Source organism: Mytilus galloprovincialis, chromosome 1 (genome assembly GCF_965363235.1).
Source record: "Mytilus galloprovincialis chromosome 1, xbMytGall1.hap1.1, whole genome shotgun sequence".
Taxonomy (NCBI): domain Eukaryota; kingdom Metazoa; phylum Mollusca; class Bivalvia; order Mytilida; family Mytilidae; genus Mytilus; species Mytilus galloprovincialis.
This window is the reverse complement of record NC_134838.1, coordinates 73,810,187-73,882,275: the sequence shown is the minus strand read 5'-3', so window position 1 is coordinate 73,882,275 and position 72,089 is coordinate 73,810,187. Positions and strand designations below refer to the sequence as shown.

General features: G+C 31.9%; 1 protein-coding gene across 1 annotated transcript; it reads left to right on the top strand.

The window, feature by feature from the left end:
* The first annotated feature begins 30,852 nt into the window (after window positions 1-30,852).
* Window positions 30,853-70,718, top strand: LOC143083462 (receptor-type tyrosine-protein phosphatase alpha-like). Its single transcript, XM_076259725.1, has 26 exons — window positions 30,853-31,026; window positions 33,627-33,830; window positions 37,819-37,953; window positions 40,239-40,376; window positions 40,714-40,857; window positions 43,984-44,118; window positions 48,274-48,417; window positions 50,058-50,147; window positions 52,482-52,593; window positions 53,993-54,060; window positions 54,699-54,961; window positions 55,260-55,347; window positions 57,438-57,505; window positions 58,132-58,168; window positions 58,757-58,854; window positions 59,127-59,264; window positions 60,093-60,238; window positions 60,522-60,657; window positions 61,224-61,373; window positions 62,015-62,114; window positions 63,127-63,200; window positions 63,859-63,984; window positions 64,327-64,437; window positions 66,232-66,383; window positions 67,190-67,325; window positions 67,799-70,718. Exons 8-26 carry the CDS (start codon window positions 50,117-50,119, stop codon window positions 67,868-67,870), a joined length of 2,106 nt encoding a protein of 701 aa, XP_076115840.1. The 5' UTR covers window positions 30,853-31,026; window positions 33,627-33,830; window positions 37,819-37,953; window positions 40,239-40,376; window positions 40,714-40,857; window positions 43,984-44,118; window positions 48,274-48,417; window positions 50,058-50,116; the 3' UTR covers window positions 67,871-70,718.
* Window positions 70,719-72,089: the final 1,371 nt, after the last annotated feature.

Genomic DNA, 72,089 nt, shown 5'->3' with positions numbered 1-72,089 from the left:
TTTGTTTTGACAATTAAAAAAGTTTCTTTCATTTAAACAAAGAGTAATAATAATGGTGCTTTATACCTTGATTAAAGTACAACTCAATCTAAAATGTGTAATCCTTTATCTTCCATGCAATTACTTTGTACACAAAAAGAGTCAACCATGAATCTTTTGAAGGGAAATTATTAATAAAGCAATTTGATATATTTAGTCATAAATTGGTCGATAATTGGTTGCCTAATGTCCAGTGACAAATATTTCATGCATATAAACTATCCACTAGACTACCAATGGGTACATACCAGGGGCAGATCCAGCCATTTTTAAAAGGTGTTTCAACCAAAGATGTGGGAGGGGGATCCAACTGTTTGTGATAGTTTTAGGTTTTATGTGAAATAAAAAAAATGTTTTCAAGAATGTAAAGCTTTCACTGCAATTTAAGAATTGTCTGCTCTTGGTCAATTCATTTTGTCATCTTACCATGTAAATAAGTACATGTATAGTAAAACAACGCTTCGTTCATATCAATAAACATACTTACACCAGCAGCTACCTTCTTTACATTCTAAAGTCAAGGGCCTTTTGAAATCCCATTTTTACAATGATATCATAGTGAGTAGATTTACAAAGCTACGTAAATGAGCTACATCCAGTCAGCCAAAACATATCAATAGACTAATTACAGGATTACTCAAGTTGTAAATATGTGCTAAATTGGATATTGTATAGAAAGGTATATACTATGAAAATAAGAGCTTGGGGCAAAGCCCCTCGCTCTAATTTTCATAGTATATACCTTTCTATACAATAACCGAGACTTATTGAAAGTAAAAAAGTGAAATAATAATTCGGTTTCAGCACCAAGTGTAGCCCAATTTTGACAAAATGAGCTAAGAAACATTGGAAATTAATTATTCACTTGCAAGTAAACAATTCGACCACATTGAATTCGTATTCATGTGAACTTTAATTTAACCCCTTAGCTAAAGATGGATAATGCACGAATCGTGCGTGATCAGTCATTTAAAGTAACAGAATGTCAACATTGAAAGTGAAACAAATGGTAAATCATTTGATTGACTGATTCGATCGATAAAAAAGCATTCTTTAGTTATACAGATAAAAACGACGATTAAAATATATTTTTAATCTATAATATGAAATAAAATAGAGCTAAAAATATCCAATTACACGAGTTAGTTTAATCTATAATTTACATCTATATTCATGTTTATATACCTTATATGGCCATCGGAGGTTTTCCGAGTTTAACTCGATAGTGCATGAGATGGCGTCTAGACTACAATACACATGAAACGAAGCTACATCATATCGATGCCATGGTCTGTTAATTGTTTATTTTAGACTTTGAATAATTTGGATAAATGTTTTACATCGTTATAAATCAAATATGAAAATTTGAGTCAAATCGGTAAACATGAATTTGACAGATAGTGCCCCTTTAACGAGAAAGCATACTAATCTGAATAATGTATGAAAAATTTGTAACATTTTGTTTTATAAGTGTATAATTTACTGATCGTTATTTCTTTTTGTAAACTGTTCCATATTTGAGAATCAGAATATGTTTATGTTTTCATTAAAAAAAAATAGTGTGCAGTGTATGTAAAGTGCGGATCCTAAAATATCATTTTCACTGTATATGCCAGAAATTTTTTATGTAGAATGGTAAATAAACAGACGACTTTTTTTTTTATTTTTGAAGAAAATGAAGAAAATGAGTTAAAAAGTATATGTTAAGAAACACATAATACTAATAAAACAAAGTAAGAGATGCGAACGGGTTTTTTTCGCGCCTAAATCCAAATAGCTGTGAAATATATACCAAAATAGGTGAATATTTAGAACATTTCACGAACAGATCGTGCAGGTGTTTTATAACTAACGGGTAAGATGTTGTTGCAGAAAAAATATGCATTTCAACACAATTAATAAAGTTGTATAGAATAGGTTTTGTCATTCAGTTTCTTCATATTGAACTGAATTCCACTATGATGCTTTCTTTATGCGAGTCATGTTTACTGTCGAATAATGATACTATTCTTTCATTTTCACTGTAGAGCGATTCATTAGTATTGTATATGCGGCGCATTTTCACTGTATGATATATTTATTTTTTTATCTATTACAGCGTATCTTTTTAAGCATGTAAAGCAAGACTTTAGTAAGCGTGCTTGCTTTGTTTTTTTTGTACAATCATTTTGATAACACCCAATTTAATTCAAATATAATAATATAAATACAGGTTAAACTCTGCCGATACATATTGTTTACAGATGTCAATCTTATTTACAAAGTTTGTATAAACAATTATAAAAACTAAGCAATCAAGTCAACCAAAGTTTTGCTTTACATGCATTAGGAAATTAGCTGTAAAGCCTTAATTTAGCCGACTTGCTCAAACAATAGATAAAGTAAGAGACGGATTTGATAAAATTTAACTTACGGAGGAAAGCTTGGTTTTAAAACACTCTAAATATATTCAATAGAAATAACATTTATTTCAAATGTATTCCATTTTTAAAATTTCTTATGAATCGTATAGGGATCTTTATCCTTGTTCTTTTATCCATTTCCATATCCTTGTTTTTTTTTATCCATTTCCATGACACTTCACCACTAATTACGTACATCTTGATAAAGATTGAATCGTTGGTTTTCCCGTTTAAAAGGTTTTACACTGGGCCCTTTATAACTTGCTGTTCGGTGTGAGCCAAGACTCCATGTTGAAGCCCGTATTTTGACGTATAAAGGTATACTTTTATAAATTGTGACTCGTTTTGAGAGTTGTCTCATTGTCACATTTGACATCTTATCTATCTGTGGCTCAACCCGAAACGAGACGGGATAAAAAGGGATAAAAAACACACTTTTTTAATATATTTATAATGGGCTTAATATGAGTCAGAAAAGAGTAGAATAGTGGGTCGCGTTGGGGTATAAGCGTGACGCGGAATTGCCGATTGTTTTGTAAGCGTGACACGTGATAGTCAAATGATTGTGTCGTGAAAACGAGAAATAAAGTATAGCGGGACACGGAAAATTTTAAAAAATGAGAACTGCATAGTATAAGCAGGATACGGAAATCTGATAAAGCAGTAAGCGGGATCAGCGATCAGACACCCCCCCCCCCCCCCCCCCCAATGAGACCCCAGAATAAGAATTTTTTTTTTTTTTTTATCTTCATCGTAATCCATGCATGCATTTTTATAGACAAAAGACCTTGGATATGGATATTTTGGGTTCTTTGACATGCTGAATCTAACCTTGTATCCAGTTTGGGGATTTTTACCAAGTTACCAAAATAGCCCACATAGAGGTCCAAAGGGTCTAAGATCATCAAACATGAATTGTAGCATGCATGTTGTGTACAATTACCCAAATGTGCATTGTTTGACCTCTGTGGTAGTATCCACTCGCGGATCTAGAAATTTTTATAAGTAGGGGTCCAATGACTACCTAAGAGGGGGCCCGCTCCAGTGATTCCATATAAAAGTAACCAAATGTTTTCCCAAAAAGGAGGCAACCCCCTGTCCCCCTAAATCCTCCTCTGGTATCGAGCTGTTCATTACGGATAATTTTTTTTGTATCAAGGGTGCTATTCTTCACGTACCAATGCAAACAAAAAAGTTCGCCCACACCTTACATTTCATGTTTTAATGACTGTGGATAATTTATGTCACATACCGTTTCACCTTATACAGTTAAAATCATGCAAGCAACAATCGAGTCAAGAACATTTGTTCTACCAAAACTGTCTTTTCAGAATATAGAAATTGAAGCAGTTGAGGGTAAAAATGGGGAAAGTTAATCTTTTATAAGCTTTTCTGTCACCATTGCGTTTCAAGATGCATAATTCTCTGTTCGCAAGTGTATTTATTGCGTGGAAGATGACGTCCTCAAATGTACTGACGTTACGCACGTTATTGCGTCAATACTGTGTATTCAACAAGTCCGCACTAATAAACAGCTTTTCTATAAAATCATAACAGTTAAGGTATATAAAACTTATATCCATAGACTAGACAGGTAAATACTCTTTCGAAAAAAAAGTGTAAATTGTTTTATCATACTTTACTATAGTCTAAAATAAGGACAACATATTGACAAAACGTCAAAAATATGCGTGTCAGACGTAACAGACTATACGCATAATAACTTTAGCAGGGGTGTTTGTGTTCTTCAAAACAGTGTTGTATCCACGAAAATTCGAATGAATGATATGCTTTATATATAAGACCCGTTTAACTTGTAATTCCCGACAAACTTTTTATAGTAAAGCAAAATATATGTCTTCCTCCTTTTCGGATCTAAATGGGGAAACGTTGCATTTTATTACGTTTTATGTCAATTGGTCTCTGGTAGAGAGTTGTCTCATTGGCACTCATCATACCGTATATATCTTCTCATTTCATATAGATTTATGCATTTCCCAAATACGATATACTTTGTTGTTTGTTGCTTACGTTACTTTCAGTGGGAAATATTTCATGCATATTCAGTACAACTAATCATTAAGAAGTATCCATATTGATATGCAAAACAAAAAATACAAGCGAAATAAAAAAAACTTATCCCAAATAATCATTAATCGCCGTAAAACGTAAGAAATTGACGTTACCATTTGAGACGCAATATCGTGCTTAACGTCACTCGTCTCTATTTAACACAGACTGCACTTAAACTCCGCAATATCAATCTTTGACTTCAAAAAAATACAGAAATATCTTTTAATTTTTTTTTTTAAATCAAGGAAAAATGTAATTTGAAGAATACAATATGACATTTTGAGAAGCGTTTTTGTTACAAGTTTGAAAAGCTATATATTTGGTAAAGAATGAATGAAGAGTTTGTATTTCAATTTGAAAATACATTTATCATAAATTCTAAATCATCAACTAAGTTTTCTCATTTGTTTCAAGTGCATTTATCACATAATTCTACAATAAAAATTCCTCGCATCTTCGAAAATTCCACATCAGAAATGACTGCACTAACAGTGATAATTCATCGCATCTATAGTTAAAATGGATCGCTTTCAAAAATCGATATGCTATATTATGTTGCTTTTATAACACTTATTTGAACTTTAATGCTATGTTTGTACATAATAAAGACATATCACAATGAAAATATGTAAAAACTTTCCTTCAAATCAATTAATTTGGTATTTTCAAAACGTAAACAAATACAGTTTTCCCATGATCCTTTATTCTACAATAGACATACCCGCATATGACAGTGAAAATGAACTAGCTGGATTCGCACTTTATATACACTGGTGTGTGGCTTCGGAAGATTTAATAGTTTTTCATCAGATGAACGTACATTATAGTTTTGATTATTTGTAAAATAAAAGTTTTCTTGTAAAATGTGGTTATGGTAGTATTCGAAGCTTGCCTTTCTTATATCATTTTCTGAAAACTGACCCTTGAAGTTAATGCTATACAAGAAAAACTCATTGTTGCTTGAAAAAAGTTCTTAAATTCCTGACCAAATGATTTCGATTTAAAAAGAAATATTTTTCTTTATGCTGTTGACAAACATGATTATTAACAAATTGTCTCACATATTTGTAGAGAGTACAAGTTTATCCTATGCAACAATTATTCACTGGATTGTGTCATAAACGGTTTTAATGTGGTTTAATTCATTTTCGTTGGTGTCCTGTTTTCGTGGCTATTTAATTGCGTGGGTTTGCAAAATACTATGTTCAACATTATATAAAATAGAAATTCGAGGTTCGCCAGTACCAATGAAATCCACGAAAAATAATGAATCCACATGTATAGTAACTGCATTTTTTTTGCTTGTATATTTGTGTTTGTTTTAACTCTGGCTTGCTGAAACAACAGGCTAATACATGCACATAATTGCATGTCGCCAACTAAAGATTTCTTATTACATTCTTCTCATATGCTTAAATCGTTTTGAATAAAAGTAGTTTGCTCATGATCTCACAGTTATACTATTCCCATTTTTATTACAGTTGCCATTCGAATGGATGGATTTGAATTATACGTGACCAATACATCAACAATTCCACCTGACGGTTATCTCTGTTATAAGGATCCTGATCCTGGTCTTCCAAACATCACTCAGAATATTCCCTGTAATCAACTTGGAAAATACGTTATTTATTACGATAGAAAAGGATCGACGGAAGGAAACAATAAGTTCGGCCCTATTGTTGAACTGTGTTATGTTGCCATTAACGGTGGGTGAAGTATATTATTTTTTTCAAATTTTCATTGTCCACATTCTTCGTTTATCTTCGTCTAACCCCATATGGAATCTACTGACCGCATATATATCGTATTTGCACTTGGGTCAACTTTCTGCTATTTTTTCTAGATCATCAGAGTATATTTAAACATTCGAATATTGGTATTTTGGCTTTAATCTATTGATAATTGACATAGTTCATAAGCATGGTATAAAACAAGACACATTACAAGGCATAAGACTATTAATCTTTTTGGGGGTAACATTTCATGTCAAATTACGAAGAACGTAGTGAAAGCAATATATATCGGATCTAAATTCCATCACCTTTGACATCATGTAGCCGGGTGTTGCTAAACATCGGAAACGGAAAACGGAACGGAACGGAAACGGAAAGAAATATTTTCATGGACGGAATTTAAGGGGGAAATGGAAAGAACTATACGAAAATAAATAACGACTGAAGTAACGAAAGCACACAACAGTTATGCTGGCAATAGGATAGGAGCTAGATATCAAAGAAGATAACAAACAGTTTTAGTTAGATTAAACATATTTATCTATATAGTGGATTTGGAAACAAGTTATTGCAACTTATATTAATCCCTTTCCTCTTTACGGGTGCGAGTGCTGCCTTGCAGCGGCATTAGCCTACCCTTTTTCGAAATCTACAAGGGTGTCTTATATGTGCATGAGATATGGCTCTCTCTTAACACGGGTCAGCCATTTATCGTCCCCTTCCGACGGACGATCGTCGTTTCCTTCAAGACCATACTCGCTAATGGTGTCAAGGGAGAGCCGAAAATTCGGTCCTTGAAATTTTCTCTCCGGATCAAATAATTTTTGAAATACATAACAGCTACAAAAAACACGAGAATATAAAGAACGTGGTATTAATCTAGGCCTATGTGCATCTTAAACAATGGGAACTCTTCAACATTATATACTTAAATAGTTCATGAGAAAAATGTCTCTATCTTCTTTAGTTTTTATCCTTACCACAAGAAAGGATAAAACAAAAGTCGCCATTTTTTTAGGACAATCTGATTACTTTAAAAAGTCTACTTACTATAACGGAAATTTTTACTTGTTTGTAGATCTTGTCTTGTTGATAATTTTTGTTTTAAAATTTTCTAGCTGTCGCTTATAGGTTTAAAGATAATTGGCAAAAACACCAAAGATTGGTAAAATCATTAAGAGCGAAAACTCCAATCATGACGAGTCGACTAACAATTTCGCCGGACAATTTGACCTCCTTGTAGATCTTTCCTTGTTGTTAATTTTTGCTATTGAAAAATAATATCTATCTATTATATATTTCAATATAATAGGCAATCATGAAAAGTCATAAAATTCGTCATATAAGGGCGATAACTCCAATTAGAAATCATTTGACCGTCTTGGCGTAAATGGACATTAGGTAGAGCTCAACATTCTAAACATGACTTGTTTTTTCACGTTAGGTTTTCGCTATTCATATCGGTTTTCAACAGACAGCACTTACAATTTATTCCTTTGTTTGAATTTTAGCCATGTCGACTATCCTATCTTGCCTGACAGGCAGGGTTATGTAACACACTTTATGAACTAGATACACGACAATAATAAGTGTTGCCAGTTTAACCAAAACTGTAGGAAGACCTCCTGAAAGAATTTTCAGTGAAGATTTTTGGAAAAGCTATTAAGGACCAAAACGGACGATGGACGCCAAGTGACGAAAAAAGCTCACTTTGTAGGGTGAGGTCAGATAAAAAAGAAGTCTCAAAGTATACCACCAATGTCCATTAAAGACTAAAGCAGGTTAAACAGCAGAAAACATTGAATGAACAAATTACAAGTATAATTGTATCAACGAAGAAGACATCAACTAAATATGTACCATTACATAAACCGTTACATCTAATTGGAAAAACTTAATAACTAAAGCAAGGACGAAAGACAAAACATCAAAAGTATGAGGACCATGGAAGAAATAAGCCATAGAATGTATAAAAATATACATTGTATAATGAACTAGCAGCTATCAAATCATTATTCAACAGTTTTTCAACAACAATCAGTGACCCGACATTTGTGCATTTGCGCTAAGTATACCGCAAGTAATCTCTGCAAGATGCTCTTTTACATAGAGTCTGCTCTAACATAATGCGTAACCGGCTAGATTGTTACATATAATATCATCAATGCTTTTTGTAAATATCGCGGTTGCAACTATGTGCTGTCATCAATGATTGCGCCAAAAACATCTATGAGTACACGTTACTGATATATTTATGTTATATTTTGAAGAAAAAAAACCATTTAAATTACTTAATTCGAAATTAAATAGTTACAGGAAACCAGGTTAAACACAATGTTGGATTTACTCATTCCTATGCTTCCGCAAGCAAAGAGTCCTGGTAAATTGGACAACCGCACCTAATAGGTCCAACAAGCCGTTGATTCTGGGGTATCCCAAGGAACTGTTCTTGGTCAGGTTTTATTTAGTAAATTACATTAATGAAAATTTGGATAATCGGGGGGTTGGCCAATAGAAACATACAAGCGATCAGATGCGTAGTGTGAAATAAAGTATAATTTCCGTTATAAAAATGAACAGAGGAGAATGAATTGTCAGTTGTCTTGACATATAGCATCAAAATATTTAAAAACTAATAAAATAAACTTTCAAATTTCAATTTTCCTTGAGTGTGAATGAATGTCTATGTTACATTTTTTTAACGGGTGTAACATGCGAAGCTTGACCTGTTTACTCTTCCGGAGCATTGAGATCACCCCAAGTTTTTGGTTGGTTTCGTGTTGCTCAGACTTTAGTATATATGTTTATTTTTTGTATACTATTATTCGTCTGTTTGTCTGTTTGTCTTTTTTAGTCATCATTTTCGACTTGTGAGTTTGAATGTTACTTTGGTATCTCACGCCTATCTTTTAATGTTTTCAACTATAATAAAACAGGATACTGAATGAGTGACACTATTTCAAATTTTAGTAATTCACGGCTTAAATCGAGGATTCATCAAGGGATTGAATTTTAAGAGACAAAGTAAGCGGCATGATATTTAAAGCAGTGTGATTCTTGAAAACCCTAGGACACGACTACGACTAACTTGATAAGGGCACTGTGCAAATCGTTTATCAATGTAGAGGACTAGTTTTCCGAGAAAGGCCTTCTATAGTGAATGATTTTGTAAATTTTTACATAAAAATAAAGTGTATTCAAGTTTCTATTCTAGTTCCCGGGTTTCCTCATCGGTTGTTGTCCACGCATCATTAATTGTCCCATAAGGTTTTTTTTGCGTTTCTTTTTCTATTATACAAGAAAAGATACAACGAAAATCATCAATGCAAAACAACGCAACAAGATGCACCACATCACTTATTTTGATTCAAGTCAATTAAAAAAGAAACAGACAAAAAAAAACACCATGAAAAGCATTTCCCAAATATTTATTATTTTACAACCTATCTATAAAATCAAGGCCAATGTCCAACTTTTGAGGCCGTTTGTAGATTTTTTGGGTAACTTTCCAACTTTTTTATATGAAAAATAAAAGTCAAACAGACTATACAGAATCGCATGAACGACGTTCGCATGACCTTATCAAGCATATCAAAAAACATATTCTCATAATCTCCTACTAATTATTTCAATACTTTATGCTTTAAAATCTTTCATTCTAAATATATTCCTCTGGTTTTGTTTTCTTGTGAACATGTGTTATACTATATAAAATATGCCTATGTAGGATTAAATAACCAAACAAAAAAAAATGATTTTAAGTCTTTCTGTTTCCGTTTTCTGTTTCCGTTCCGTATTCCGTTCCGTATTCCGTCTCCGCCGTTTAGCAACACCCCCATGTGGCCCTAGTCTGTGGTTAAAGATAATGTATTTTAAAATAGCAGACACTTTGTTGATTTTTTATGAATTTCTTAAAACTTTAACCGAAGCTGCTTAAAGATTATAAGACAGTGACAAGAATACAATTCTGAAGTTTTGGGTTCTCAACTATATTACTTTCAAAAGTACGTTTTACAGTTCTCATTTAGAAATAGTCTGGGATAACAGCTTTTCTACAAATCAATTACTTTTCTAACCGTCATGGAATTAAATGAAACTTTTAGAATATATTTCTATAATTACGAGATAGCCTCTAATTTGAAAAATACTTTATTCAATTGTTAACCCAAGTTTTTTTTACAGTTATTGATTTTAGGTAATGCGCCATGACGGGTGTATAGGTTGGCAGTTCCAGTTGTTACCTTCAAAAACATGAAATGATCAACCAATGTTATCACATGTCAATATAGTGTGAGTGATGACAAGATGGAAGACGAGTTACTATTCAGAATATTCTATTTAAGGTCCTCAACTGATTGGAAGTTTTTTTCAGTCTGTTTTTTTTTTTCAGTTGACAATAGTTTTTTAGAATTAATAATTTTTACATCGCGATTAACGTAAGGGCATTCCGATGTATTGTTATCACATCGATTTGACTTTCGTTTTTGACTGGTAATCGATCGTATGAATACGCGGACATTATCGAGTGCGAAATAACATTCCTAATCGCTTGTTATAAATTCATTTCATCAATGAATATTCAGTAAAATATTTTTTTAGAACACAAGTTAATAATATGAAAATGTTCCAAAAAAATCATTAATATCTATGCACACGTACAGACAAATTGTGTTAACGCATGTGGAAGAATATCTCAAGAACGTTTTGCGGGAAAATATTAATGCCTGCTCATATCCAATCTATTAGAAAAATCGAACTAATACAGAAGAGTGTTAGCCATGCACTTTCACCGCACTAGTATTAATTAGCATAATGCTATACAAATGGATGAAAATTATATATACATGTATCTGTAATATACAAATATAAATACATAATATATAACTACAGACCACAGTATACTTATTTGTATCAGTACAATGTAATAGTTATTACGATGAGGTTGGATTCCCTGTCATTTATTCATCATCCACGCAAAAACTTGTCTCAGAACAAAAATGTCTCTGTTCATGAACCTCACTTTCAGGTACAAATGTATAGAGATAGGATTGATTTTCTGACACAAGTGCTTGACTTTGTGACCATCCACAAGAACTTGCAGTCATCCGATGTTTAGAATTTCAGTACTTTTTTTTTAAATTTTGATATGACGACAAATGGTCAGGGTCGATATCGATGATTTTCTTTTCTGCCATTGAGGGCTTACATGAATAGTGGTTTTTTTTTTGTCCCAGGTTAGAGTTTTCTTTTTGTTACTGTTCCTAATTTTTTTTTACTACATTGTTATATAGGCACATACTTTTAAATATTGTACTAATATTGTGTCATTTATCGAACTTATTCGTGCAGTGTATGTTTACTTGTTTTTGTTTAATATCTTTTTTATCGCGTCAAGCCATTTCAATTGATATTTCATAGTGAGTCGTTCTATGTTGAAATGTTTCACAACTGTCTTGAGTTAGGGTAAAGGTTGGCGCATGTTAAAGTGTTTAAACCCACTGCATTTTAATGTATCTGTCCCAAATCAGGAGCTTGTTGGTCAGTGCTTGTCGTTTGTTGGTGTGGTTCATAGCTGATAAATGTAATGATTTCTCTTTTTTTTTTTCTAATATATATGAGACTATTGGTTTTCCAATTTGAATTGTTTTACTCTAATTAAGTCTTGTCATTTCAGGGCACTTTATACCTTTCTGTTCGGTCAACAAAGACTCAGGGTTGAAGGCACGTTGACCTACAATTGTTAACTTATTTATATTGTGTTATATTGTGACTTCGATGGAGATTTGTCTCATTGGCACTCATACCGCAGTTTCTTATCTATATCAATTAACAGTACGTTATATTTTTTGCGTTTACATAGCTTTCTAGTCATACTTTTATTAGTTTCGCTTAGAAAGTCGCATATTCGAAACCAAAGATGGATAAAAACCGGAATAGTAAAAGAGGTGTAACACCTAAAAGTGCCTATAAAATAACGAAAAACGTCTCAGGTCAACTTTTTGTCCGAGGGATTGACACCGTAATCGAAGGAAAATGGCATTCTACGGAGGCCAAGCTTAAAATACAATACAGTTATCTTCTAATTCTAAATTGTTTCATCAAAATATTTCAGAACTATTCTACTAATGCTTTTATGTAGTTACTGATGACAAAAGAAAGGTCAACTTTGATATTTTAACATTTGCAATTCATGAGTAATAAACGTTCATGGCTATAATAATAGCAGTAATAATTGTCATCATTTATTTATCTTAACCATCTCTGACAAAAAGGACATTCACACACATCTTGTTGATTGTGTAGAATGTCAAAGGTCTATTGCAACGTCACAATACTTAAGAGCACTGACAACGTCAAAAGACGACGCCAAAAGAACGATTTCGGCGGGAATTAAACAAACTGAATAAAATGCATGTTTTATATAGTTAAGGATGTTTGCTCCTTTACTTTTTGAATTTTTGCCAGATTTTCGGAATCCTCTGGTTTTATCCATATATTGCCATTCAAAATTTTGCCCATTAACCCCTACTTTTCTATTCATATTTTTGTTACATAAAGTTCAAAAAGCCATATTTCAAAATCTTATAAAATCCTTGTTATTTTTTCATAGTTTTTGAACCAAAAAAGGTGTCAATGTTAAATGTATGAAAAAGTTAGAGAGAATTATTTCCCGCCAAATTTTCTATGGCTTATATCTCGAAAACAAGCACACGGACCATCAATTATTTTCTGCTTTTATTGTTTCTTTATTTATATACTATCAATTCATAACAGTCTGTTAAAAAGCTTGTTATTTTTAAACAGAGTAGCAAACATGTCAACTGTTACTAATGATCTTGTATCATTAGCTTGTTAGTACTATAATATCAACTTATTTCAGTAACGTGTTTACTAATTATGTAAGGATCATATTGATGTAAAATTTTGCTAACTTTCGAGAAATTTGTTAAACTTTTTTTTTTCATGCAACTTATCAGAATATTTTTAATAATAATCGCATTCCTAATAAATAATCATAGAAAAGGTAACTGTTATACTCGATTAAGCGAAATATTAACATTCACAATACACACTTTGTTTAAGAGAACTGGAAAATTTCTTTAGGGCACAAATACCACGATTAGATTATCAGTTAAGATTTTCTTTGTAAACGTACACACATGTTACACTTGTATTGCAATACGATATTTCAATACATTTTATATCTGTTTCATCATTGAAGTACTTATCTTAAACATATTTGTTTTCATTCAAAGTTTATATGGATGTTAAATTAGTAGGTGACCCAATGATTTCTCTTCTTAATTTCCCTGTTGCAACCTCAATTTTCAGCCATTCATCACAGATCCTTTACTTTGTATGACCGTTTCAGAATCTAATGCATGCTGGGAAATATTTTAAAAAGCGTACACCAAAACGTTGTGATTGGTTCAATCCGTTCTAAACAATGGAAATCCATCCAATGACGTAACGTTACTGTCATTTTGGTGTATGAACAATTAGATTACCCACAGTCCTTTAGATTCTGAAAAGGCGAATTGAGCAACAGATTCATAGTAAATCAAATTTCAGACGTCCTTAACATTGCATGAAATACTTGCCACTCGGAACACTGAGAAGTAAACTTAAAATATATTACGTGTACGCCAATTTATAGTGTGTACTTCATAGAACATGAAAATGAATTATTATTATATTATTATAGATAAATAAAACAAAAGCACATATAAAGCTAGTAGCAATGAATATTTTATATTCATTTTATTTTAAGACGTCTAGCAAGATAAAAAAAAATAATATATTTCCAGGTTAAAAGTTATATTTTCAAATGATGTTGTATTAAAAACATCGTTTATAACAATCTTAGAGCAATATTTTTCATAGAATTACTTTTACATCGCTTTTCATTAATAATGGCTACATTGACGCGGTGAAAATATGAACGGCGGGAAAGCGCTGTTCTGCAGATGGGCACAAGTTTTGCAACGTCACAGATATGAAACGTCAAGATGCTTTTGGCGCGACAAAGCCGGAAAAAAACTCGGCAACAAAATAAAAAAGAAATAAAGAATAAGACTGTTTTCATTACATAATCACGCTATAATCTTATAATAGAAAACCAAGACAGTTTATTGAGTGTGCAACAAAATTGATATTTTTATAATGCTTTGTTATTTAATATATACTGTAAAAACTACCTTGGACGATAGTGTATTCTTTCTAACTAATCTCCCAGTTCAATGATATTTGCCGTATTTAAAATAAAACCATGTTTCCTTAACCCTCTTGCTGCCGAGTTTTTTTCTTGCTTTGTCGCGCCAAAAGCATCTTGACGTTTCTTATCTGTGACGTTGCAAAACTTGTGCCTCTCTGACTCTGTAGAATTGCGCTTTCCCGCCGTATATAATTTTTCCCGCGTCAATGTAGCCGTAATTATGAAAACGATGTATACGTAATTTTACGGAAGTTAAAAATGCTCTATGATTGTCATAAACGATGTTTTAAATACAAGATTATTTAAAAATACAACTTTTAACCTTGGAATATATATTTTTTTATCTTTCTTGTCTTAAAATAAAGTGAAAATAATATACCTATTGGTATACTAGCTTTAAAGGCGACTTTGTTTTATTTTTTGTCAAGTGAAATGCATAAATGATTCTCAACCACCTATAAAATAGTAAAATATTTATTCTCGGTTTTTTATTAGGTAATTGGTATAAATACTGTAAAAAAATCTCTCAAATCATTATATAAACGGCAAAACAACGGCACTCAATGGAAATGAAAATAAAAACAAAGCGTGTACAAATTAATAAAAATAAATAAAATCTCCGAGCAGCTGTTCTATGATTCTATGAACTACTTCTTGTTGTAAAGTATCAAACGTGTCAGATTAAAATTATCATGATTTCAATCCTTGTTTCGGTAGGCGAGGAAATATTTTTTTATATAAAAATTATTATCCATATTCATTTTGCTTATTTTTTTATAATGTTTATTATAATTTTGTTGACCACTGATTGCTCAAAATTTTAGAGATTATGTATTAAAAAAATCATAGTTAAAAGTAGTAGAGAAATTCTCTAAAATGAATTTCTATTGTCTGCAAGTGAACCTGAATCAATAATAATTCATTTTCATTTACTATGATAAAGTAAACACTATAATTGATTGTAATAGACATACACGAAATATCTTTAAATCTGGTAATTGATAAATTGTTCTCTTCTCAACGTTCAGTGGCAAATATTTCATGCAATATTAAGGACGTCTGAAATTCAATATACAATAAATCTATTGCTCAAGTCCTACAAAGTAAAAGATCTGTGGTGAATGCCAGAAAAAAGAGGTTGCCACTGGGAAAGGATATCTGTGATATATATGATAGGAATAGAAATCATTGTATCTACTACTTATTTAACATCCCCATTTCGAATGAAAATAAACATTTTTAAGGCAGTGCTTCCATGATGAAACAGGTTTAAAATGTATGTATTGAAATATCGTATGGCAATACAATTACATCGGTTAACATGTGTGTACTTTTACAAAAAAAATCCTAACGGAGATTTCAATCGTGGTATTTGAGCCCTAAATAAATTATCCAGTTTTTTTTAAAATAAAGCGTGTATGGTGTATTGTGAATGAATATTAATATTTAACGTTATCAAATATACCAGTTACCGTTTTTATTATTATTTATCAGGGATAATATTTTTGATTTATTTGAGATATTCTGATTGATAGATGTACGAAAAAAAAAACGTAGAACAAATTTCTCGAAAGAATGCAACATTTTACATGAAAATGACGAACTGGATAATTAGTAAACACGTTAAATCAGTTGGTATTATAGTACTAACAAGCTTATGATCCTGTATAATTTCTTGACATCCGTTTTAGGTTTACTTTTAAAGCATTTTATCACGGGGGGTGCATTTTATTCAGTTTGCTTCATTCCCGCCAAAATCGCCCTTTTGACGCCGGTTTTTGACGTTGTCAGTGCCCCTGAGTATTGTGACGTTACAATGGACCTTTGACGTTCTACACAATCAACAAGATTTGTGTGTAGAAGCCATAAATGTCCCTTTGCAGTTGGAAAGCAGGTCACGGTTTGACCCCAAGTTTATCAGCAACAATAGAGTCACGTGACCGTGAAAATTCAGTAAAAAAACGGATGAGACAAACCTCATTTTAACTCACTGAATACTATTGTCGTAATAAAAACTTATTGACCTAACTAATCTTGAGTATCCATAGTTTATTCTCGTCAAAGCTCACACATCAAATCAAAGTCCTTTATTCTTTATTTTATCTGCAAACTTGGAGTTTGGGTGAAAATTGTCAAGTCTCCTGAACGAAAAATCTAAATATTTGCGAGGAAATTAAAAATGATGGGCTGAATTTAAATTTAATAAAGCATCTCATTAAGACAAACACTCGATATGAATATCTCGGCAATAGAATGTTGGATACGCAAACGTCAAATTGATTTCAAACCGAAGCGGTGGTTTTTATGTCGATTTGTGCAAGTGGTTATCTCCCCTTAATATCACCAGTCAAAAATAAAAACCCAGAAAAATGCATAAAAATTAATAAAAGGAGTTTACTTTACAAAAATTAGAAAGAAAATAAACGAAACTCGATTTATAACTCTGTTATGATAATATAAAGAAGAGATACTTCCCCCTATTTTTCAGAGAAGGACTAATTAAATGTAAATATTTAAAAAAGACAAAAATATTACTGCAGTAAAAAAAGAACAATTCAGAAATGTGGATAATGACACCTACATGTAAAATTAAAAACCTAGCTATATTGAAAGAAATTAGATCTGGCGGATGAAATATACTACATGCAGAATTATTTTAAACACTTCTGATTATATTTAATGCAATAAAACATAGTTTATACAATTTCAATAATCTTTCTGAAAATTGATATAATTATTAAATAAATAGTACTGATCATATATATTTTATATTCTATAAAGTGTGACCAAGAGTCTCAACAAATTTCTTCAAATTAAGAGAGCCTTTAAACTCAAGCCTATGTTTCTTAGTTGAACAGTAAAATACAAAAAAGGGATTAATAAGTTTAATACCAAAAATATTGACAGAAATTCTGTAAAAAAAATATATGCTTTAAATTATAAGTGAAAGTGACACAATTTTGAATTTCAGAATCATTATTATTGTAAAATTAAACTATTAGATTAGCTTGCACAGTAGCCCTTTGTCTTATTTCTCAGGGTATTTTATAGATTATGAAAGTAAACTTTTTGGAAAAAATGGGGCTTCTTCTCTTGAACAGGTTGCTGTATCAGCTTCTTTAAATAATTACATATTTATAAACAAAGTATTGTATATATATACTTTACCTGAATACTAGTAATAGGAAATGAAATGAAACTGCCACTGGTGGGACAAATTTTGTGCATTTTACTTCAATAATGATCAAAGATGCTTAAATTTGACAAGAATTTGCCATTTGAATAAATTCAATTTTGTAAGAACACATCTCTATGAATAAACTTCTTGTTTGGCTGACTTGGCTTGATAAGCTAGTTTTTGCTCTTATTACTATAAAATTGAGAATGGAAATATAGCTTACTAAGTAAAGAGATAATAATATAAGCAAGATTTTATTAACTGACCTTCATTTTCTTTTTTCATATGTTTTTTTCCTACAGAATTTTCTTTGCAATGCATTTTCTATTGCTATTTTTGTGCTTTTGTCCATCCATACAGTAGGCTATCAATAGTTTGTCAGATCTGTCAGAATTTTCCAAGACGTTTAGCTTTAAATGCAATAAAGAAGATCTTTGTTTGTTGTTTCACTTTTCCAATGTGTAAATTTTTACTATGCACATGACCCTGACACATATTTTGTTATAAACGTTACATGACGTATGTTAAAAAAGAAAACAATGTCACCGTCAATTTGTGTAGGGGAGCAAAAGGGGTTTTAGTTACTTTAAAATATAAGTATCGTATGGAATTGTGAAAATCCACAACTTTTAATAAAAATTTCATTCATGTCTTTAATAAAATCAGTATTTTAGAGCACTTTGAAACAGGTACAATGAAAAGAAGCTAAACTTTACTGTTTTGAAGTAGAAACGTAGCTAAAACCAGATAGAAATTGACATGGCTGGTGGTCACTAAAATTGCTGTATTAAAGTAAAAAATGATGGCTTCAAAACAGTGTATAAATTTGAAATAGGTTTCCCGGTTTCATTTAAGATTATAACCGTTCTTTTCTGTATTTGGATACGCAAACGTCAAATTAGGAAAAATCGATTTTTTTGGCGAACAAAAAAGATGGCTATTTTTTTTAGAACGGACAGGATAAAGGAATAGCAATAACAGGGGCGGATGCAGGAATTTTCGAAAGGGGGGGTGCTAACCCAGGGCAAAGGGGGGGTGCAGGGGGGGTGCAAAACATATGTCCCGATACAAATGCATTGATCGGCAAAAATAAAGGGGGGTGCGCACCCCCGGAACCCCCCCCCCCCCCCCCCCCCCCCCCCCCCCCCCCCATGATCCGCCACTGGCAATAACAAGCTATTTTTGTAATGTTTGTATGTCGTAAAGAAATTATATTGGTCACAAAACCTACAAATTTTTAAATTTAATTATAATAAAAGCATAACAAGTTGCAAAAAATACTTTAAACGTCAATCTTTTAGCCGATTGATTTGGCGGACTTTTTGACGTTACGGACGACTGTAGCGCCACCTAATTAATTCCCCCTGCTATTGTTGCTGATAGAGCTTGACGACAACGGCCGTATCGAAGGACTTGCTTTCCAACTGTTTGGCAGCAAGAGGGTTAATAGATTCATGAGGAACCGTGTTTTTTTAAACTCGGCATTCCGGGATTGATCATTCGGGATCCGGGAATTCTTTTTTTCGAATTTCGGGATATCGGGATTTTAATTTCTTTGAATTCGGGACCTCACTGAGGATTTCATATTTTTAAGCCCGGGATTTCGGGATCAGGACCCCTCCGACTCCCCTCCCCCTCCTATTCATAATGAATATGGTTTATCATAGAATAACAATTTTATCTTCATTTATGCTTCAAGAACTTCTCAATTTTTATCTTTTCTTTCTCTTATTATCTTAATAACAAAAAATATATTTTTGTGACGAAAGCATACAATGTGGGATATCACCGGCTACAGGTCGAAGCTCTCGGTTTGACAAATCATAGAGTTGAGAAGACTGTCACGGTATTTTTTTGGTTGATATCGAGGTACAGGTAATCCAAGCACTTGCATTGCATCCATTTTAAATGTACAATTAAGGACTTAATAGCGCTCCTTCGTTCCTCAGTATAACTCTTTGCTAGTTTAACCTGGTATACACCGAGCGTTATGTCCCTGATGTCCTCCTCCGACAGCTTCGGAAAATCTTCAACTGAATCGTTGCCATCTATTTTTTGCCACCTACCACTTCTGGAATGTAAGTTTTCATTTGATACCCGTTCCATGAGCTCATTTTTCTTCTTTGACATGTGAAGCATTTTTGCACCTAAGAGAAGGTCATCAGTTTCATTACCAGCATTAAGTGGTGGTCTATACTTATTACATATGGCACTGACAAAACGTGTATATTCACCAGCATACGGTATAAGGGAATTTGGTAATACCTTGTCCAGCAATCGCCACTGCTTGATTCTACCATTAACGGACTCAACAACCCAGCGGAATGAATGTATTGATGTTTAACATCCAGTGGCAATTATTTCAAACATATTCAGATTATAACATAATGTAATCCATATTTTGTAATTTTACTTCTGGATGCTGCGCATAAATAAATAATTTTAAATCTGGTTTCGCAATGCTTTTAATTGAACTATGAATCTTCTGCACTCAAATATCAAATAATCGACTGCATGAAATTATACATCTTCGCTAGCCTAGGGTTACGATCCACTCCCTTTCTCTAGAACGGGAGTGGATCGTAACTCTTGGCTAGCGAAGATGGAAATTATATAGATACTCACTCATTTCTAGAAGGAAATTGTCATGTAATAATTAGGTCCATTGTCTGCAGTATCCATTTATGTCTAAAACATTAAAAAAAATACGTCTTAATGTATATTGGTGCATGTTGATTTTGTTTCTCTTCAATTATATCTATCATGAAAGTCAACAGACGAAACTTTCCTGTTAAACACATATACCATTTCTTCATGGGTAAAACACATGCAAAACTGTCAATAATGATAGTACAATCATGTAGCTTAAGAATTAACAATTAACAAAGTTGGGGTATATACTTGTATTTATCTTTTTTTTTTGTTGTAAAGGTGTCTTTAATTATTCATAAATGATCATGTGATTTAATACGACAAATGTAAAAAATTACGAAATGATGAAAAAAAAAATTGGATGTGATGAGATTCGAACGTAAAATATTTTTTCGGTAGCGTAGCGTGTAGGCGATGTGAACCACATGCACACAGCAACTGGTGGATGTAAATAAGTCATATTTATCATTTTGATTCATAAACCGTAGAAACAATTTTGTTTTGTTTTTATTTCTTTACTTCTTATTTACGATTCAACTTTATATCAATGAAATGGCCATTGCATTGTTGTTGATTATGTCATGGTTTAAATTATTTTTGTTTTACCAAACAGACGTCAGTGCAAAATGGAAACTGAAGTTTTCGTCTGCTGTGCCGTGGAATTTATGTATCGAGTTTTGTAATGTGTGTTCCCTCTTATTTATTTTTGAATAACTTTGAAGCAATGAAAAGACAAAAAAATCATATAGAATTAAAATTTTGTTTCCATTTCGCTTTTTCGTAAGAGATAATAATATGAAATGACGGAAGAACTTTTTACGTGACAAGTTCATGATGTAGTTTAAGCTTAACTTACCTTTCACGGAGTACGAATTCCACCATTTTCAAAAATATGATCACATCTTTTAAATTATAGTTAGTTCTTTCAATTCTGTCTTTTAATACCAAGTATTTAATAAATGATACGCTGATTTCTATTCCACTATAAAAAGCTTCTTAACAACAGCACCAGTAAAATTCCGTGCGTCAGTTCCGTAATCACTTACAATAAATATAGACGGCAAGGGCTAGGCTTAACTTGAGAGGCTATGTTTTACTTTAATATGAAGAAAAACGCTTTGTAATTTACTTTCTATAGCCAAACTTTATTGTTATCAACCATTGACAAAAAAAAAACATGTTAAAAAAATACATATATACACATGGAAAAAAGTATTGCAACACCAAATTGAAATTGAAATTAAAAAAACACTTTTTTTTTTTTTGTGATATAATTTGGTAAAATAGAACTAATTAAACATTATTTAAGTATCACCTGAGTTTAATCAATAAATATCGACTCGATAAGTTTTTATCTGCACATGCAGCTACTGTACCCGTAAACAGCAAAACAGATGTTTTTATCCTCATTGTTTTCAACACTTTAAATAACCAAGTTTTTAAAGTTATGTGATTGACACCTTGTAATGGGTCCTCGACAACTCTAAACTGCAGCAAGATGGCAGATTATCAGCATGAGAGAAGCAGGGATGTCGCTGAAACAACTGCACGTATGTTTGGTCATCACCATTCCACTATAAGTCGTTTTGAGAATAAAAATAAGGCACTAAACGATGTTAAAGACCTTCCGAGATAAAGAAGACCCCCTATACCATTTGCTAGGGAAAATCAAGCATAATGAAGGTTGGTCAGAAGGAAACCCTTTGCATACAATACAATCCTAAAAAGAGAGTGGTGGGCATACAGAAGCCTTTAAACAAGAACTGTTCGAGATCAACTCATCGCTACTGGTTATCGTGCGATAAGACCATTTCGGAGACCTTTGCTTACGAACAGACACACAGTTTTCCGTATCCAATGTAGTGCAGAGCTCGCTAAAGTTGAAAATTAGCATCGTGGAGGAAGATCCGTTGTTCCAATGGAATTTGGTTCATCTTCATTGGACGGATCGTAGCCCGGATTTGAACCATATCGAGCATATATGGGACACTATTGGGCGGAACGTGCGCGAAAGGACACCCCAGTTCAAACACATCATGAAATAAACAATGCCCTTCATCAGAAATGGTTGCTGCTACCTTAGCAACAAATTAGTCGATTTTTGGCAGGAATCAGAAGACGTTTAGATGCGGTTATCCGTTTGAATGGAGGCTGCGCACAAAGTACTAATTCTTTGGCGTATAACGATCAACCATGATGTGAACAGTCATCTGAAGATTAATTTTGAAATGTCTGACATTGTAAAGTTCGACTACAGTAAAAGTTGTAAAATGCATTTTTTTGTACAAAAAACACTTCATTTTGTTATTAAAATTGTGGTTATATAAATCATTTTTTTTTTCAAACATTTTTTGTTCGTTTCAATGCCAATGTTATCATAAACTATGTTTCAATAATATTATACAAATATTTTATTATATTTCATCCAAAAAAAGAGGCTGATTTTTCAAATTTTAAAAAATCAAGGTGTTGCAATACTTTTTTCATGTGTATATATATATATATATATATGTTCCTGGTCAACCTTTTTGTCCGATACCGGAAGAAACGGACGATAATTAGAGAACTTTGATGCCGGTTTTGAGCAAGTTTTTAATTAAAATTCAGTATGAGCGCAGCTTTGCCTCACGAAAATATTTCAACATAAGATGCATTTAGTTGATATTATTGCTCTGACAAAATATTTCGTTGGGGCAAGAATGCGCTGGTACTTTTTTCGTAAAAAACTTAGTGAAAAGGAGTAAAAAATTGCGAAAAGCCAACAAATATGCACGTGAAGTGTTGTCAAAACACGGCATTGTGACGTCATAACTACAAAAAAACATTTTTTTCATAAAATAAATATGTCAAACGGAAAAAGAAAGCCATACACATACGAATAAGTAGAATTTGAAAAATTCTCGAAATTGAGGCCAATATTGGCCATTATAGCCCCTTCTCCTTTAATAGTGAGTTAATAGACTATTAACGTTAATTGAATTTTGTGCAACGCAAGTAATAGACTGTTAAATTTAAGTGTACTTTTAATAGACTATTAACTTTAATAGACGTTTGTGCAACCCAGTCCTGATATTTCAATGGTCAAATCAAAGTACTGAACATAGAATGACCGAAAGTCCTTGTGGATGGTCAAAAGCACATGTGTCAGAAAAAAATAACATCTCTATACCTGAAACTTAGATTAATGTACAGAGATATATTTTTTTTCTGAGACAAGTCCGTGCGTGGATGATGAATAAATGCAGAAAATTCAATCTCAACGTAAAAACTATTATATTGTAGTGAAATAAATCAGTTTACACTGGTTTGGTCTTAAATACTAGTATTTATCTATATTAATATTACGGTTGCATGTATATATATATTTCATCCATTTGTATATCATTCTATTCTACTATTCTCATAATAGTGCAGTGCAAGTGCATGGTTGACACCCTTCTGTAAATTCGATTTTTCTAAAAGATTGGATATGAGTAGCCACTCATATTTTCCAGCAAAACCAATATTCCATGCAGAGTTACCGGTCCTTGCGGGGATTGCCGCAAAACGTTCTGGGGATATTCTTCCGCATGCGTTAACACAATTTTTCGGTACGTGTGCATAGATAACACCAATGATTTTTTTACCTATATATATATATATATATATATTTCTAACGACAAAAAAATTTCATATCATTAATTTAACAGTCTGAGTAAAATCAAACCTCTCAGCGCTCCCGTTTCTGATATCAGAAACGGGAGCGTTGAGAGGTTTGATTTTAATCAGACTGTTAATTTATGTTCTAAACCAGAGACATATATACACACTCGTAGTACACTAGTCGCTCATATTGGTCATCATCTATGTTTGTTTCAATCCTTTAACAATGGTGCTTGTTTATATTTATCTGTTGTGTTGTGGCACATAGCACTGCACCGAAAATTACTTTGAAGGCTCGAACAACATAGACCCACAAAAGATCAGATAAAACTTTTGCACAATTTTAAATCTTTCTTATTTCAAACTCAAGTTTCACTACCCGAAAAGATAAGAATGATGCAGTACTCCGGTGGTCTATGAAACAAAACATTAAAATTCCACAGTTCAGCGGAGCATTTTACTGTACTTATGAAACAAATTGTTTTTAATCAGAGTCTGTGATATTAAGTCTTAAAAAAACTACAAATAATGACAAATTCATATTCAATATTTCAGGGCAGCAAAAAAGTGATTTCGATAACCGTACACTATAATGTACGTTCATTTAGGAAATTCAAGCAAAGGTTCCATAAATAATTTAATTCTAGGTCAATCAAAAATTAAACATTATAATTAAATTGAAAAAGAGTTAAAATCAGTTTCCCACGAGTCAAAATTCTACTGGCTACATATTTTTTATATATGAAAAAGTTGCTTTATTTCTTTTCTTGACATGTTAAATGACTATTTTTGTTTTCCTGATTGAATACTTTAGTATTGCCCAGTGCTTCTGTTAAAATAAAGTTCTGGTCATGGTTAAAATAATATGTCAGAATTTGTTTAGTTGTAAAAACAATTACCAAGTAATAATCCATTTAGAACTTCACCTCCGACAAAATTCAGGTGATCGGAGGGCAATAAATTGGGTAATCAAACACCTGTGAATCCACAGTCACACCTCTTAAGGAAATAATGACCGCAAAACCGGACACACATAATTTCACTGTGTAATGAAGAAGCAAACTTTTGCAAAGAAATGCGGTTCAGAAATGTTTCTTGTAATATCAATTGATCATTACCAGATTATACTTTTTAAATTAATAGAAATGCCGAAAAAAGGAAAAAAATATTTTCTCAATTAATAACTAGACGCTCTAACGAGCCTGTGTCGCTCACCTTGGTCTATGTGAATATTAAACAAAGGACACAGATGGATTCATGACAAAATTGTGTTTTGGTGATGGTGATGTGTTTGTATATCTTACTTTACTAAACATTCTTGCTGCTTACAATTATCTCTATCTATAATGGCCCAGTAGTTTCAGCGGAAAATATTAGTGAAAATCTACCAATTTTATGAAAATTGTTAAAAATTGACTATGAAGGGCAATAACTCCTTAAGGGGTCAACTGACCATTTTGGTCATGTTGACTTATTTTTAGGTCTTACTTCGTGTACTTTGCTGTATATTATTGCTGTTTACAGTTTATCTCTATCTATAATAACATTCAAGATAATAACAAAAAACAGCAAAATTTCCTTAAAATTACCAATTCAGGGGCAGCAATCTAACAACCAGTTATCCGATTCATCTGAAAATTCCAGGGCAGATAGATCTTGACCTAATCAACAATTTCACTACATGTCAGATTTGCTCTAAATGCTTTGTTTTTTAGTTATAAGCCAAGAACTGCATTTTTCCCCTATGTTTTATTTTTAGCCATGGCGGCCATCTTTGTTGGTTGGCAGAGGTACCGGACACATTTTTTAAATAAGTTACCCCGATGATGAATGTTGCCAAGTTTGGTTTAATTAGGCCCAGTAGTTTCAGAGGAGAAAATTTTTCTAAAAGATTACTAAGATTTGCGAAAAATGGTTAATAATTGACTATAAAGGGCAATAACTCCTAAAGGGGTCATCTGACCATTTTGGTCATCTTGACTTATTTGTGAATCTTACTTTGCTGAACATTATTGCTGTTTACAGTTTATCTCTATCTATAATAATCATGATAATATTCAAGATAATAACCAAAAACAGCAAAATTTCCTTAAAATTACCAATTCAGGGGCAGCAACCTAACAACGGGTTGTCCGATTCATCTGAAAATCTCAGGGCAGATAGATCTTGACCTGATAAACAATTTCACCGCGTGTCAGATTTGCGCTAAATGCTTTGGTTTCAGAGTTGTAAGCCAAAATCTACATTTTACCCCTATGTTCTATTTTTAGCCATGGCGGCCATCTTGGTTGGTTGGCCGGGTCACCGGACACATTTTTTGAACTAAATACTCCAATGATGATTGTGGCCAAGTGTGGTTAAATTTGGCCTAGTAGTTTCAGAGGAGAAGATTTTTGTAAAAGTTAACCACGACGAACGACGGACGACGACGGACGACGGACGCCAAGTGATGAGAAAAGCTCACTTGGCCCTTTGGGCCAGGTGAGCTAAAAATACAACTATTTCAAGTAGTTTTTTTTAGAAAAAGTAATGTTTTTATCTGAAATAAGTTTTCCTATTACTTTTCATGATTAGCTATCGAGGTTATTCATCTCTGACTTGTTTACATGTTGTAGAATAATTATCGACGAGAATCTCATTCCGGGCCGCGTTTTTTAACGGGATTTCACGGAGTTGCCAATCTCTGTGTATATATGTCTCTGTCTAAACAAAAATAATGTTTATCAGTATTCATCGAAGAGATGTATTTATAACAAACGAAATGGAATGGAAAGGCATGGGTTTTTTAACTCGTTAATGTGCGCGTTTTTGTCATGTTTATAGATCGGTTACAAAGCCAAAACGAAAGTTACGTAATGGAAATCTAGGCAATAGCAATTATACATCGGAATGCCCTCACGGTCAGTCCTTTATAACCCTTATAGACCCTATAACCTTACTTGTCGGTGATTTAATTGCAAAGAGATGCGTTAGGTCCTCCTTACACATTGAAGATGAAATGTTTCCGGGTAGTCGTTTTTTTAAATATTTATAGATATAGGATGATGTGATCATACACAAATGTATGAGTGCCAATGAGTAAACTCTCAATCCAAGTCACAATTTATGAAAGTAAACAACTATTGGTCAAGGAACGGTCTTCAACACGTATCCTTGGCTCACACTGAACAGAAAGCTCTAAAGGGCCCCAAAAATGACTAGTGTAAAACAATTCAAACGGGAAAACCAACGGTCTAATCTATATTAAAAAAAAACAAGAACCGAGAAACAACTATTAACCACAGAAACAAACAACAGCTACTGAACATCAGATTCCTGACTTAGGACAGACCTGTGCAAACAATTTGCAGCGGGATGAAATGTTTTAATGGTACCAAACCTTCTCCCTTATCTGAAACAAAAGACTGAGTGTAACACTAACATCACAACATATATACCTGGTCTATAGTTTAGGTATCTGAATGAAGCAAATTAATAGCAGTAAAATAGTATTACTATTGTTTCAATTAAATTTCTTCACTGATGCTATTGATATATTATAATTAAAATACTAAAGTATAATGAACATTACAAGTAAATGTCTGTGTCATTTTGTTCTCTTATGGACAGTTGTCTCATTGGCAATCATACCACATCTTCTCTTTTTTTATTTAAAGTCCCATATATTGATTGATATATTAACTATTTCATATTTTGAACTATGGTTCTTTTTCAGGTTGTCAAAAGAGTTTTTGGGGAAGTAATTGCGAAAAATTTTGTGCAGAAAACTGTATAGAGCGAAATTGTTTCCCTGGAAATGGTTCATGCATATGGGGATGTAACCCTACAAATTGTTTGAATGATGTATGTGATAAGGATACTGCAGTTTGTACCATCGGTTGTAAAAAAAGAAGGACCGGGACCTATTGCAATCAATGTAAGTAAATTTGCATCAATATCAAACAGTTGTTTGACATTTTATTATACAATTCTCATAGTTTTCTTATTAAAAATGTTCAAAATGTTAACCGTAGATCGTACAAGGCTACTATATACTATACACATGGTACTCTCATATTCTATAGGTTTTGCTTATTTTTGAAGGCTGCAATGCTCTCCGATACCCTTTTATATCTTATAAAAAGTTGTCTCGTTGACTCCTTATAATTATAAAGAAAATGTATTTATATTGTATTCCTAATACTTAATATCTTTACTGTTTATAAAAAAAAATGGGTAGACTTTAAAGTGATTTTTTTTTTGCTGATGGTTTCAAAAATGTCTTTTTATCTCTTTTTTTTAAAGTTTTTTTCTGAAGTCTGTCAGTAATGGTCTATGGACTGAGATATCCTGGTGTCATCCTACTGCTTACCTGCTAACATTATTATACTGTTTTGTTTCATGATATTATTGTTTATTATAGATGGAATATGCCAATTATTAAGTATTTGGGATTAATAAAGTGGAGTTCATTCAGGGTTCGAAAAAAGGTGTGGGGGACACAGAGAGCATTAAATTTTATTCTTTCTAAAATTCGTAAAAAAAGTCTAAAATCTGAACCATTATGGGCATTAACAATTCACTTTTTCCGACATAGTCGGTATCAGTTTCGGTTTGTGCCCTTTGAACTTAATGACGCTTCACTATGGCAACAGAATACGCATGCTCGAAAATCCTTTCTGTGATTGGACAAAATGCTGTCATGGTGGGTGATTTGGTTGCGGTTTGAAAAAACGTCTCCAATAGCTCTATGCATCTGTGACAGCTGTTTATTCGGGACAATATAATTTTTAATGTAAACTTTGTTGTACGAACGTACATGACTTTTAGAACGCACCTACGCATGTGAGATTTCCGCGGGGTTTTGGTGAATGTATCAACAGAAAGATACGAGGACCGAGAATACTGAACACAAACAGAGAAAACGTTATTTAAATGGTATCTTTGTGCTTCTGAATGTTATCGAAATGATAGTTTTAAACATATACTCAAATTTAAATACATTGTACGTCGGATATCTTTTTTAATGATAGTTCTTGTTTAACCTTCTTTTATTTCACCAACCGTGGTTATGCCCCTCAAATGTGATATCATGTCCTAAATTTATAAATGATTGTGATTTTTTTGTTTGAAATATTCAATTCAATTCAACAATGGTAAAGCATCTTTAATTCAAAATCTGTTGACTCAATCGGTCAATTTACATGGTATATGCTGGAAGTTGCTGAACCAGTTTTGTTGCGAAATTTTACACGTGTTTTATGTTGAGCATTTACACTTTTTTTCAAGACTAGTATGGTTGAACAGTTTTATACATTTATATTACCCCCTCGCCTCACACGTTCGTTAAGTGCTTGTCCCAAGCCGGGAACCTATGGTTTAGAGGTAGTCATTGGTTGCTGGCTGCCATAATTATTTCTAAGTTTATTGTTTAAGCCTAAATCAGACACAAGTTTTCTCATTTATTTGTTTTGAAGAACTAGTGGTCACGACTTTAAACAAGGTTTGACTGATTCTATAAGGTGGAGCGCACGAGTTTGAAAGTCGTGCGAACCATATTCTAAAGTTTTGAACAGAAGATTTTTAAATTTATGCGCACAAGTTTACAAGTTTAGCGCATGACGTGCGAAGTTGTGCACATGAGCTAGAAGTCGTGCGCACCAGTTTAAAAGTCATGACCAATTTTTCATTCAGCTGGTGCACACCTGAATAAAATTAATCTCTGAGTCAAACAAAATAAGGGGCTCAGTTAAGATTAAGCCACAAAGGCTAGCATAGGTAAAAGCATCAAACCTTTATTATTCCCTTTAACTTTCAATTGATATGACAACTCTACAATAAAGTCAGTTGAGTATTTTTGTTTACAGTTTTATCCGACAAAGAGGGCGGTATGATACAAGCCATTAATTGAACCTTGAAATTGCTTTATGCCAAGTTTGATTTATTTGGCCCAGTTGTTTTAGAGTAGAAGATTTTTGTAAAAGATTACAAAATTTGTGAAAAGCTTACTTTTAAGGCCAATAACTGGCTATTTTGGTCCTGTTGACTTTTGTACGTACTCCTTTGATACATAGTTTGCTGTTTTCAGTTTATCTTTATCAATGATAATATTACCAATTCAGGGACAGCAACTCAAGAACGGTTTGTCTAATGCTTAATAAAATTTCTGGACGGATAGAACTTGTTTTGATAAACATTTTCACCAGTCAGATTTGCTCTAAAACTTTTACTTTCAGAGATATAAGCAAAAAGTATATATGAATGTTATAGTTTTTACCATGATACAAAAATTATTATAGATCGATAGAAACTGAAACGAAGGAATATGACAATTGTTTTTCATTCGTTTGATGTGTTAAAGCTTTTGATTTTTCCAATAGATAAAGAGCTTTCCGTTTAGAATTTTCCTTGGAGTTTTGTATATTTGTAATTTAACTTTTTGCATTCTAAACGTTTTGTTGTCAGCGTACCTTTACAGGGTTATTATAAATTTGTCATATAGAAAATGTATAGGATGTCATTCTTCAAGTTAGAGTTTGACTCAAAATTATGGGGAACTAAAATAGTTCGATAAAATGTTTTGATTGTATATTTTCTATGCCAGATTACATCTTTCTGGATGATTTTGAACATTCTATTTTTAAAAGTCTTTTTGATTCTGATGCTCACACAAGCTTCTCTTATAAATGTCTACCATCTTTGGAGGCAATAGTACCGGATGACAGTTTCCCCAGCAAATGAAATCACAGTTTCATATTAAAGACTGTATAATTATTAATTAAACTTGCAAAAACAATAAAACAAAAAACCTGCGTTTTCATTTTACGAAGTAACCTATTTACATGTTCCATCTTAAAAGACATATATTGTTTTGAATATTTAATTTCCAAATCTAATTTTAGTTTTAAAATTTTAACATTTTTATCACAGATAACATGGCGTCTGATGTTTTGGTTTGGCAGGTTCCAATTATAAGTGATGGTTTACCGGCAAGTCAGGCTAACGATGGAATTGTCAGAACATGTTCAAAAACAAAAGGATCTAGTGTAACATTTCATGTTGACCTTAAGGAGATAAGCATTGTAACAGGGCTGTTTGTCATATTAAAAGGTAACACAATTCAAACGAGAAAACTAACGACCTAATTTATGTACAAAAAAATGAACGAAAAACAAATATGTAACACATCAACAAACAACAAACACTGAATAACAGTCCCCTGGCCTGGGACAGGCACATACATACAGAAAGTGGCGGGTTTAACATGTTATTACGGGATCACAGCCCTCTCCTAACCTGGGAGAGTGGTGTAATAGTACAACGTAAATACGAATGAACTTTAATCAGTTGGTAAGGACACATACATTTAATCAGTTGGTAAGGACACATACATTTAGATGATATATCGTGATGTTCTAAATTATACACAGTCAGGATTCTACTTCGTCGAAATTATCTCCCCATAACGCCAGTTCATTTTCACAATCGTAAAAATGGAAGCCATTGTAGGGATGACGCGCTGCCAATTTTGCTCTTGAAAACCGATAAATTTATCCGCATAGCACCATTACGATCCTTATATGTCAGTTGTATTTTAAAAGACAAATGTATCTACTAGCTAATGAGCATCAGTTAATGATATTGTCTGCATTGATTCACCTTAAAATTATTGTCTAATCGGTTGTCAGGTGAAATTTTTGAAAATTCATAAACATTTAACAAAATTCTAATTAAATATTTCTTGGAATGGCAGACTAGTTTTTTAAGTGATTGAAGACTATAAACCTTAAGTTATCACACATAAAAACATTTTTTTTTTCGAAGATATGCATTTTCATCATCCAACTTGAAAGACTGTCGTCAAGTACTTTTTTAGTAAAAAAAAATAGCTAGTCAAACACACCTACTCTGTTTTTATGATTCATTAGATAGGCATTTCACTTGACCCATATATTTCATCTTTTAGTACTGTTATTTGTTTATGTCATAAAGTCAACCTGTAGGTTTGATATATAAAAATGATAGAATGTGAAGCGAGATGATGTATCAAATATTTTTGCTTTGTACGTTTTCAAGACAAAATATTCAACTCAAACACGCCTTAACATAAAAAGGTGCACTCGATTTTCTCTTTTCGATACAATTGTTACTCATTTTTTAGAAATTTTTCTTGAGTCACATAATAGAAGGGCAGACACGAAAATTACTGAACTAATAGATTGATGAGTTCTCCGTCCGTGGTAATTTTTTCAAAAAAATCGGAGGTTATGCATTTTCTACATCCAACTTGATAGATACCCATGTCGTCGACTTGATATCTAAATGTTCTGCTTAACTATGTAATAGATAAATTGAAACCTTATGCAAATGGTGTTTTTATAATACACTACCAACAATTTGCCTAAACTTTACATGTACTTTAAATGCCGCTATATAAATAGTACTTTTAGGAAACATCACTAATCAGTACATTTGATGCCGCTATATAAACAGTACTTTTAGAAAACATAACTAATCAGTACATTAAATTCCGATATATAAACAGTACTTTTAAGAAACATCACTAATCAGTTCATTTATTTATATATCAATTTTAGTAATGTTGAGAAAAAATTGTTTTCAGTACAGAAAATTTCGGTCATTTTTCAGGACTGAAAATTTCAGTCACTTTTCAGTACTGAAAATTTCAGTCATTTTTCAGTACTGAAAATTACTGAAATTTTCAGTACTGTAAACAACTTTTTCTCAATATTACTAAAAATGATGTATAAATGAATGTACTGAAAATGTATGGGTAAGAAATGTACTGAATATAAAGCGGCATTTAATGTACTGATTAGTGATGTTTCCTAAAAGTACTGTTTATATTAGCGGCATTTAATGTACATGTAAAGTTTAGGCAAATTGTTGGTAGTGTAGAACACTTTGTAATTGAGAAGAAAAATGTAATTTTATTTGATTCTATTAACTTTTAATTTTTTTGTTACTATAGTAATCATTACAGTAAGCATTTATCGCCTTCTCTAACAAAGAGCTTCGATTCTTTTGTTCTATTTCAACCGGTTTTCCGACTAATACACAAATATATTTTTCTAACAAAAAGGCGTTTTTGTTTATTTATTATATAGACTAGACCGTTTTTTATCCCGTTTGAATGGTTTTACACTAGTAATTTTAGGGCCTTCATAGCTTGCTGTTCAGTGTGAGCCAAGGCTCCGTGTTGAAGACTGTTCTTTAACCTTTAATGGTGTACTTTTGCAAATTTTAATTTGGATGAAAAGTTGTTATATTTGCACACGTATCACATCTTCTTATATCTAGTAACAGTGGAACAGGAACTTGTAATCATATTCAAATGAACACCTCTTATTTTGTTAAGGGTATTATTGTAAATTTTGTCTATAATGTTGCCTTTCCTTTTTCGTTTTATTTTCTTTTCTGGAATTTATCCCTTTTTCGTAAATACATTTGTAAAAACTTTATGAGCTACAAATATTTCTGTACAGTTCGGGTGTCATAGCGGTGTGTTAGTTAAATTTCAGTTTTCCTCCATTTATTCACGATATCATCTTGACAATTAATAAGTATTGCGTCAAACTTGTCAGCTAGCATCCATTCAAACGATGTTTTGTTTTAATTTTTAATCTAACTTTAATTCTCTTTAATATTTAATGTTAATCCGGACTTAATTATTTATTTAAATATTTTAGAAGGTACAACACAAGATGGATATCATACTATTTACGCCTCAAATGAAAGCAATACCTGGAATAATGGAATAGTGTTATTCAATGGAACAGTTTTGCCTACCGATATCAACTTTCAAGCAGTTTTTAGATTCCTGACTTATGTACGCCCAGTTCAGAATCAGAATCCGTTTACTGAGCTTGAACTATGTGAAATTGGGATTATTGGTAAGTTATTTTAGAGAACAAAACAAAGATTCGAAATCGTTGCGTACCAAAGCTTGGTATCAATCGACGTCAAGTTCAAACTAATAATGAAACCTTACTATCAGTTCTATCAGCATAACGTTTTGGCTAGATTATAAACTCAAGTCTTGAATATAATCTAGACTTAAAGTTATATCTTGAAAACAATCAACTAATACAAATGCCATGTAAATCTCTGTCGCTGGCCTAGGCCAAAATGCTATAAATATTAGGACTCTATAGATTTCTAATGTTAATGCGACAGTCAGACTGAGTGTTTCATAAAAAAACGTGTAACTTTTCGCGTTTCAGGGGTTTGAGTCCTCTAAGTTAGTCATTTTCTCCTGATTATCAAGGAGAGAAAAAAAATCATTATTAAAATAACTATGGTAACTTTACCTCAATAATCCATCAGTGGTCTATGTAAAGCAAAGATTTTTCTTTCTTTTATTCAACACATAACAAACACAATTGAACATGACAGTTGGGTTGAGAACAAAATTATACAACAAAAGAGATGATTTCATCTTCCGGGGCCCATTTATGAATTCACCGTTTCTAAGTGTTCACAATTCAGTTGCGTATATATCTCTCAGATATTCTAGAGCTTGAATTGCCTATCATAATTTCCTTGATAGAGTGTTGCTGTCTACAAGGTAGCTATTAAACCAAAAGCTCCAAGTGATAAAGTTGAAATCATCCCTTGAAAGATAACAAAGATGCCATTACGACTTTGTTGACCGCTAATGAATATCTGTTTTACAGATTACGACGCATATGTTCTTATTGTCGTATCTACAATCCCGCCCTTTGTTCCGTCGTATGCGAGACATAGCACCGGTTTGTAACACGACGGGTGCACCATGTCGTACAAAATTTGCCAACCCTTCTGGAACATCTGAGATCACCCTGGTTTTAGGTGGGGTCCTAGCTATCGCGTCTTTTTTTCCCGACATTACAATGTGAGATAGACTTTTACACGGTTACATAGGAGCAACACTTGTCAAGTCGATCGACGAAAGAACAAATAAGCATAAAAACATATCTAAAGGGGACAGCAAAAACCGTCCAGAATTAATAATATCAACAGTTTTAAGATTTTAAGGTGGTACCTAAAACTACAAGGAGATAACTATGTAAAGTCATCTAAACGTTTTAATTACGTTGTGTTGTAAAAGGAATATTAAACTTCTCAATGCACAAAATTGTAGTTTGTCAAACTGCTATATAACCAGTGTAATTTTTCTGACAAAACGATTGGTTCAAAGTTTTTGAAATTTTTATATTTTTGTCAAAGGGTCAAAGTAAATACTTTGACAAAATTAAATGAAAATTAAACGAGCCAAATTAATTTTAGTTAAAGTGTTGGGTACCACCTTAATATGCATATATATTTTGAAACAAATCAACTAGTTAATACAATGGGGTAGTTAAATTTATCTTTCCAGCTCACTCATCAGCAGTCGTGTGGTTTGCATTTTTCTCTTTACCCACATTCACGATGTTAGTGCGCAGACAGAGCCCTGATAACTTTTTTGATGTCAAACCACAAATCATAAGTTGAGTGTCTTACTAAATCAAACTAATCTCTTTCGACCTTTTTTACTTTTTGTGTGTGCTAAACAAACAGTAATTCGGTACGAAATGTTTATTTCACACGTTAACATCATTTTTCGTCTGGTAGATAATAATAATAATTGGTTGTATTTTAAATATGTGAGTAAAACAATCCTTGACAAAACTGTGTCACGGGGAAACAAGAATCTAGGCATTGGTACATTCTCATAAAATTAGTTTATATTGTTGGGTTGCGGTTTATCACAAATTATCATATATTTAGCATCGATATGATCGTTTCTGCATATGTTTAACGAGCGAGAGTAAACGAGCTACAACATGTATATGTAGTCAAGTTAATATAGGGTTATCTGCTTGGAAGCGTTCGTTTATCGATAGCATATGATACAAAGATTAATTAATGTCCGTTTCAATATTGTCTCGGGTATCATTCTTGGACTAACGGTTATGGATGATATGGCCCATATAGAAAAAAAGTAAAATCACATTAATACCGAACGCCGAGGAAAATTCAAAAAACATAAAGTTCCTAATCGAATGGCAAAATCAAAAGCTCAAACACGTCAAACCAATAAATAAAAACTGACATATTCCTGGCTTGTTAAAGGCATTTTCTTGTGTAGAAAACGGTTGATTAAACCTAGTTTTATAGCTAACTAAACCTGTCACTTATATGACAGTAGCATAGAATTACATAATACTTCAGTATTGAAAAGATTGTACAGAAAATGTTTTGTAAATAAATGAAATACGTTTGCTTCCACTCGTTTGATTACAAAAGGAAGTAAAGGTATACGACATAGCGACTGCAACCTTGAAAACAATCAAAATAGAGAGGGATTCAACAGCGCCAATATACGGCTATGCCTGACATGAGATATAGGGGTATTCATTAGTTAAATAGACAGAAAACCATCGAGCAATGAGCAAATCCCATATTGCAAAGTCCGCAATAAGAGTCCCCGGAATAGCAAATGCAAAACAATTCAAACGAGAAAACTAAGGACCTAAATGCAAATATGATTCACAGCAGCAAATGACAACCACTAAATAAAATACTCCTGACTTGGGACAGGAACATATATTCTGTGGTGGGATTAAACATGTTTGTCGAACCTAACCGTCCATAACAATGGGGATGTGGTGAAACAGCACATCACAAGAACAAACTATACAAGGCAATAAACGAATAACAAAAATAATATGAAGAGAGACTTGGGACCGTCCCAAACCTACGTCTAACCTGGGACAGTGGTGCAACAGTACAACATATGAACCGACTATAAACAAATCATTTGAAAAGAGCTTAATTTATCAGATCCATACAGATCAGAACAAAAACCAGTATTGACAACACATACTGTACTTGGCACGATATATAAACATCTCCACAACTTAGCCATAAAGTACAGGTGTTCTAATAGTACGGTTAGTTTAAAGCCAGAACATATCCAACATCCACTGAATTTAGTATAAAGACGACATAAGCAGTTAGAAAAAGATTGCATAATCATATGTATTACAAAAATGATTTTTTTCTTCAGATTTTCGAGATTTAAAGCTTTATGTAGTTGGCATTTTATTTGTTCCCTTGAATCCTTTCGCTTTATGAAATTTTAGTTCGTGAACAGGACGTCTTACTCGAATGCATTGCAAATATTACGTCACCAAAAACCATGAACCAACGTTTCATCTTTCACGTCTCTCTCTCTCTCTCTCTCTCTATGTGTCAAATGAACACGCTTTGTATTCGTCAAAAGAGTCATTTAAAGTTCTTCGTGTATTTTCATATTCTATCCGTAAGAAAAATATAATCAATTGTTTGCCCATAAAACCAATAGTTGCATTTTATTTTATACTGCCAAATTTTGCTCGCAATGCAACTCGTTTTAGCATTTTCACCCTGGATGTTGGGGTAGGTATTAAAGCAAAATAGTAAATAAAATACGAATTTGATAAAAACACACTTATAAAAATACCATATAATTACTGTCTTTTGACGAGGTAAATATGTGGTTTAATTGACATTTGAAAAACTGATATTCACTGAAGCCAACGGTCGAATTGAATGTCACTAGGTTTTTCAAAATTCAATTATTCCACACATTATTATATTAAACCGAAACGAAAGACAGCAATTGTTTATTCCATGTTCCGAACAGGGAAAATATGTTATCCTTCTAACAGTTATCTATCAAAACAAAATTTACGTCAAATATTTTACCGTTATTATAAACGTAAAAGCACGAGACGTTTTGCACAGTGAATATACCTTTTCGGCAGATGAATATGCTATTTTATTCAAAATTTAGTTCGTATAAAAAAATCAACTTAAATTCTATCAATATGGAATAACATCATTTATTACGACTAGTATATGACTACTTTTCAGGTTGTCCTCCTACACAATATGGACCTTTATGTAATACAACGTGCCCACAAAACTGTAAAGGACCATGTGACCTTGATGTAGGGCATTGTATATTTGGTTGTACAAATGGATGGACTGGTGATAGATGTGATCAAGGTGAAAACAAGTTTTATATGTATCATACAATTATAGCGTTTCAATCCAAATAAAGTACATACTGGTTTTAACTACAATTATTAAAAGTAAACAAAACAAATGTTATCGGATCAGTTAGAAGATGTAAATGAAATTACAAAAGTAAACAACAGTCATTAGTTGCATAACAGATGTATGTAACTTGTACATGTGGTGAGAGGACAGTGGCATTCTACTGTGGAGGTAAAACATGCACGTTAGCTCAAATCAATAGGATATTTGATATAATAATTGGAAACATCGTATTCTATGGTTTGGCATATGCGCAGTACAACATGGTTTTGGAGTTAGTATAAGAATGCTTTTAACAAAAAGTTATCCAAGTACATAGTCTATTGGATAGAAAAAGACAACAAACAACACAAAATGTAGACGTCACTTTTTTTTAAAACATTCTAGCAACGAAAATTTCAAAACTAGGATTTGAAGGACGAAGCACTTGTTTCCTTTAATCAGCTCAGTTCAAATCAAATTTAAAACGATTGCAGCGAGAATAAAGATGACGTTAACAGTTATAAAATCGAAAAAAAAACTCAGAGCATCTTAACCAACATGTGTAAAAAGTTGTTTTAAAGGGTTTTTATGTATAAAGTTTTGTCAAGTAAAACCAGTTTAAATTAATAAGTTATTTCGACTCAATGTTGATTTTGGATAACAGGTTTCTTGCCACATTATTTCTATAGATGTAGAATTTATTATAGAATTAAATGCTTTTTAAAGGAATTTTATTGGTGCATATTCGTAGTATGTAGGTAGCAATTGTGTATTAGCTGAGTAAGTCCACTGTTTCCTCCCTAAACTGTTATATCTATAAGGGCGAGTATCATTTTTTTTTGTAAGAGACTGTTTGAATCGTTTTTATATTTGTCATTTTAGGGTTCTTTATAGATTTATATGCTGTATGACTGTGTTAATTGTTGAAGACCATACGGGGTGACCTCTAGTTGTGAATTGTTGTGTCATTTGGTCTCTTGTGAAGAGTTGTCTCATTTGCAATCACACCTCATCTTCTTTATATATATATACATATATATATATATATTTAGAAAAATCAAATTGAAAGGAAAATTAAGTTATTTGTTTACAGATATTTCCCTCGTTTCTTCAAAATAAACAGAGAAAAAAAACACTTGGTTTCTATATATTCAATACCGGTATATCCGTACGAAATCCAATTAACATGTGATCGTCCCTTTAAATAAATATCTGAAAGTCTCTTTAAGATCAGGAAACAAATTTGGGCCATAGGTCGTTTTGACATATCCAGCATTTTTCAGTAAGGTATTTCTGAAAAGTGAAGTCTTTCTACGTTTATAAGGCACGCTTTATTTCTCATAGTTAATATTTGCATTTTCCTTGTTTTATTTATGTATTAATTAATTATTTAGTAGAGGAAATGTCATATTGCTGACAGCTTGAAGAAAATAAAACTAGAGGCTCTAAAGAGCCTGTGTCGCTCACCTTGGTCTATGTGAATATTAAACAAAGGAAGCAGATGGATTCATGACAAAATTGTGTTTTGGTGATGGTGATGTGTTTGTACATCTAACTTTACTGAACATTCTTGCTGCTTACAATTATCTCTATCTATAATGAACTTGGCCCAGTAGTTTCAGTGGAAAATGATAGTTAAAATTTACAAATTTTATAAAAATTGGTAAAAATTGACTAGAAAGGACAATAACTCCTTAGGGGGTCAATTGACCATTTCCGTCATGTTGACTTATTTGTAAATCTTGCTTTGCTGAACATTATTGCTGTTTACAGTTTATCTTTAGCTCACCTTCGGGCCAGGTGATCTAAAAAGTATGAATTGATCTTTCCCCTTGACAGATGTTACATCGTACAAATGTTAGTTGATTTGTTCTAGCTTTCAAAACTTCTATTTCTGGTTGCATTTTTTGTTGCAGGAACACCACCTCTTTACAAAAGAATCAATTTTGTTATTGGTAATGTTTTCACGCGGTTCACCATCGGTCTGTATTATTCTATGGTGATATGATTTGTGGTCTTTTTGGGGTTTTGGGTTGTTTTGTCATAATGTTATCCTCGACTTCAACCTATGGGTTTGACTCTGCTTTTGACATCTCTAAAAAAACATAATTCATGATGAGATACCGTATTAAATGTTATAAATGGTTGATGAAATTTTGACGTCCAACTGCATATGCCGAAGGTATGGAATTATCTCTTTTTTTCTATAAACGTTTCATTTGAATTAAAATGTAATACATTTAATTATACAGAATGCATTAGTGGTTTTTACGGAAAAGATTGCCTTGAACCATGTTCAGAAACCTGTTTGAATAAAACATGTCATCACTTCACAGGAGAATGCATCGGTGGATGTAATGATGGATGGCAAGGATTCAACTGTTCACAAAGTATGTTCTAATATTTCTAAGAAAATTCATTTGATGATTTAAAGAAAATATTTTGGAGATCATTCAGCAGCATACAAATCACTTAAAAACTGAATTGTTCAGTTAATTTGAACCAAACTTGTAATATTAAATATTTTTTTCATATTACTTGTCATTCGGTTATTTTTTTTTATTGTATATATACTTATTTTCTATAATAAAGCAATAAATGTAAAAACAAAATAATAACTAAGCAATATAAGAATGATTTGAATGAACATTGATATAATACATCTTGCTGTAATCTCAACTAATGAAAAAAATACTTGATGTAAAAATTGTGTACTCATAATTTCAGCTTGTCCCGACGGTCAATTTGGGAAAAACTGTTCTAAGTTTTGTGATGGATGTATATCAAGATTGTGTGACCATGTTAGTGGATCGTGTGATAACAAAACCGGCTGTAACCCTGGTTATAGGTTCACCGACCGTTGCGACACAGGTATGTTAATTTTTCGATATCAAAACTATGCAACTCTTGCATAAAGAAAAATATTCGTTAGTCAAACGTAAAGGAGAAATTAACAAAATTGTGTCAACGAATAATAAACAACTGTAGTTTATGATAAAGACAGGGTTTTTTTCAATATCATTTTCTCGAATCAGAAACACGAACGAATACAAATGAAAGCATTTTACAATTATTTTATTTTATTTGTAATATGCATTAATAGAAAACATTAACTTTGAAATATATTGAGTACTCTTAAAGAAAAACGAATGTAAGCATGCTTCTGAGTCTTTTCACTAATCTATAAAAAAGGAAAACAACATGTTATAAGTTCCATGCGTCTTCATATAAGTATAACGTCTCTATCGCCAATAAAAATATCTGGTCTACATTAATAGAAACATCAAAGATACGAGGCTTCCAATTTAGAACTTCATATACATAGTCTTGTCTACATAAGATTGATTCGTGATGCACGAAACCACACAGTTGGAAGGCAAATTCAAATGCGTAGTTAAAAATAAAAAAAAAGGAAATTTATTTATCTACAGGCAATTAAATTTACGTTTATTTGTGTTTTATTCTTTATAGATATATACCTGGGTACTATTCTTTGAGTTTGTTTTAAAACGTTGGCCATTAACTTGTCAGTTGTTTGGCTCATTGAATTATGTTCTCTTTCTTATTTTTAAGCTTTTATAGTTACAACAGATTTTTTTTAATAAGGATGTCATTGGTTCATAGATTGTCATTATATAAATCTAAACAAATGAGGTATATTATCACCTCTCCATCTTATGTTAATTTGATATAAGTTTTTTTTAACTGTTTCTACAGTTCTATACTCGTTACTGTTGGTCCCTTTTTGAATCCAGCTAGTACGATTTATGTCTAGGTCGTCAAAATCGATCATAATAAGGATATAGATAAACTCATGAAAAAACCAGGGTTGAAATTTTGTATATGCGCCAGACGAGTGTTTCGTCTACAAAAAACCCATCAGTGACGGTCGAGTAAAAATAAGTTGATAGCCAAATAAAGAACTACGTTGAAGAGCTTTGAGGACCAAAATTGCTTAAACATTTTGCCAAATTCTGCTATGGTAGTCTATTCCTTGGGTAGAAAAGCCTTAGTATTTTAAAAACAAATCAACTTTTGTAAACATTTAATTTATAATTATGACCATATCAATGATAAAGCGTCTGTTATTACTGGCATAACCTTCCATGTGGCTAGTTGATTTCGACAGCTTAACACTCTTATATCATACCTATCAACAGTTTATCGTTTTGATTCAGATTTACTTTCACAAATAATATTTCAGGATAGTGTTTTTATTTATTATGTATTGTTATAGCTTCTTGATTACTGAGTTTAATAACAGTCTTCTACCTTCATTTGTAGCTTGGTTTTTTCTTTACATGTGGTATTTGCTTAGTTCTGCAGAATATTCTGCACACACTTGTTATATCTATTATTTTTTATTTTCTATCATAGTTAATTCGGAGGTATTGGGTCTACTGTCTCTACTGCTAACAAAGGATTCTGCAAGTTTTTTATAGTTGCACCTTAGTGTAAACACTTGTAAAGCAAGATACAAATGTAAAATTACTCAAATACATTTCTTGCTTGTAGGTGTTCCCTTACTTTGATAAGGTACGATACCTTTTTTTCCTGTTCTACTGCTGAAATTGGCTCTGTTTTTCTGAGGCATGTCCTGAACATATTGCATTTTAAAAAGGACGTTCGCAATAATTCTTCTTTTTTGCATTGTTACTAAAAGGGATTTTGTATAATTTACATCGTCAATTAGTTTCATTCACATTAAAAATAGATTATTTTGCAGCTATTTGCTGAGCTAATTTTTCCTTGTCGTACGAGTGGTCATTTCTTTCCACATTTAATTCTTATGCATATTCTTATATACAATAAATCACCATTTTCTTCTGGTATGTTTAGCATGTATTTCTTGCATTATCGTACTTACTGTCGGATTCGTGTGAGGGAGAGAGTAATATCTGCACGGGTTTGCGGTTACTTATTTAAACCTTGTTACCTTTTATTGCAATACGTTAATTAGTAGTTTCTTCCTTTTTACAATACTTAGTATCTCCTACTCTTGTTCTCACATATTGTGGGGTTTTTTAGTATACCATTCCCCGCTCGTACTTTTTAATTTGTATTATTGCCATTGTTCGCCTTCCTTTCTCTATATAGTGTTTTGTGAATGATACTGTATTGTCCGCTTTTAACACTTAATTGGTATTTCTTTTTTTTTTTTTTTTGTCAACTGTACCTTGATATTACAAGCTATATTTAAATGCAATCATTATTAGTATATATACATATATATATATATATATATATATATTATAGTTAAATCAAGAACAATATACAGTAAGTCTTGGATGCAAGGTGTGTTGTTATTCATTTTGTGAGGATCACTTGGTTACGTTTCCTTTAGAACAATTATCAAAAGGGGATATATTCATGATTTTTATATTTCGGTTCAGGCTTTGACTTATCTATCAGTAACTCCGAGGACTCTTGCATCTGTACTTCGTGAAGTTTGAATTTGTAAGTTATGTTTGTGCTCCCTACCGAGATAATGAGTTAAATCCTTGTTAATGAATTCCTATAGTTTTTTCTTAAGCCGTGCTGTTACACCATTGACCACAGGGTTAAGAATCAGGCCTTTCGCGGACATGTTAGAACCTGTTAAATTATATATGTGTCTGTCCAAGCGGGGGAGTTTCTGATTTGAAGGTTATCGTTTGCTGCTGTTTATTTTGTTATTTTTCTTTACATACACAAGCCTGTAAGTTTTCTCGTTTGAATGGTCTTCGTTTGTCATTTCGGGGCCTCTTTTATCTTTTTTATGCGGTATTAATTTAGCTCATTTTTAAAGGCTGCATTGCTATCAATAACTGTTAACATCTACGTCAATTGTTCTGGTGGGATTTTGTCCTTATTAGCGATTATACCACATATTCTAATTTAAGCACTTAACGTTATATATAATTCGAAAAAAATCGTGAAAAGTGATAAAAGAATTTATTGCACAATAAGACTTTCTATTTATTTGAATTGATTGAAGCAATTCTTGTTATTCCTCAGTGTGTCCCGATGGTGAATTTGGTGTTAATTGTGAAAAGAAATGTGTTTGTCTAATCGAAACTTGCAGTAAAGGAACAGGAAAATGTCCATCTGGAGGCTGTAAAGAAGGTTTCTATGGTGAATCATGTAGCAAAGGTAAACAAGGCAAAACTTTTATAATTACAACATAGTGTAAAGCAGTACAAAAACATCTTCTTTTGTTGAACTTGCACAGGTGGAAAACTGGTTGAAATAGAACAAAAGAATCGACGCTCTTTGTAAGAGAAGGCGATAAATGCTTACTGTAATGTTTACTATGGGGACAAACATTTTATTAGGTTAATATAATCAAATAAAAAGACAATTTTCTTCTCAATTACGGAGTGTTTTATTTTAAAAACACTATTTGCATAAGTTTTCAATTTATCTAGTACATAGTTATGTCCACGTCACACTGTCCCGATTTTTACGCTGTTGGCAACACGATTATGAAAATTTTCAAAATCGGGACTGATCGTATCCAGATCGGGCTATTCGTAGTGCCATCTTTAACCATCGTAGAACCATCGGCCACTTTTTCCAGCCTTCGGGGACAACTTCGCGAAGGGTTCTAAATTTTTTAACATGTTAAAAATCCCCGAAGGTGCGTCCGATGTTTAGGGTTCGTATTGAGTTCGTATCACCATCCTCACCATAGTAATGTCACCGGGAATGCATCTTTGAACATCGTATTGCATTCATGTTTCCATCGTTTCCATCGGGCAGTTTTGACATTACGATGTCTACACGAATGAATCACGAAGCTAACCGAAGGTCTTACGATGGCAACACGACTTCGTGAAGACCTCGTAATCCCGTCGTGATGCCATCGAATAAAAGTACGAAGGTGACAAGATGGAACTACGACGGCAATAAATCCAGCTAAATGTAAGTTAATTTTCGCGCTTAAATACATTTAAAGTGCCATGCGCGATATGCGCTGGTCAGTCTAATACGACAGTTAAGAAAGACGTTCACAAATAGACCTCATATCATATGATTCTATGAGAACAAGAAAGGCGACAGCGTTGTTTCTATTAATTCAAATGGAACAAGAAGAGCAGGTATTACAGGCTCAGGATTTACTTTTACAAATAAAATATTATTTTTTGTCAATGTTTCATACCAAATAACATAATAAAAATCATAAACGCGCCTCGTATACCAACACTGCAGGTACACGTATATAGGGAAACCAACTTTTTCGTCATTATTCTGATTTTTTATGTATCGTCTGAGTTGTTGTCACACGAAAGTTTACTCCATAAACATTTTGTTTTCTCTATGTCATATTTTGCCGCATTAGTTGCTTTCCCCACATCCTTCCTTTAGTCTATATATTATGATATTCTCCTGGAAAGAGCTCTTTTTGAATAAAAGAGATCAACGAACCCATTGCCTTTACCTTTAAGATAGATCAGTAAACATGGGCATAATTATGGGCGATTATTCATACTAGTGCACACATGTTACAGTTCAAACAAGGCAATGCCAAGCATGGCATCCCCTCGTATGTAACATATTGGGGACAAATATGGACACTATATTTGTATATGACACATGCAGAAAATGGTAAATTGAATACGCATATTTGATACATAAACAATTTTTTAGAAATCAACCAAATTATTCAGTAACTGGAAATACCCACGGTCTTCCGTCGTATGATTAAACCAAAAATTAAATGTACAATATAATATATATTAAATATTGATCAAACAATTTAAAACGCGTGATGCCTTTGGCATATAATTTAAATGCATCGTAAGCTGTACACGACGTCTTTTAGACATCGTATGGCCATTGCGCCATCATCGTAATCCACCGTGTAGCCTTCGTGATCCATCTTGTAGGCTTCGGCTGAGATATGAAGCTTAAATACCGTCTTTGGTTAACCTTCGTATGTCCATCTTTTGCTATCGTATATACTTTCGGCACTCTCGTATAGACTTCGTTATTCGTCGTACTTGCTTCGGTCACTTTTGGGTAACGAGATCGGGACCAACTTCGTACGAACTTACAATTTTCGCATTCGGGTGTCCATCGTATATAAAAATCAGTGTGACGCGGGCATTAAGCAGAACAATTAGATATCAAGTCGACGACATGGGTATCTTTCAAGTTGGATGTAGAAAATGCATAACCTCCGATTTTTTTTTAATTTTTACCACGGACGGAAAACATATCAATCAATATTCAGTAATTTTCGTGTCTGCCCTTCCATTATGTTACTCAAGAAAACATTCAAAAAAAAATGGGTAACAATTGTATCGAAAAGAGAAAATCGAGTGCACCCTTTTCTGTTAGGGCGTGTTTGAGTTGAATATTTTGTCTTGATATCGCACAAAGCAGTAATATTTCATACATAGTCTCTCTTCAGATTCTATCATTTTTATATATCCAAGCTACAAGTTTACTTTATAACATACAAAAATCACAGTACTAAAAGATGAAAGTGAAATAACTATCTAATGTATCACAAAATCAGAGAAAGTATGTTCGTATAGCTATTTTTTACTAAAAGTACTTGACGACAGTCTTTCAAGTTGGATGACGAAAAATAATATTTTTGTGTGTGTGATAACTAGGTTTATAGTCTTTAACCACTAAAAAAATCTAGTCTGCCCTTCCACGAAATATTTTAATTAGAATTTTTGAAAATATTGATGAATTTTTGAAAATTCCAGCTGACAACCGATCAGACAATAATTTTAAGTTGAATCAGTGCAGACACGATCATTAACTGATGCTCATTAGCTAGTTGATACATTTGTCTTTTAAGATACAACAGGCATATAAGGATCGTAATGATGCAATGTGGATACATTTATCGGTTTCCAAGAGCAAAATTGACAGCGCGTCATCCCTAAAATGGCTTCCATTTTTACGATTGTGAAAATGAAATTGCATAATGGGGGAGATAATTTTGACGAAGTAGAATCCTGACTATGCACGCAAAGCTCGACGTTTGATTTTTAAATTTCAACAGTTAATTAAGTTCATATACTGCAATTTGATGCGTTGCAGTATTTTTTGTTCTCTTTTACTGTACATGTTTTATTACAATATGTTTCGGTAATAAACATGACGGTTTTTATCATATTTATGTCTTCTTGTTTTCAATTTAAACATTTATATCTCAGAAAAGTTATCTTGATAGTTTATGGAATAATTTTGAGTCCTTCCTGTCAAGTCATTAACCAACTAAAATTAGTAATACCGTTTTTCTTTCGAGAACTTTGAATGGTATTTCTTTGCATGGTTATACATACTTAAATCGCCAAAGTTAAGTGTTCATAAACCTCAATATCTCTGACATTTGAAGATAACAAAAAACGTTTTTTTCGTCTTTGAAAGTGTACTTTTTCATGCTATAAGACAATCGAAATTAAATAGAGAGGGATTTTTTTTCTCTTTAATTTATCATCACGACTTTCTGTGTATAATATTACATTCACACAAATGGTTATGCTTGCTATTTAATGTCTCAAAAATTTTCATCTTGCATGAATTTGACACTATATTATCCATGATTGTAATCAGTGAAATTTACACTTTTAATGTACTGCATTAACAAAAAGAAGAAAAAAACTATCATGTAAGAAAAATCACAGTCATAATTTATATACGGCTATGGCACTAGTGAGTATATTTCACATTGGTAAATAAAATCAATTGTTTTATTGAATCGTTTTTTTTTTTCTTTTAATTTCATCAAACATATGTATATATATAAAAGAGACGCGGCCAAACAAATTGAGATACTAGTTGTGATACGTACAGTGGAAGCATTTCTGTTTTATAAAATGAATAACTGTAATAAATACAAACTTCAGGCGAAGAAACCATGTTTTGAAAATTATCATTTCTTCCTTGTTAATCGGATCTGCGATAACATGTTTTATTCATTTCCCTTTGATATTATTGAACCGACATGAACGTTGCTATTAACAGTGTCATCAGGGCTTCCTTATATTGATTTCTAAAGATTGTCAAAACCACGAAAGTACTAGTGATATTATTTTAACGAACATTTGTTATATGATGAGAAATGTAGTCTTTGTGAATAATAAATGTTTACTATAAATATAAAAAGGCACTATCATTTTTTCACTTGTATTTCAGAGAATTTGAATTTAAGTGGTCAGGTATTCATTTGCTCTTAGATCAAAGACCATTCAATCTAAATTCCGTTAATATTTCCTAATTGTCTTATGAAGTATAATTTGAGTTAATACACAAATAGTCTGTAATTTTCACGGTATCATTCAGAATGTGAAAGTGGTAATTTCGGTCGAAACTGTGGAGAATATTGTGGCGGATGTATATCTAATATATGTGATAAACTTGATGGGTTATGTATCAACACTACTGGATGTGAACCTGGTTTTCTGTACGAAGACTACTGCAACAAAAGTACGTAAAATATTTATGGTACATTTGTTCATTTATCTCAAAGTTTAAAACATGAGTGTTATAATTATTCAATGATCAATCAATGTATGTCTTGTTAAAATCTAAAGGTACGACTCACTACCTTAGATGATTTATGCTGCTGTTCTATTTTAGGTCTGTTTATACTTCCATACCATTGATTTTGTGAAATTATACATGGTATACACATTTACTGTGAGCACTGAAGCACCTTTTCATAAAAAAAATATAAACATTAATGTGTAATGATGTTTAAAGTTTATGTAAGTGTTCATTTCCCTGCAGATGGTATTTGTTTGATTTTATCACTACATATTTATTGACTTATTTATGGAAGTCTGGGAATTGTCTAACTGCACTGTCAATAGTCTCTCGTTTGATATAAGAAATGTCAATCGTAAGTAACTCCTGACTTACTTCTCTTTATTAAATCAGAAAGTTAAGTTGCAGTTTTGATTTTTTATATGGATAAGATTCACATGATTATTTTATGTAATAATTTTTATTTGTAATTATTGACCCTTCATCCGCCCCTTACACCTCCGAGATTGTGGTTTGTGCTTTGACAACATGTGTAGCATTTCATTGGGCCAATGTTATAAAGGATTTCATCCATTCTTTACTTGTCACAACATTATTAGCTGAGTTCTCAGGCAGCCCTGAATGAAACGGCTAACTAAGCAGCTCACTCGTCGGTTGAACACCTCATTTGCTTGTCCCTTTGACAGTTCTTTTTGGATACATGTTTTAGTGTTTTATGAGGTATTTCGAAGTAACACATTGTTTTTTTGAATTGTGCTGCAGGTTCTTGTAAATACTCTCTTTTAAAATACTCGCTTTGCTATTGTGCTCACATTGTTTTGGGTTTCATTCAATATTCTACGGGTTATGTTTCTATTTGATGTATACTAAAGTGGCTAGTGACTTTCTCCTTTAAGAGTATGGTCAAAGTTATTTGAAGTCATGATACTACATCTAAACTCTGTCGTCAAATTCTTTTGCCTCGAGATATGCTCAAATGTTTCGAAATTAATTGAGATATGTATTTTATTTTAATTTTCTAAATACATATCAATTCCTAGCATGTTGCCCGTAACAACAATTTTATGTTTTTGTATTTTGTATAATTTTGTGTTTTTTATTTCTTTTGTATATATATATTATAACCTGAATACAAGTTTGTGTAATTGTATATAATAAACATTAGTCCTTCCTAACTGATTTGATTACTTTCATTTAGGTCATTGCTTGTTCAAATCTTAATCTATAGAAAAACGTCTCATAAGCTTTTTTTTATCTATTCGATGAAAAGTTCTTGTTTTTTTTTATCTTGAGAAGGTCTTACAGAATTGTGACTTTGTGCTTACATATCTACTATTAACGCTGGTAACGCGTACGTGTCTTTATATTGGCAAGTGTAATTATAGAAATGTATCTCTGCTTACTTGTTTACAGTTAATTCTGTTTAATAAATTATGTACTTTTGAAACTTGAAGTCTTACATAGAAACTATTTTACATGCATAGGCTGTCGGATTAAGACAATTTTGTATCCGGAAACTTTGCTATTTCACGACCCGTCATTCGTTGATAAATTTTAATTTATTTTTGCTATTTTACTAGCCTGTGACGATGGATATTACGGGGCTAACTGCACAAGACAGTGTAGTTGTTTGAACGACATGTGCCATAAATCGACAGGACAATGTACAGGTAAGATAATACATTTCCATGTTTAAGATTTTGTTAAGCACATATATATGTTACTGTTATTTTCATCATAAATACTCAAATGTCCAATAGATAAGGCGACCAACAGGCTGTTCTGTCAATATACTTCTCATTTGGTTATGTAGCTTTTAATTTGTAAACATGTCTGATATTCGTGATCTCGGTGGCTGCGCTGTCTATGTAGTTCATCTTCTGTATCACAAGTCTGTCTAAACCGAGGCTTTAATTCTGACCCCGCACATTGCAAGTGCGTTCGACTCCTATCTTTATTGACTCGAATTTTCCTTTTCCTGTCGAGGAATCTGTGGTTCTATCCAGGTTTCTCCACAATTAAAACCGATACGATATAACAAAATGAACTGCCATTGGTGTAAAACACCATCAATAACCAATCATGTTCGGTTATTTATTTGATTTTCCAAATGAGAGGAGTTTTAGAACAGAGAATCGAATTCATCAAGTGTTATTTCTATTTTCATTGTGTATAACGCTGTCAGTAAACCACTAGTCTCTCCAATGCCTTAAAGTAATGATTATATCTGCCAATTTTTTTTTTTTTATATAAATAATATATAAGCACTGACTTTTTTTTATAAGATCACATCAACTGATGTGCATGTGATATCACACACAGTTAAAATACCTGTCAAAGCAAGTTCTCTTTCGATTTGACTAAAAAATCATTTTTTTAAGTTTTTCTCAAAAATTTTAAAAGATCTTTATACATGAATTTCAACAAAAATAAGGTATCAAACAATTATTTGCAAGTTTGGAAAATTGTTTCGAAGGCCCGGGGGTCGGGGATGAATAAATCGGGGATGAAATTGACAATGAAAACATAATCTTTGCTATTAGATTAAAAAATATATGAAAAACATCTGTCTATGCTACATTTGTGTAGGTTGAACTATATGTTTATTAGTATCAGAATACGCTATTCCAAAAAGTGATCGAAGGAGACAAATAAGTAAGAGAAAGTGCAATTAAACAAACCTGTTTGTTAAATAAATATTCTTATTTTGAAAACATACTTTTAGCCAAGGGTTTCAACCTTTTTGATAGATAGGTCCAATATGATATTTCCTATTAATTATCGATGTCGATGTTTTCAACCATGAATATTTAAAAGCAATTATTTAAATCAAAATAAATACACAGGTTAGCTTGCTATTTCAAATGTATTTCCTGCGTTGGCAATTGTTGGCTGCAAACACTATTTACGAACTGACAGCCAAAATATGTAGTGGTCTGATTTTCACAAAATTTCATATTTCAAGAGAATAAATCATGAAATAATTCATCGACTCAAAATAGAAGAAAATTGATAAACCATGAAAGCGAATTGCCTTTCTTGTATGCGTTTTATTTTGTGTGTTTGTAACACACTTAAAAGATAACTTGCATGCGAGGACCTTGCCGACATTTCACTTTTCTAGTTGAAAATGTATTCCTGTGGTTGCTTAATATGCATCGATTGTTAATCACTGGACGTTAGAAAATAACAACAACAAAATAAAAAGTATCAAATGCCCAACACAATATGGCCACAACAAAATACTTTAGCCCGTAGAAACATATAAGGATATTTCTTTACTTCTTCGTTATATAATATTCTCTGATTGAGAGTTGTCATTTGGCAATCATATGATATCTTGTTATGTTCATATAAAATTTCATCTGTTAAAATGGTAGTTTAAATAGATAATTGTCACATTTATAGATCAATAATAAACAAAATGGACACAGGTCAATTTTATTAGAAATATTGATCGAAAATGTGGGAAAAAAATCTGTTCTTGAATAATAATACAAAACTCATTTCCGCAAATAAATAAAAAATTCTGCGGAGACAGGTTTGGCGAAACAAATTGCTCAGCTAAATGAAAGATACGTCGGCATTAGTCGTGTTAGTGTAAAGGTAACCGAAAAAAACATGAAAAATCATAAAACTTGTACAACGTCTAATAAACCACTCACATCGCTTAATTAAACTAGTACAATTTCTTTTCCACATTCGTCGATTTAACAATCCAACAGAAGAGATATGCGATGTGGCTAAACTCAATTGCAACATTTCAGTGGTGATCTTTGGCTTGAACATTCAATAAGCAGTCATATGAAATACTTTACACACTTTTATCTGGCACAACAGAACTGACTTAATGTAGTTGAATTATGCTTACTTTGAACTTATATTTTACCTTTTACCTTTAGAGTTATATAATTGAATATTTCATATAAGGAATATTGCACATAGAACCATTTTGTATTAGTCTTTTTGGTTATTGAGCATACAATATTTGTCTATTATTCAAGTTGGATCTAAATCACCAATTGAGGATTCTTCTAACGGGGCAGCGATAGGTGGAGGTGTTGGAGCTGCAATAATCGTGCTGCTTGTAATGGTGGGAGCGTTTATCTTTTACAAGTAAGTTCAGGAAATATATATACTTGGACAGATAAATTTGATCAACAACAAAAATAACTAACAAATTTACATTGGAAATTATAGTTGTACGAAATCATATATTCAGATTTAATTTTTATTGCATTAGTAAATGAAATGATCAAATGGATAAACAACAGTATACAAAACACAACAAGGAAAACTAAAGACTGGACAATTAGAACAATGCCAAGATCGGGTGTGATATCGGATGATACAATCCGTTTTGGTACTCTTTTAAGCCTTAACCCGGAGTTAAGTCCAATATTTGGACGGTCAATTTCGAGAAAATAGGACGGAGACGGTCTTCTCTTCCTCACAATTTTAACATATTCATAGTCAACAGTGAACCAGATTACCATAAAATTCAAAAAACACATGATGGCCTCCATATTTGAAGAGATGTTTCTAACTTTAACACTTTGAACTCTTGGTTTCCAAACATTAACACAGAGGAAGGCTGAAATTTGTCTATTATAGATTGTATTAAATGTTTTCTTACATTCATTACCTACTCAAGCAATTAAAACAATGTGGGTAGTACTTACTTGACGATTTTTTGTTTTATATGTTAAAATATGAAGAAACTAATTTACAAATTTTAAAAATATTGTGTTTTAGTTCCCAGATTTTATATAACTATGGAAATGATATATTTTTTCCATATTTTAATTATGAACTGTATTACTCTATAATTTAACACTCATAACAAGTTTCGAAATATTTTTAATAAGTTTCTTGCTTTCTCGGTCATTAAAAGTGGTAAACTGTTGTAAACAGAATGATTTATTCTACAGCAAGATAATCCGGACCTTGATTTTATACATTGTATGTAACACCTTTTTATGGAATTCTGGATTTTTTTTAATGCTTCCATTGTTTTATTAAAAGTGCCCATAACGGTCTTCAACACGGTGCCCTTGCTTACTTCGAACAGCGCGCTTTAAAGGGTCCGCCCCCAAAATGACTAGTGTAAAACAATTCAAACAGGAAACCAACGGTATAATCATTATAGAAAAAAAACTAGAATTTCTTATGAACCACACCAACAAAAGACAACCACAACAATTTCTTTACTTACGATAGCTGCAAACAAATGCAGCTGGTTTAAATGTTATAACAGATGCCAACGTCCAGCTTACCCTATATAACAACGTAACGTCACAACATTTAAACATTAACTATAAATTATCAATTGAAATATTTAGAAAGATAATGTCTTGAAGTTGTTTTAAATTTTATTTAAAAAGATCACCTAGTACCTATATAGTAATTAAACTAATTCAGTGAATTGTGAAACGCATACTTTCTAATATTTCGCAAATGTTCTCAAACTAATGATTATAATATACCTTATATGTCGTTTTGTCTTCTTTTGTAGACGCAGATTTAAATCCACAAAAGAGAGATATGATCACAGGAAAAAATCAAGCGATAATAGATCTTTTAGTGAGCATAGTGTTCTTATTGTAAATTTCATATAAACAAAAGTTGATTTTACCAATAATGAAAATAATATCTTGAACTTGAAATTTGAGCATATGAGGCAATGATATTTCTTTAAGTGTAAAAATAAGCTGTCACGTTGTTGGGGTTTCTTTTTTCTACGAATGAAGAATAATGTAGAAAGAAATCGTCACTCGTCTGGACGAATTTTAAGTGTTTACCCATGGAAATATTTGTAGTTGGACGAAACGGGGTAACAAATGAAGATGAAAGTGTGATTAAACGTCTAATGCTATGTTGTAGGGTAATCCGTTAAAGAGATAAAATTTATGGAATTGCATATTTATCTGGTATATAAAGTCAGCATTTTTTGTCAATGCCATGTCACCAAACAACTACGTTCAAATGACAAAGAAGTTTACAATGGACACAATTTATCTTAAAATTTGTGCATTACAGTCAGTTGCTCTTGTGGGTTTTTTCATTGTTTTTTTTTAATCTACTGATAAAAGAATATATCTGGTCAACATTATTCAAGGTTATTTTATGGTGCAAGTATTTCTGTTTAGCAATGGTCTGTTTATGGCAAGGTTCTGAAAACTCTTTTTAATATTAAATACGTTTTTTTAAATTCTCTTTAGGTAGACCGACGGAAACCCGTAATGAAAATGAATATGCAAATGTTAATACTAGTATCGCTGCCACGATAGATGAGGATGATGTTACTTTTACCCTGAAAGACGGAGAAGATCTCGACTATCAAATAGACGACAAGGGGGATGAAAACGTGTATAATAATGTTAACAGTAAATATGATGTTTCCCTGTACAATATACTGATTGAAGATCTGAAAGATGCTATAAATGATAAACAGAAAGATGAAGGTTTCAAAAAAGAGTATGAGGTAAGTTATGTACCTTGGCAGATTTTGTTTTTAATGGAAGCGATACAGTGTGTTTTTATTAATCCGAAAAGTGTTATATAGTTGGTTGTATTTGATTTAAAAGTTAAAAAAAATACGCATAAAGATGACAACCGAAGTGATGAAACTGTAAATTTGTTCTGTTAAAAAACAGTTGATTTTAAACAAAGTCATTTTCCTGCGAAAATAAACGTTATAAATGATAATGTTTTAAATGATGCTATTAAAATAATGTGAAGATATGCTGACAAGTGACATCTCAAATTTTGTTTCTTTGTAGATGCTACCTAGAGGTCTTGTGTATGCTCATGTCGAAGGTTCAAAAGAAGAAAATAAAGTAAAAAATCGTTTTCTCTCAACATGGCCGTGTATGTACAAATAAATCATATATGATGATCGTTTTGAAATATTAAAATAAAAAAAACTCACTTATAATTTATAGAATCCTATAATATAAAAATTTGGAACATAACAGGAACAAAGCATTTAATGTTTTCTCTTCTATTATAGATTTTAATTTTTGTGTGTTCAATTCGTGGTTGTTTTCTTACCTGTTTACACAACGATGTATTTAGATGCCAAGAATATAGAAGACTATAATCATGTTGATGGTGATGATAGGTTTTACTGTCCGGCTATCCTTCTGTATATTGCGGACTAATATACTTAGTTACAGATTTGGATCTGTTTGTCTTTTTCGCTTTCATCTTACTCTGACTGCGGTGTCGTGGCTGAAACGGATTTTAAGACCGTGCTGTTATGATGGCTGCTTCTATTGCTTCTTTAGATTTATATTGAAGGGTGATGTTTGCGGTGGTGTGGTCATTAGGTCAGGGTCGTTGATATCAAACCCTTCGTCGAAGTCAATCTTACTGCGCTTGCCTCTATCTGTTGTGGAGGTATTGTATATTAAGTGATGACATGTCTTGTTGGGGTTGTACGGACTGGTAACAATATCCCTGTTTAATACAACTCCATCTGGTTCCCTTCTGTACTTAGTTGGTGTAAGTGGTTTACAAACGATCGTGTCTCTTGCTTCGGTCTTAGTGTTGTGGTCTACGCTGGCCTCGGTAGTTTGTTGTTGTTCTGCAGCGGATACAACGGCTGTGTTCGTGGGCATCCACTTGGCGTAACGGTTAGCGTTGTGTCTCCTGGTAGATAAAAAAAATGAAAGTTTTTAACGACCTTGACTGGCTTTGCAGCCCTTGCACGGTCAGTGAAGATGGTGGATTGATTTTGCTTTTCAGGGCCGGCACAGGTCTCCTGGATGTGGTATCTTGTTCCTTAGCCTTGATCCAGATAATCACGTTGATGCAATTGTCTAGTCTTATATTGTTTATAATTTGTATCATTGTCTTGGAGTTTAAATTTTTAATTTTATCCAAATAATTCATCTAGTACACCAATTTTGGACATTGAAAATAATCAGATTAAACTAGCTATTGAACATTTGAACAATTGAATATATTAAAACAATCAGAGGAACAAAAATGGTCGACATAAACATTAACTAATATTACCCAAGATTAAGTTCAAGAGCATACTATATGAAGATATCCCGAATCCCTTTTCCGAACAATGACTGAATAGTACCGAAAATGACATTTATGATATCAAATACAATTTGATGCACTGTATTATGTATAAAGATTACAAAATGCATTTTTTGGTCAATGGTTCTTAGGCATTATATTATACAGTATAAAATATAAGGAGCTCTGAACCAAAAGTAATACTAAATAATGATGGTAAGACCAAATTGCATCTTCAAATTGATCAAATTGTAAAAAAAGAACATAGTAATATATATTCACCAATTCAAAATTAACATGTAAAACATCAGACATTGTCAGAAGTCAAAATACTTTTTTGGAGAAAATGAATAAATTCGATAATAGTTATCTCTGTATTTACGTAATATATTTTACATTCTTTTCGCAGACACCATTTCGACAAATGTGACATACCTTGCAATATTTAGTCATGGATTCAACGTGTATTTTACCTGTTCATATTTTATTTCAAGAAACAATATCGACAAAATTGAGCAATTCGTAAAATATTCTAATTCTTCACGATGATGAAGAATTATAGCTATTTTTGCTATCGTTTCTACTATAAAACTACAATTTATATTTTTATGAAAAATCATAGGCAAACTTTGTTTCATCATTAGGTTGTTATCAAACAATTAATGATATCACTCACACATGACAAACATTTATCGGATACGAATATCCTTGCATGCATGTTATTCAATAAGAGCATGTCACTTGCGAAGAAAAAAAATAAGTTTTAAATTCAGCAGAATATAAATACTTTTTATCCAATTTGATTACTTAAAAGGATTTTTTTTTAATTTTACAAGCCAATGTCGGGTAACATTCGATATAAAAGAAAATCATTTCTTGTCTTTTTTATTCAATTTTATAAAAAAAAAAAAAAAAACATTTTGTAGATGACCATTCACGAGTTATTCTGAGGGGAAACACTAAGAATGATTATATAAATGCTAGTTACATTGATGTAAGTATTTTAAATTATATTTTTTCTATTATCTCTATCGATTTAAGAGAGGGGCGAAAGATACCAGAGTGACAGTCCAACTCAAATATCGAAAAGTTTTCCTGCATGTCTCTGAACTGAATTGAGAGCTGTAAAAAAACTCTTGCTGTATTTCACTTCTCGTTTTGTTTATTTACCTGTCATTGTATTTAAAAAAACAATAAGAGGACAAATTGATTTTTAAATATGATAGATCTGTACAGGAACATGTACAAATATTATGAATATGACCCACTGTGTTCTAGATCGACAAATGATGCCATTAATTTAAACTTCCGCAGAAAGACAAACTACCCTATCCAGACACATATTTCTGACTTCCATCCGATGGAGTTTGCTCTTACTCCTAAGTACTTAGCGCAAAAGTAGCAAAAACAAATGTTCAAAGGCTAGCCGGGTAATCAAACCAACGCTCATCTCTTGTATGGAGATCACGGTTTAATGATACCTTAGAAGTAATAAATGGATTCTTAATATAAGTCGAATTAAATCAAGTCTTCTTTTCTGTATTGTTATTGATAATAAAAATGTTGGGAAGTTGAAAACGATGATAACTAGGTCATATTTCTTTTTCTTTACAATTACAGAACTTTGAAAATAAAAAGGCATACATAGCAGCACAAGGTTTGTAAAGAATTATTCATTTTTTATTATTGTCTTTGTATTATAAAGATTTCAAAATATATCTATCATTATTTTATTTTTGGCTGAAATATTTGATCTTATGTTTGGTATACATTTTTTACGTTGTAACTGTATATTCTGTAGATGTCTGTAGATTTAGTATTGCTAAAGTAAAACGAGTACTGCCCTCTGATTCAAAATTGGTTTTCAATGTCAAATGATTATTGCGTTGATGTTGATGTTCTCAATCAGGTATATCAGTGCAAATAAATAAATTCTAAGCATTTGTTGTGAATGATATTTAAGATGATTAAAATGTAAATTCTCTATAATTTTCTGAGATACCTAAAACATTGCTTTCAAAGAGATCTTTCATATACCACTGTCAGAAAAGCACTAGTATGAAAATAGATCAAAAGTTAAAATAAATGGCGATTGTAGATTTATGAAGGTACTAAACAACTGATTTGATCAAGTAAGGAAAAAGGATAACCGTTAAATCTAATTATTTTTGTTTAAAATACAAACGACTGTTTTCATTATTGATACGATATCAAAACATTTCATGTCGATTTTTTTTATCTTGAGGTCCTAAAAAGTTTACACAGAGAGATTTCTGGCACATGATCTGGCAGGAGAATGTTGGGAAAATAGTGATATTAACACAACTGATAGAAAACCAAAAGGTACCAAACAGTTAACCACATTTGATCATCTTATCAAAGTGCCTTGTAATAATTTTTCAAAATATGATAACTAGATTTTAAATAATACTTAATATGTTATATTCATATATTTAAAGATCAATTAAAAACGAATTACCTTACCTTTTACTATCAGCAAATGATGTTCATTTAATGAATTAAACAAAACGAAGAAATATTTCCTGATATCAAAAGTAAAAATCAAATCCATTTTCGGTTGTAGGTTTATTTTTACCAATTTTTTTTTTCTTCAGAAAAAATGTGAACACTATTGGCCTGTAACAGTTTCTGAACCACTGGTAGTCAACAACTTCAAAATAAAAATGACTGAGGAAAGGAGGTACACATTTTATGTGTACAGGTTATTAACAGTGTCGCTTATAAACTCTACGGTAGTTGTATTATTATATGTATTACAGCGCTAGATTACATAGAAAGGGTTACATAGCACAGCGAATATGTCGAATCACTCGACAAATAAATCTCGCACCTCATGTTAAGTACTGATATATACATGATTATTTGCAACATAACAAATGTATAGAGGTTTATTTGAAATAGATTATATTTGAACGTCTTTTCTTAATATGCAAACGCCTATGACAAATAATCGTGATTCTATTTAAAACAAAATAAAAAGTTGATCGGTGAAGCATTGGCTGATAAAACAAGTTGTTAAATTTGTTGTAACAATAAATATGGAATAAATGGCACTGTTAGGTTTTTGATACATTTGGTTACAAAACCGGAAGTAATTAAACTCTGACACCTTACACAAGAGTTTTAGTTGTTTTAAAACACAAAAATACAAAAACGTCAAAATGGTAAAATAGCAGCTCAACACCAGATGGATGTGTTTTGGTCTTCAATAGACAGCTTGTTACTCGTCTTGTTTGCGTATAAAAAAAATTCTGTTTAATCCCAACCTGACATCTTGCACAAAAATGTTGGTGCTTTAAAACACAAAATATACAAAAACGTCAATATGGTAAAATAGCAGCTCAACATCAGATGGATGTGTTTTGGTCTTCAAATAACAGTTTGTTTCTCGTTTTATTTGCAGTAATAAATTTCTGTTGTATCCCTCTCGAATAAGGTTTCTTAATGTTGGTATCAAGTAACACGCTCTTAAATATGGTTAGGCTATTATTCTACATGAAAACGGGGTTTCCAGTATACAAATAAAGTTCAAACTTCACACTAGGTTTTTTTTACTTTAGAATATGCAGGAAAGAAAAATTCACCATTTTCATTTCATTCAATGGCCAGACCACGGTGTTCCCGACAGCATCAAACTTGTACACTTTTACAGAAAAGTAAAAGATCACAAATGTAATTTAAAAGGACCAATGGTTGTACACTGCAGGTAAATATGTAAGGAGAACAATTTGACTAATATATATGATTGGTTCAAAGCATATTTATCAAATATCATATAAAATCATATTCCTTAATTGGGATATTGATAAATTGAGAAATACAATTGGAATAATGCAATCAATTTGATGTGTGACAACAATATCTGCTTATAACAAAACATCAATATTCTACTCAAAATCGTTATTGTTTTATATTTGACACACATTTATATTTAAAAGTTAAAAATTGTTAATTATGATGAGGTATCAAGCTACTTATCAATTCTTTAGTGCTGGAGTTGGAAGGACCGGAACATTTATAGCTACAGATGCATTATATCAGCATGGACAGAAAGTTGGTTATGTAAATGTTATGGAATATATAGAGATGATGAGGAAAGACAGAATGAATATGGTTCAAACATTCGTAGGTATCATTCTTGTAGAAAGAATATTAAAGTTTTAACGCCACCCAAAGAAACATATGGTTGTTATCACTCGCTATTGGGTTGTTTTAATTACTAGAATCAATATGACTTGCATTATTCATATAAACATGATAATAGGGAAAATGAAAAATAGCAGCTTCAACGTACCAGATCAATCATATAAAAAATACAGAAATGTTCATCAAACAACATCTCCTTAACCATATCATGTAATGAAATATCATCAATAAGAAGATAAATCAACATAATAGGGTAAATACTTGCGCTTTGTTCAATAATAATTGATAGTAAGACCCGAACGACAAAAAGTTTGATCAACAAAGGTTGAAAAGCTTGTAGACAAACAGCTATGTTTAGATGATGGTAAAAGAAAATATATAGAGCGTGTCTAGTTGCTGTAACTATGCGATCATAACAATGGTAAAAACATCATGTTCATCATATAATATACAGTTCCAGTTTAATGTTAAGGCTGAATCTTTCTGAACCCTACACATTATTCAAAAATCAAAATAATGTTGAATATGTATTATTGCAATTGTAGGAACAATATGAGACAATCTTTGAAGCCTTGTTAGAACTGTTTACAGTACCAAACACGTCTATTCCGAAGAATGATTTCTGTCAATTCATTTTGGACCAAGACAAAAAGACCATCCCGCGGAATCAGAAGTTCTACAAAGTAGAATTTCAGGTAAGGTTTCAGGTGAAACAGAAGGAACATGCTGTTTCAATTTAAGACATAAAAATGTTCTACATGCAGCTGGTAAAACTTACACAAGGCTCTGTACAGTATATTCATTTTCCCTCAATTAAATAAAAATTTGAAGATTAATTTTCCTTTGACTAAAACGGTATGATCTTGTGGTAGCGTAGTTTGCCTCGAGTGTTGTTGCAGACTGTTGTAAATTAGCAGATTGAAGGTCCTTCTCAGCGTGAAAATCAAGTACATAGCAGGATTGATGATCATATTATATAACCTAATCCTCGTCTTGAATATGCATTTGATTATGCTTTAACAGCCACTCAGATACCTAGCCTAAATGGACACAATAGTTGTAAGAAGGTGCGGTATTAGAGCCAATGAGCAGCTCTCCATGCGGGTCATAATGTGTAAAAGAAAACATTTATAGATCAAAGTATGTTTTTCAACACGCAACCTTGGCTGACACCGAACAGCAAGCTATAATGGGCCACAAAAATGACTAGTTGAAACCATTCAAACAGGGAAACCAACGGTCTTATCTACACAAAGAATCGAAAAACAAGAATTCATATGAGTAAATGTCTCTGCATACAATCTTTATCATTTAAAATAACTTATGTTTGATTTAGAGATTGGAAACCCTACGACCCTTGTATCCATCATCAGCATTTACTGCAGCAACATTAAAAGAAAATATATTCAAGAATTCAACAAAGAATATACTTGCACGTACGTTAATCGTTATTTCTAGCGAGCAATTGAAAACTATTGACACGAAAAAATGTTATTTTATTTTCCCATGTTGAATGAAATATATAACCATATATTTGAGAATATTTTGCTTCCTTCGATTATGCTATCTGGTTGACCGAAGCACATTTAGTATGAAGCCCGGAAACGGTGTAAATTAAAATGTGCGCACATTCAATGCTTTTAAAACTATATAAAGTTATACAACGAAGCATTCAATTCTTATAAATATGTGTTCAAATTAAAACCATGAGTGTAAGATTTATACCACGTTTTTCATTTGTTATCTAATTCATTAATTTGTTATTATTGGTATGTGCATTCGTATCAATTGTGCTTTATACAGAATAATATGTCAAGCTGGAGTGTCTTGCAGTTACTACCCGTCAATTAAAATTACAAAATTCTAATGAAACATTATAATGTAATTATCTAAAAATGGCAAAAGTTATATGCTACAAATATAGCCAATCAAGAACCATAGAAGGTAACACATAAATAGTACGAATAACTGGAGTTGAATTAGATATATTTCATTATTAGTTTGACTCATATTCATTAAAAGTTGGTAATTATATTACAGTTTACATTATACCATAGCAATTTAGTTCACATTTTTCTACATTTGAAAATGAGTGTACAAAGCCAGGAATATGACAGTAGTTTTCCATTCATGAGATGTGTATGAGCTTTTGATTTTAACATTTTGTAAGAGACTTACCGTTTTACATTTCCCTTGGAGTTCGGTATTTTTGTTTATCTTAATTTTTGCATATCTAAACCTTAGTTCACAACATGTATATATTTACATTCATTGCATCCAAAATGAATAGAAAGAGAGTAAAATCAATCGTTATTCACAAAATCACCGTATGGATTAGAGTCGTACATTCATCATATATTTACCCTCTCTTTGGCTTAGTTATTTCTATATAAATGAAACTTTCGGTACCTGCATTACATATCTTGTATTGATTTCACTTTGTTTTAGATGACAGGTATAGACCATATCTTATGTCATATGGTAAAACACGTAGTGATTACATCAACGCTGTGATTATACCAGTGAGTGACATTTAACATTGTTTAACATACTTTATATCATTGACGTATCAGAAAACAGATCAAAAAATAAAATGACAATGTGAATATGATTTATAACTGTAACTAATGTGATTTATAAAGATACGTTAATATGGTTATCATTATGAAAAAGTCTTGTTTCTTGAATGACTTTTTTACTAACAGATTTTTGAATTGAAGAGTACAGCACGAAAAACTATTCAAAACAATAAATTCCTGATAAAATTGTCGATTTTGATGCTGATCAAGTAATTTTGACTGTAAAGAAAAAGCAATGTTATTAAGACACATGCAATATTTTACCGAACAACAGTCGAGCTACAAACGTTTCATAGTGTGTTTTCTTACGTACTCTCTCTTTAAAGGGACATCTGATTTACGTCCTAAATTTAATCAGACGTAGTTGCGTTTTTATACAAATGCATCCTGCACAAAAAAAAGGATGATAACTTTTACAGATTTTTTCTGCCATAAATCTGAAATTCTGAAACTATTTTTGTAGTTTTATCTACCTTAATCTTACTGTCACACTACCAAAACAGATGCAAAATAATTGTTTAAACATTTTAGCAAATATAAACAAAGTATATTTTCCCTAATTCATTTCGTGTTCATTATAACGTTATTGGTTCATTGACAGGGATATGCAAATCAGAGTAAATTTTTAGTAACACAATGTCCTTTGGAAGGGACTGTTGTTGATTTCTGGACAATGATATATGACCATGACTCAAAAGTTGTTGTATTATTGGACCAGTTAAACAAGGTAAGATATTTTCCTCAATTGACAAGGGGAGAGTCACGTTCCATCTAAAAGTAAAAATATCATCTAAACTTTGAAAAATTCATTACAGTGGAAACCTTCCTAAATACTATACGTTTTAGTTGGGTTTTTTTGTTAAACAAATCTTTGCCACAGCATCCACGATAGTCTGTACAGAGATATATAAATCAATGTTATCAAAGACAAAAAGTGTGAACTTTTTTAGCAAATATTGTTCAAACTAGTAGGATTTCGACTTGTATATTCAAACAATACCTTTCAATTAGCCATTCACATTTTAATGGATTGACAAATTATTCAAAGAAATTTTGTGTTTTTTCATAGAAAGGTCAATTGTGGTCAGGAAAAAATGAAGTGTTGGAGTTTGAACATTTTTCAATTGTGCAAGAAAATGCGTCCAACTCAGAACAGCTCCAGTTGACTTTACACTCTAAGGTAAATAGGATGGTTACAAATAAGATCTATTCATTAACGATTTTTAAGTATGGAACAAAATCACCACACAGTGCTTTACATATAGACGAGTATGGCAAAGTGTGCATATACCCCTAATCAATGTAGAAAAAAACACATTTGTCTGGAACAAAGTTCAAGAATGAAGATTTTCTATACGCCCGTCAATATTCTGACGGGACGTATTATGGTATACAAATGTCCGACGTCCGTCGGTCTGTCCGTCGTAAACATGTCGAACCGTAACTTGAGAACGACTCATTCAAATTTTATGAAACTTAGTACAATTGTTCCTTATGATGGTCAAACGATCTGTATACTTTTCGGTGATAATAAGATATAAACTTTTTGAGTTACGGGACTCAAGGGGAGGTGCTTTCGCATGTCACGCCGTATCTCAAAAACGATTTATAATGATTGCTTAAAACTGTACACAAATTGTATGTAATATTAATCTTAAGATCTATATAATTTTTGGTGATGATTTAAATTTTATTTTTGAGTTATTGAGTATTTTGTAAAAAAGGGGGATTGGGTTTTTACATGTCACGCCATATCTCAAAAACGATTTATGATTATTGCTTAAAACTTTACACACTTGTTAGTTATATTAATCTAAAGATCTGTATACTTTTTGGTTTTGATTCAAAATTTTATTATAGAAATATGGAGTTTTTTGTAAAAGAAAGGGGGGGTGCTTTCACATGTCACGCTGTATCTCAAAAACAATTTATGATTATTGCTTAAGAATTTACACACTTCTTAGTTATATTTATCTAATGCTCTGTATACTTTTTGGTGATGAATCAAAATTTTATGTTAGAGTTATTATTGAGTTTTTGTGTTAAAAAAGGTGGGTTTTCACATGTCACACGGTATCTCAGAAATTATTTATGATTATTGCACACAAGACGACGGGCGTATCATGCGTTCATGGCGAAGCTGTTTATTAAAATGGGTTGTGGTCAACGTTTAATACAAATAGACAAGAAGATTTATGCTATCCTTCATTTGAAACAGATAATGAAACGACAAAAATTACTAAAGAATATATACTGTCTTCAACAATAAATAAGATGCACAATATTGCATCCCAAAATGCCCTAATACATCGTGATATTACTTAACAAGGTTTATGACTAAGAACAGACCCATGAATATGTCCTGAACTAAAAACACGTTTGGACATTGTGCACTAGATCAGTTTATGCCATTTCTACCTTAGCACGTTTCTGATGTTGATCTGTTCGGAAGTACTATAGAATAGTTCAGTAACCGCCAAATCTTTAAAAAAAAGGTTAGAACTTTTTCGAACTTAATTGATGCGTTACACGTTCATCATATCATCCTTTTGGGTAATGTAACAGTTCAGTGACATGTCCTCTTATATCTGATGTCAACGTTTTAAAGTCTTATATTAAGATTTCCACGAATCGAATATGTATTTCCTTTGTTAATTTATGACAAATATTTATTTTCTATTAATTTCAAAACTCGTACTATTACATTTCTATAAGAACATCCTGTATACATTTACCCAATAAAATGGAATGGTAAGAATCTTATTAAAAAGTAAAATCACAAAAATACTGAACTCAGAGGAAAATCCAATCGGAAAGTCCATAATCACATGGCAAAATCAAATGACAAAACACATCAAAAACGAATGGACAAGAACTGTCATATAAAATATTAATTTTGATTATAATGATAAACTGGATAAATTTCCGTATGTTAGTCTTTGAAAACATTCATTCTCTCTATCACTTCTCTTAGAAAAAGGAACAAAGGAAAATTACTGTTTTTACGGCACCTAAATTGAACGTGACAAGTGATGCAATGCTTCCATCAGACATTTTACTTGATCTTCTGAAAACTGTAAAAGATTGCTGGGAAGAACAGAAAGGTTTTATTACTGTTGTAAGCAGGTACGTTATTGAAATGTTTAGTTGTACTGTTGCTTTATTTTAGTCTTCTACAATGAAATGCCAAATAAATAAATAGATATGCAAAACCAAATTTTCTAAATTGGGTGCGGTGAGATGGGACTAAATATTTTACCCTGAATCAAACATTTGTCATAGGAAATATTCTAAGGATTCCGAATATCTTACAAAAATTCATGAACCTTGCTTGACTACATCCTTAAGGTATATAGGTTTTGAATTATGTATCGCTATGCTTCTGAAATTACTATAGCTAGTTTTGAGCACAGTAATTATCAAGTTGGTGCACATGTGACTATTATCGTTAGCATTTTATAGAGGAATATGATAAAAAGAATCACGGTTTCCACGTGATAATTGTTGCTCTGTTCTAATATATATATTAATATGAATTGCAATTTTTTTTAAAACTGCAATCGTCATTTTTTTCATTTTCTACATAAGAAAGTGCATGTAATAAGTCAGTAATATAACAGTATGTTTCTATTTATTTGATGAAATTAAGCATTTGATTTTGCCATTTGATTCCAAAGGTGTCCGTTTAAAATTTTCCTTGAAGTTCGATATTTTTTACACTTTTTTTTTCTTTTACTTTTTTTACCTTCTCTGAACAATAAAATAGTGAATCTTGATTGAATTAGATATATTGTAAAGCATGATTCCCTGCAAGTAATGCACGACTGTCCAGATAGGCAGATTACAGTTATTTCAGTTAAATCAAATTCAAATTCATATAAATAAACCTAATAAAATACTACCAATAAAGAATAGTAACCTTCATTTTACAGCGATGGTTGCACTAAAATTGGACTGTTTGTTGCGCTATATCTTTCCTTGGAAAAAATGGAGATAGACGATGAAGTTGATGTTTTTCAAGTTGTAAGGGCAATGCAAGTTAGACGTCCTGAACTTTTAACGGAATTAGTAAGTGTCCCTCATTAAATATTATTTTATAATATTAACGGTGCTTGTATTGCACTATACCGGTATGCGCTTCCGACAATGAATACCTCTTGAGTGAAAGTCGAAGTCAAATCATTTGACAGTTTAAAAACTAAAACAAACAATGAACAGCTGATAAAACTACAATTAATTTAAATAGAACAGTTTCCGCATTGCTCATGCCAGTACCTTGTACTTAGTGGTGCCTATAAGCAAAGTTTCGATACAGTGGTATCATTTTGGTAATATTTCTGATACCAACTTTAATTGCGCCACATATCTCTGCAGTGTTGTTTGAGGTCAACTATGTGGAAGTCAAAAACTTTATGCAAAACATTTTATAATTACAGCAAATTTAAATAAAAATATTGTACTTAAATAATGTTGAAAATATTCTCAAAACCTTGAATGAATCAAAATGTTGTTTCCATCATATCATGATTTTTTTTTTGCAGGAGGAGTATGAATATTGCTACAAGTGTATCAAGGAATATTTAGAAAGAGACTCGCTGTATGCAAATATGTAGTATAGTCCGTGTTTATTTATTTGATATTAACTTTAGGAACGCATATCTATACATACTGAACTGTTATAACGAAATAAATAAATTTGGTGTATTTACTCTCTTCTGATTGGTTAAAAGAATTAGCTTTATTTTCAATGTTATCAATTTTTGTGAAGACACGACCACTCTAACGTTGTGTATTCATACGCAAACATCTGTGTACGTTGTTATTCGTATCAATATATATCTTTGCGCCTAATTTTTGATAGAAATTTATTTATAATGAATGGAAATAATTTATTTTGAATTTATTGAACCATAAAATTAATTTTTGACTCTTCACATTTAACATAATCCGCTTCGCGGATTATTCAATGTGAAGAGTCAAAAATTAATTTTATGGTTCAATAAATTCAAAATAGATAACAGCCATTCATTAAATAAATGTAAGATGTAAAAAGACAAAGAAAATTATATTTTCATGACTTTGTGGATACAGCAAACTGTTCGTTTTTCGTATTCATTATTGATAAACATTGTCTACAATATATATCTATGGTATTATTTTAATTAATCGGAAAACAGATATAATTTAATGATCGTGTTAGTGATATATAATTGTGTAAAACTAGTAAATAAGTATAATCATAAACCTTGAATGACCTTGGATATCGAAAATTTGTATTCATATAAAGTAAAAATTCAAAAGTCTACAGACCAGTCAATTTCAAATTGGTGTAATTGAATATCAAAATTATATTCCAGTGTTTTTTCAAAGTATTAAATGATGCTGAATTTAGAAAAAGTGTGTGTCAAAACTTTGGCTCATTGCAATCCCTTTTTAAAATATGTAATAGAAATTGTCAGAATTTAGAAAAAGTGTGTGTCAAAACTTTGGCTCATTGCAATCCCTTTTTAAAATATGTAATAGAAATTGTCACTCAAAAGAAATTAATGAACATGTGCAGTTGGTATGTTTCTGTATAGTATTGTATTGTGAATTTAAATGCTCATATAACTATAATAACCTATGCACAATGACGAGAAACAATACTCGTAACTCATGAAATTTCAGTATAATTTACGATCATTTTTTGTTATATTTCTTGCATTAACTATATTTTTTTGAATTCGTAAACTTGGCTGGATAGTACGGTTGTGATTAGTTTTAAATTATCTTCTTACCTGTAGGAATAACAAATCATAGAAATGATCTAAGGTAGAACCGTCAGACAATGTGGTATATGACTGAACTGTGCAGCTCGGGATTTCAAAAAACAGATACATCATTTCACAATAAAAATAAAGTACTCGTAACTCAAGAAAATGTCATTGAAAAGATCCTCTGCTCTACAATAGTACTTTCAAAATGTTGTCCATGATAAAACATCTCAGAATCTGTTCTACGTTAGAATTGTCAGAATCAGTTCTATGTTAGAACTGTTGTCGGGTATTGTAGAATGCCAATATATATTGCTGGTTAGATCTGCCCGTATTTAATACTACTTATGAGCTGTCAGAATACGCTCTACAATACATTGGCGGATCCAAGGGGGGAAGATTCCGGGGGTTGCAACCCCCTTTTTTGGACGATCAATGCATTTAAATGAGAGCATATAGTTGGAACAACCCCTCCCTTTACTCTGGGTTTGGACCCCCCCCCCTTTTTTTAAATGGCTGGATACGCCCCTGATAATATCAGGGTAGAACTGTCAGATAAGTTATGGGTAAAAAATGTTTTTAAATAAAAAAAATCGGTTCCAGGGTAGAACAGTCAAGATCTGTCCTAGTGTAGATCATTTTCTGTCAACAATGGCTTAAAATGTCTCAGAAGATTTGCTAATGAATCCTTACTGATTACGAGAGATGTTGCAATGTTCATGGCCATGCTGTTGTCTGTTTTTATAAGACATAATTTGTGAGTGCCCCTTTGGTATCTTCTCTCGATTTTTTAAACTGTATTACTTGGCCGTTGATCTCTTTTGTAGTTTTAGCACACAAACTGTTCCGTTTCACGAAAGGATATGTTGTTTTTTGTTTTGTTTTGTTATTTTTTGTAATTTATTTTTTTCGTTTAGTTTGTTTTGTCAAAATACACAAATAATCTCATTTAATTTTATATTCGTTTACTACGATACAAGTGATTTGTTTTTGTAATTAAATTTTCGTTCTATCTTAAAGATGCTCAAGACATTATTGAGTACATTTGAATCCTCAGCTTAAAATGTTGAAATATAATACTTAAAGTTTCAATATTAGTTTATTGTTTTATTCTTAAATTCATGCCTAGCTTTCGTTACCAGCATATTTTCTTAAACTCCATTCCGTCTCGATGAGAAAGAAGGAATAAAATAAGTGTACCGTGGTCTATATATTGTAAATCAATAATTAACAGAAACAAATCAAGGCAGCAAACACAAACTCGGGATCGCATAAACTTTAAAAGGGGCGGGACCCGATGCACCGACATGGTTAGTGTGTCCTGCTTTGTATGTAACATCCGCGATTCGAGCTCTCAGTCACAATGTCAAAATCAGGAATAGGACTTAATTGGTTTAAATCACAGATCAGACTACTTTGATGCTATCTTTAGATCTAAGAAAAAATATTCAACTTGTATTGTTTCAACATGTTACATGTAAATACTCTTGATTTTTATATATATATTGATATAATTGAGATTTCATTTTTTATTTTCACTATTAATAAAAGTTTTTTGTAATAATATGTATATTCTCTATTTGATTACTATTTTTTAAATTATATATTTGTTTGTTTATACATATATTTTGTTAACCATATTTATATAATACACAGTGTAATGTGTTTTTCTTTTTATCAAATAAAATACTTTGTCACCTCTAAAGAATCGTTTTATTAGTTAACAGTTTTTAACTTTTCTGTAAATGGGGCGAAAAAACGTTAGAGCTTGGCAGAAAGTTATAACACTAAGTCTTGATGACGTCTGATCGTCAACCGCTCATATTTTCTCTTTGGTTTGTGACTTGTATCTTTGTTGAGTTTTTTCGTCGATCCATTCATCGTGAAATATTCCTATTGTTAAATTGCAGAGACTGTATCCTTGTATAGGCAAATGAAATTGTCTGTCATATACTGTCAAGTCGGTAAAGATCCTCTGAGATTCTACCACGTGCACGTTTTCATTGCATTACACCTATCAGTGGAGAAACTTGCGTCAATATCATATTAATTATTCATAGTTGTAGGTCTCCTCTTTGAGGAAACGAAATTGAATATAGCATTGTTTTGTCTAGTGATAAAAGAAAACAAATTTATTCTACGAGCTGCTTACATAACGTATTATCGACAATTATTCAAGTGAAACAAAATGTTTCAAAATGAATGCAAAAACCATGTCTGCAAACGTCGAAGTGGATTGCAATGTATAACATGTATCCGTCATAAAGTATGCAATTAATCATAACAAAGAATCTCTTTCACCAGAAAACAATATATTTTATAAAGTAACCCTTTTCACATGGCCAATATTTGCTGGAACCACTGGCTTCCAATTATACTAAAATATTTTATTTTGAAATGATAGGTACTTTGTATACCTAAACTAGTCTCTATTTACATTTCTTGACCTTATCCACATCACCATCTATGATATGATTTGATATTGGTATATGCTGGTTCATATGTATGTTTTTAATTCTATGTGTATGTTCCTCATAGTTGTTTGAACAAATATATTTCAAAAGAACAAAATCCTTGTGAGCTATAATGAATGCTGTAAGTAAGACATACTTTTTCTTTCTGTTTTCAAAATTCCAAATCTCTGTCCTTTTCTCCTTTCTTTTTCAAATATACGGATATGTTAGAAATATATACATTTCAAAAATTAATTATAGACTAATTAGTACTAACAAAATTAGTATAAACTACTAGACTAAGTGCTTAACAAGGCCGGGATTTTACGGTACCGGTATTTTCTGAATCCAACTAACAAATGTTAAAATAATCAATAAAATATAATACAAATTGAAAATAATCTGCTTCGGAAAAACTTGAAAAGTTTGCCGAAGTGACTATGCAATGTCTTTTGAACGGACGGACGGAGTCGAGCGATAACTAAACCTGATTTCAACGTTAGCTATGCAGGTAAACAATCGACGACGAATGCATGTAACAAATTGTGACGACAGATAAAAATATAATACATTTTTATTCACTGACAAGGTTTAAAGTTCGATACACTGGTAGGCTTTTTTTCCCT

Bases quoted from the DNA above. Each gene is read 5' to 3' on its own strand.
- LOC143083462 (XM_076259725.1), top strand. From the start codon at position 50,117: ATGTGCCATAAATCGACAGGACAATGTACAG. The intron at 63,985-64,326 runs GTAAGATATTTT...GTTTTTTCATAG, and splicing joins TATTGGACCAGTTAAACAAG to AAAGGTCAATTGTGGTCAGG. The intron at 67,326-67,798 runs GTAAGTGTCCCT...TTTTTTTTGCAG, and splicing joins CTGAACTTTTAACGGAATTA to GAGGAGTATGAATATTGCTA.